Raw genomic sequence first — 71,518 nt, forward strand, 5'->3', positions numbered from 1 at the left:
TCGAAAAATCGACACATGCCTCTGCAAAGTTGTGAATCAGAGGAAAGGTGGGAGGGCGCTGATTGGTGGGCGGCTTGTGTGACGCCACGCGACTACATAGTATGACCGTTTTGGCGGGCGCTGCTGGCTCGGATTTTTCATATGGGGCGGGAGATTGTATATGTGAAATAACAGAGAAACAAATTAATGGATTTAGCGAATAAACAAGTTCCTTGTATCGCGAACCAAGGTCCGCACGGGAGCCGTACACGGGAAACAATAATGCTTCAAAACACAGCTTAGGTTGCCCAAAGGTCTGTTAAGTCCTAGAAAACCAAGCGAAACTTACATGTATCTCACGTTTGACTGCTAAGGAGCTATCAAGGAGGTCAGGTACAATAGTGTTCGTTTCTGTGACTAAGGTTATGTGTTTCATTTCTTTACTTCAGCGGGCGTGTCACTATGTAGCGCCCTGTAGAAAAGTATAACGCTAACCTGTAAAGTCGTTTAAATCGCACTGATCGTGAGTGATCTTTTCAGGCTTGCTTCTGGCCCTTGCTTCTACTAAACCTTGTCGAAATTCGGCGTTCGTGTTGTCGCGTTCTTGTCTTCGTGTCTTTTGCACTGTTTTTTTTTTTTCTGCATTTAACGCTTCTCTGCTTAGAAAGGCTAATTTACTCCTCGATGTGCCCAGGAAGTGCATCCGGTTCGAGGATACACCAGCGGCCGACTTGAACGCAATAAACCTACTGCAGACAATGATGGGCTTGCACATCGCTGCTGGGACCGTTGGGGCGCAGTTAGTCGTATCTCGTACCAACACTGCGACGGACGACTGGTTCAATCTCAAGCCGGCCTGGAGTCTCTACCGTCTGTCCAAAGCGCAGTTCTTCTATGCGCGCTATGCTTACTTCCAGTGCGGAACGGACCAAGACTCCAGGGAACTGGTGAATGCACCACTTCGGCTGAGCGCCGACTTCGCCGTCGCCTTCCAGTGCACCTACTCCAGCCAGCGACCGTTCGGCAGCGACTTCTGTACGAACGTCACTGCGCACCATTCGATGGCTTCTTGATGCCACGTACCTTTTGTTGTTGTGTGGAAATTTCGAATTTCTTCGCGCATAATACCATTTAACTGTGTTTTTTTTTTCTTGTACTCCTTTTGCAAACTTGAGGTCAGAGATGATTTATTGACATTAACATTTTCGAGCTTTCTTACATGCATTTTATTGTGCGCGGGAATGACTGTGGAAGTAGGACCAGGAACAAAATGGCTCCTGTCATTCCTTTTTCGTCAGGGGTCTCCAATCAGCAATAGGAACCGAATTCACAATGCTCACACTTGTGCAAAACACACTGTGCGCTGCGTTAAGTATATTGTCGCTCTCGAGCTGTTATCGAAGCGGAATCATATATGAAATCTTTTCCTGCTCCATGAATCCTGGTTCCTAATGGCCTGTATACCTGTATAGATGGTGGACAGGTACGAATGGCTGCCGCGTACCTTGCAGCAATGCGCATGATCGCTGTTCGACAGGGCACTGGAACCAAACGTCATTATTCTCAGACTGTCTAGTAACAGATGTTGATGTCTTGCAAACACACATAACATGTATTTAGATATTGTATAAGGATGTGCCTACGGAACCAAATCAAAACCAAGTGTTCTTCGTTCTATTGTACAAAAATGTTTGAGCCAGTTGGAAAGTGATATGTTAGCGATGTGTGCGTTCAGTGCAGCAGATGTATATGACTTGTCCTGCAGCTTCACCATGCATGCCTTGTCACTCTTAGGTCAGGAAAATGAAATTAAGACGGTAAGAAGTAAGATATTTTTTTTTTCATCTGAACTTCATGTTCTACCACAAAGAAACGTGAAAACTTTTATGGTTGTAGTACATGCCTACTCCAGAGTTTTGCATGACACAGGCAGCATCTTCATTCGCCAATGTGGTTAGCAAAGTGTGATTAATTTCACACGAGTTGCTGGAATAAAAGTGAGAAATGGCACAAGATCATCTCCAAGCCTACATCTCTCCTTTGTCCAACTAATGACTTCAGGCATTTTTCTGGAAAGAAGCTGCTGCAGTCAACACGATCGCACGGAAAGCTCCAGTTTCAGGCACACCGGCACCTCGTTTCTCGACTTGAGCTGTCATCAGGACTGTTTGGCCAGCAAGCTCTCCAGGCATACTTAGCGGTTTATTCTTCAGCAAACCTCTGAGCGAGTCTGACTGGTCTTGCCCAAGGCATAAGGTGGCTTTTGGTTGCATCGAACACCTGCAGCGGCGATGCACGGCCACTCATTACCGCCGCGTCCACAGTGCATATAAATGTCGGAATACAAGAAGCTAGGATTGCTTACACCTCCCCCCGCCTGAAGAGACCAATGGCGGTGATGAAGTAGTTCGTAGACTAGGCGACACTAGCCGCCTGATCTGCAACGTTTGTCCTTGCTTCTTTAAACGCTCTGGTTTACGTCAAACACTCAACTTCATACCCATGACAAATGCACAATAATATTGTGGACAAAGGTTAAGACACGAGAACTTGGCGGCAAGCGCCATATTTTAGGTGACCTCATAATTTTACTAGCCGATTTCACAACATGAGAGTCCGACTTTCAGATCATCCAGTCTGGTCTCCGGACACCGGTTAACATCAGAGCTGTTGGTAGGATTCCTGATGATGCGTTCTAGTAACTTTTATCCCCGATAGCACATTGTAAAAATGTAATTAAATGAAACCACCTTAAACACGTATAAAGTGAGCAAGTACCGAAGAAGCGACTGCTATCTCTCTATTTTCCGACAAAAACCTTTGTTAACATGTTTACGTATGTTAGCTGAGAGAAAGGCTCCCGCTTATCTTAACGATTACTGTGTCGACGTTTCACAACAAATTCGATTTGTTCTCAGCGGCTCACTACAGCTTGTTGGCTACAACTGAAAAGAAATACACTAGGTTTGCATAACGAAGACCTTTCTTTGCAAATGATTGAAAGCTGCAGGAACCTGTTGGTTTCTTATGCCTCTACAAACCATGATGCTCCAAGCGCAATGCCCTAGCAGAAATTTTAAATTAAGATATGGCCATCATGTCGACATCAAAGGCACTCAGCAAACTAAGACCGAGTCATGACCGCAGATGTTTAAACCTTCACCTGTGAAAAAGGGCATTTTTCGGAGCAGAACTTTGTTCAGCTTCAAAGTTTCTGTGAAGGCTGTACAGCTTTTCTTCGTCCCAGGTGGCTGTTGAGTAGGTAAGGAGAAAAGCATTTAGACATCAGAATGATGAGAGGCTTTCAGGAAATGCAGCTTGTACTCCAAGCAAACTAAGACCGAGTCATGTCTGCAGATGTTTAAACCCTCACCTGTGAATAAGGGCATTTCTCGGAGCAGAACTTTGTTCAGCTTCAAAGTTTCTGTGAAGGCTGTACAGCTTTTCTTCGTCCCAGGTGGCTGTTGATTAGGTAAGGAAAAAAGCATTTAGACATCAGAATGATGAGAGGCTTTCTGGCAATGCAGCTTGTACTCCAAGCAAACTAAGAACGAGTCATGTCTGCAGATGTTTAAACCTTCACCTGTGAGAAAGGGCATTTTTCGGAGCAGAACTTTGTTCAGCTTCAAAGTTTCTGTGAAGGCTGTACAGCTTTTCTTCGTCCCAGGTGGCTGTTGATTAGGTAAGGAAAAAAGCATTTAGACATCAGAATGATGAGAGGCTTTCAGGCAATGCAGCTTGTACTCCAAGCAAACTAAGAACGAGTCATATCTGCAGATGTTTAAACCTTCATCTGTGAAAAAGGGCATTTTTCGGAGCAGAACTTTGTTCAGCTTCAAAGTTTCTGTGAAGGCTGTACAGCTTTTCTTCGTCCCAGGTGGCTGTTGAGTAGGTAAGGAAAAAAGCACTTAGACATCAGGATGATGAGAGGCTTTCAGGCAATGCAGCTTGTTCTCCAAGCAAACTAAGACCGAGTCATGTCTGCAGATGTTTAAACCTTCACCTGTGAAAAAGGGCTTTTCTCGGAGCAGAACTTTGTTCAGCTTCAAAGTTTTTGTGAAGGCTGTACAGCTTTTCTTCGTCCCAGGTGGCTGTTGCGTAGGTAAGGAAAAAAGCATTTAGACATCAGAATGATGAGAGACTTTCAGGCAATGCAGCTTGTACTCCAAGCAAACTAAGAACGAATCATGTCTGCAGATGTTTAAACCTTCACCTGTGAAAAAGGGCATTTTTCGGAGCAGAACTTTGTTCAGCTTCAAAGTTTCTGTGAAGGCTGTACAGCTTTTCTTCGTCCCAGGTGGCTGTTGACTAGGTAAGGAAAAAAGCATTTAGACATCAGAATGATGAGAGGCTTTCAGGCAATGCAGCCTGTACTCCAAGCAAACTAAGAACGAGTCATGTCTGCAGATGTTTAAACCTTCACCTGTGAAAAAGGGCATTTTTCGGAGCAGAACTTTGTTCAGCTTCAAAGTTTTTGTGAAGGCTGTACAGCTTTTCTTCGTCCCAGGTGGCTGTTGATTAGGTAAGGAAAAAAGCATTTAGACCTCAGAATGATGAGAGCCTTTCAGGCAATGCAGCTTGTACTCCAAGCAAACTAAGAACGAGTCATGTCTGCAGATGTTTAAACCTTCACCTGTGAAAAAAGGCATTTTTCGGAGCAGAACTTTGTTCAGCTTCAAAGTTTCTGTGAAGGCTGTACAGCTTTTCTTCGTCCCAGGTGGCTGTTTAGTAGGTAAGGAGAAAAGCATTTAGACATCAGAATGATGAGAGGCTTTCAGGAAATGCAGCTTGTACTCCAAGCAAACTAAGACCGAGTCATGTCTGCAGATGTTTAAACCCTCACCTGTGAATAAGGGCATTTCTCGGAGCAGAACTTTGTTCAGCTTCAAAGTTTTTGTGAAGGCTGTACAGCTTTTCTTCGTCCCAGGTGGCTGTTGCGTAGGTAAGGAAAAAAGCATTTAGACATCAGAATGATGAGAGACTTTCAGGCAATGCAGCTTGTACTCCAAGGCCCCATTCGCTGCAGCTATCAGGATCTCACTGGTAACGAAGTAACGCTTGTTTTACGGATGTAGGACTGCAGAGTTTTTTGTTGTTGTTGTTGTTGAATAGTCTAGAGTTGTGCCTGGTCCACAATATGTCAGTATGTTGGATGGCGTCATGGGCGTGTCACCGTAAAATTATATTGTGTGTCAGACTGGAGTTGACGCCAGAAGGGCACCTCCTTTCGGCGGAGACTTCAGTAATAGGGTGAGTATATTCAGTTACATAAGCTGTAATGTTGGGGTAGCCATTCAGGTAGGTGATTGAGATCGTCTCGACCATCTTGGTGACTTCCTTTTCTTCTTGTTAATGCGCGACTTTTTTTCCCAGTTACATAAACCCTTTACTTTGTTTACCTTGCTTTAGAACGTAGGTCATAGAGAAACGTACGTGAGTGCGTTTCTCTGTGCATATGTCGGCGTACAAATGTTGCCACTTCGGCAACTTGAATAAAGAAGCATGATATATCGCTCATGCGAGGAACAATTCAAATTATAATTTTCTGTCAGCAATCATGGCTCATCTGCATTACGCGAATTACACGTTTAATATTACCATCACTGAAAAATTGCAATTATATTCTGCCAAGATATGCCGATCGTAAATATAATACAGAGATCATTCCAAATCTGCACAGTAGATTCAATACTGATGAAAATACTTAATATTCATCGAGTGCTCGTGCAGCTCAAATTAAGTTGCTGATTTTTGGGGGTCATACACCGCTGACGGCAACAAACGACCGTAGAATTTCCAGGTCACGCGCCACACCTGTGTAGCGCTTCAACCTGTTGAAGCGCTACTCTGAAGACAAAGAAAGCAAATATTTTATTGTTACTTATGCAGACGCGAGTGTAGTCCCACAAACATTTGTGAGGTGTGAGGTGAGATCGAAACGACTGAGCATTTCCTACTCGCTTGCCGAAGGTTTTTGTTTCAGAGAAGGATACATTTATAAACCTCTATAACCCAATTGGGATTTACTTTGTTGGTTCCGCTTCTCTCCTTTATTGTGAGTGCCACAGATATTATGCTGCTTTGAACGGCCAGATTTCCTTGCAAACTGCATTCAAAATTTACAAGCTTAAAAACATTCACTTACTATTTCTTGCTTTTATTCAATTCCACGATCTTGAATCATACGTTTTTTTTTTCTTTTGTCCATCAATGATTTATTGAACTAGTGCAGTATACACAGTGCTTTTGCCCTGGTCAGTGAACCCTGGTCAATGCCTCCTCGTGGGCGCGTTACATGAGCCAAGGAAGAAGAAAAAGATCAAGCCTGAATGATTCCTTCTTCGCATCCGGAAGCTCAGCTAACGTTCCTTTCCTGCATGTCGGGGCATGTTTTCCAGAGAAAGTCATGGCGGAGGGCTCCACCTGGCATCCTCAAGACTCCGCCAAGCTTCTTCAGACTACCAAAGAAGCCCCCCAAAAAGACCCTGCGCTTCCAGATAAACCAGTCACAACCACAGCTACAGCAGCTGCCGGAGGACCCTGCCCAGTCAGAAGGACAGCAAAACGCTGTAGAAGATATAGCGTTGGCCACTACACACGTGGCAGAAGAGGCCTCACACGAACCAAACGCCGAGGACAGCGACAGCTCTTCGTCAGCATCGACCGAGGAAAGCTCTGACGACATGTTTCAGTCAAGGTACTTTGTTCTGTAGGGAAAAGTTCAGGAAATAACGCCCACAAATTGGATCCAAGAGGTACTTATTCAATTCTCAAGGAACGCCATAATAAAGAAATTAAATGTAAGAAATCGCAGCGCTGTCACTTCCTACTAGCTACTTTGCTCTCATATGTGCAATGCATTTACGTGAGAATATGCGGCCTTCTTAGATCTTTACGCTTGTAAAAACATTTATGCCTCACGCGAAAACCTGAACCAAACGTCCTGATGCAAGTGAAAACCTACACTAACAAAGCTGCACAAGCAGAACAGGAATGCATTGTCTCATTTCGGGCATCGTTATGAAAGTATGTTTGTGAAATGTAATGTCATTCAGTACTTCAGTGAGCGTACTAAGTGAAATATAACATCTCCCATATCAACCAGTGACTGGAGACCATGCTTTCTCTTCTTAATGGTTCGCGATTCGGGTCTCGGTCGGGGTGTCAAGGATCCGATTCTGCGAGATAATGTGAACAAAAGCCGATTTTACACATTATTTACTGTCATGCTACTAAACAGAACAACATCGGTACGGGGACCGAAAGGCATTGGCTACATGTCACTGCCTTCGCACAGCGACGGCCAGGTATGCGTATATTCCGCCGCATCCCCTCTAGGCGAGAAGCCCTCGAAGGATACTCTCAGCGATCTCGACAGCACTCCTGCTTATACAGGCCAGGAAACCATGGCCCCTTGAACTGTCCAATCCAGAGGCAGCATTTGGCGGCCACCCAAAAGGTCCAATAGTGAGCGCACTGTTCTTCCGCTTTGAATCTGCCGAGGTGCGAAGGGGAGAGGAGGGCCCGCGAACGGGACAAATCCGCCACATAGTCTAGGGCATGTTCCGACTAGTCCGTAGCCGAGGCTTCCTTTCGGTGCGCCGCTGCCAAGCGGCTTAGCACGAGTGTTTGTCAAGGAGCGCCAGACGCTCGCCAGCACCCGGTCGGCTCCTGCCGTGGACCGCAGCTCTTGCCGAGGGTATGATCGGTTTTCCAACCGAACATGGCTGGAAACCCGATCATATCAACAGGCTTGTAGCTGGGCAACAGCAACGTGCAGCAGAACGGGAAGTGTACCGCTATCCTGACCGATGAGCGAAGCTGTTTCGACAGCAGAGAAAAGGGAACTTCAATTCCATTGCCACTAGCAGCGCTGTTGCAACAAAGCTTAAATGTGAGCAATCTGTATGCGAGGCGCATAGGCTGAGGGTATAAGGTTGGAGCATAAGCGGGAGAGTACTTCGTCGGCCGTTATTTGGTGACAAGCTGACCCACTCTGGGCATCAGGAAAAGGCTTGGTAACTCGAGTATTAAGGTCATTTCACATTTCGTGCCACACAGGCTTCGCTTATATTTTCGAAACAATAATCACCCTCATCAATATAAGCTTACGCATCAAGAGTTCGAGCTTTGAATGAATTTCGAATTTCGTTATGTTAGCGTTCGAAGAGGGCAGAAATCGGTGGCCAAGGACGGAAACAGGTGCATATCCTGCATGTCAACAAAATGTTTTTAAGTGTGACGTGTCTCTGAGGTTTGTCGTGCATACTAAATAAATGGTACTGGTTCCTAATGATTTCCTGCTGTATAAAACGCTTACGTTTCCAGGAAGGAGAAACGGCACTGCTCGCAACTTCAAGAAAGCCGACCAAGCAACAGCAGTAGTCGTGATGAAGTGGCCAGCGTGGCTCCGTACTGGATGCCAGAGGAGATCCAGCACTATTTCCTCGACTACCGTGAGGACAATGGCAGTGGGGTCCATTCGGTCGCAAAGGGAGCCTCCTCGGCACTGCAGTTCATCGGCAGAGAGCAGCCGCCGATGGACGATGCAGTGGCTAGCTGGAAGGGGTTCGCGAGACAACCACACTGTATCCTCGCCACGCTATGCTTCACCACTGTCATCGCCCTCATTTTCGCGGCGATGACGGCAGACGTGTACGCCAGCCTAGTGCACGAAGCAGACGGGTATCTGCTGTTCGAACAATTCTTGCAACGTTCTAGTCCGTATTATATTTTGTTTTCCGCCTTGCGATGGCAGACTCACGCATGCGCTATCTGTGAACAAGTGTTTCTTTACCGGAAAGAAATTCATCATAGATAAGCAAGAACTGTTTTTAAGTTCATCCTATCTTGCTGCCAAATCTCCCTGTCCCAGCACATGCCTAGTTTGAGGTCACGCCAGACCTTTCAGATCAATTCGCCACACTTAATAGACCGTCAGTAACTGCGTATCAGAGCTACAGGTTGGGCCCCATGCAGTCCGTTTTTTTTTTCCTTACTGGTAGCAAAGAATATTTAAATCGAGGTCCCTCTACATATAGCACAGCTTTAAATGCCCTGATATGGCTTTATGCGCAAAAGCAGAGTTTTATACCTAAAAAAAAAGACATGTTTGTCGTTCCGACTTACCGCAGCACCATGGCTCCTGATGGGCTTGATCACAAGACAGGCTTGTGTTTCAAAGTGCCTATGTTGAAGTCGCTTAATGGCACATATTTCTGAGGCATTCATTTTGCTTTCTCCGAACATGGAAAGGGACGACACGACACCTTCTACACCGGAGGCCCGTCCCGGCGGCTCAGACACGGCAGGTGCGCAAAAGGAGCGCGCGGGATTCAAGACAGCAGCATGGTCAAAGCACGGCCTCCGAGACCAGAGCCTAGGTGATTCGAAAGAAGAGGATGGAATGCGAAAGCCTACGCGCCGACAAGTGGACGCCGCTGTGGACAAGAAAGACGAATACGACGGAGTGCCAGTTGACGATGTTCAAGTAAACGGCGGAAGGAGGCGCGATGGAACAGGGGCCGGTGCAGAGTACGACCTCCCACGGCCAATCACTGTGGACAGCGTGGACACTGCAATGAACGTCGTTGAGGTCGTGCACTCGTACACAAGCATCGAGGACGTCACGCAGCGAAGTGCTGTGAGACAGTCAAGCTTCATTATGTTATCTGCCAACTCAGTTTCATGCCCAGGTTAATTAGTATGTTCAACGTGACACTTTTTGGCGCTGTAAGTTGTACCGGATTCCTGCAAGGTTATAGGCTACTATTCTGAAGGACTATGATAGTACTTGAGAATATGTCGCGAGCGTTCTCGTAGAAGATGCTACTATTCAGAGGAGACCCAAGCGCCACGAGAAGAAAAGGAACGCTGATCTAAGCTGTCAGTCTTCAGCAAGGCTGTTTCTTGGACTAGTTGCTCGAGTTTGTTCATGTTGGCATCCTGTGTCTATCTGACGTCCCTGCCCTTTTTTTACCATTTAAGCTTCATCCACAATACTTATGCGCCCTGTAACTTACTTAAGTGGAGTTTCCCAGCAAGAATTATGTCAGCAGATGAGTGGCTACGATGATAAAAGTGCACCACACCTTGAGGCTGGTATTGAACACAGCGCCAAAGCTGTTGGCCACAAATGTGGAGGTCGTTATTCGCAAGCGCAGTGACATCACAGGAGAATGTGTTATGCGGCGAAGGTTGAAACTACCGTATATATTTTCCGCGTCTGTAGGTACGAATAGGGGGCTTAGCAATCATCTTTTTGCAGGCGCAGAACAAGGTCTCGTGCGGAACACCGGTGTTCGCCTACTGCTCCAGCCCCCGGACTGAGTTCTACTACGAGCGCACGAAGAACGCCTGCGTGTCCACAGCAACGGACGGGGCAGGCGTCTGCAACCGAGGCTCAAACAGGTTCTCCTCGAGGCGAAGCTGCCAGCAGCAGTGCATCGAGAAAGACCAACCGGCCAAGCAGTGCCGCCAAAGAGCTATCTTCGCCGAATGCGCCAGGTATGGAAAGGAGAATCGTCCCCATATTTTAGTGTGACTCAAGAGCCAGCAACTGCATTTCAAGCTACACTTCATGGCTATTATAACAAATAATACACTATTACAGCGTTGCTCATGTGGGTTATGCCTAATTTTTTATTTTTAAGTTCTGTTTTGTTTTAATGCAAATTGTAGTACTAAAGCGGCTTTTCTACAGGCTCGTCGCATCGTGTGGAAGGTATCCAGGAGCTCTAGAAATATAACGGATGTTTCCACCAAGGGCACGTGGAGTGGGTAGTGCTGGCTGGTCTGCGAAAGGATTAAAGTAATGGCGACACCGATATAAATGGTAGGCGAGTGGACCTTTCTGTGGCCGAGTAATGATGAGTACTTTACGGTCAGAGAAATAGGGCAGAGTGCCATATCCCATCGTACGGCAGCTACGTCGATACTTTCGGAACGGGACCGCTGGGGCCTCAGCACGGCCTGTCTCGACGGGAGTGCGCGCACTCTCGAGACTGGCCGTGGCCTATTTATTCCCTTTTTCACCCGCCCTGATGTCATGCTACTAATGCTGAATGATGGATTATCGTAGTGAAAGCTGGTAACTGGCAAATGTGCCATATATATCAGTCTCGCAAGAATATCGTATGTGCTCGCTCGTTCGCCGTGCGTTGATTAGCAGGCGCAAAGCTACCAGATGGGAGAGCATTAGGAAGGGTAGAAGGATAACGTTTGATTCCCGAAACCGCCTGGTCTGATTACCTTCAACATAAATAGAGGTGAGCTCGTGTGTGACTTCGAGCATTGCGCATATTGTCACGGAACGTTCTTGCGAGAAGCGCCCCGACCTCGTTCCATCTCCATTCCATTCAGCGCATCTTTGCGGGCGGCTGCATACGTCTGTGTATATATAGCCCTCTACGCATGTCGCTTCCTTACGGACTCCCACATCCATGGACCTCGCTACGCATCTGATGGGCTACATGGTCGCTTGCGGTAGGATCACTGCGGCTGACATTACCATGCACGAGTTCGCGGACAGCGACTAGTAGCTGTTAATAATGTGTGCATGGCTTCACCGCATTACGCCATGTTGATTATCTGGTGGTTATTCCATTGGTGACTCCATTTGTGTCAGGTGTGGTGCTCAGAGGCCTCCAGTCACTCCGCAGAAAAAAAGTACCTAAAAAGGTAAAAGCTAGGATGGAGAAACAGTTACAACCCACTCCCATTACAACCCAGCATGTAAATACACTGCCATGTAGTGCCGCCAGTTCAGGAACTATGATCCGCAGAAGCGTGCTCACAGTTTCTGCTGGGCAGCGCAAGAGAGGGTTAAAGCTATCCACGGTACCACACCCCATCCTTAGGCAGCCGTCACTGGGGGCGGGGAAGAGGGGAGTGGTGGCCCCCAGCACGAGCCTCCTCGTAGGGCAGGGGGAAGATGAAGCCGAGATCCTGTGGAAAACGTGCTGTAGGCCATGCCCAAGAGCAATTTATCGCACACGATTACCAGAAGTTCAACGTCTGCAGGGCAGTTGCCGCATATTTGCCACACAGCTGCTTGGACGCTGGAAAGGAATCGTAGTGCCGGTACAGCTATGCCGGTGCCGGTACAGCTATGCTTGAAGCAAGCGTAGGAGCCCTGCGTGTCTTACGCTTCCTTCAAGCAAGCGCGTGCTACCAAAGTTTGCTTTCGTAGAGGTAAGCACTGATACCTGATTTATGTTGGCGGTACCTAGTGAGTGGAGGTTTTTATTAATGCGAAAGCATTTGTGTGTCCGCAGCCTCCCTTGCTCGCGTCTCCTCGCGCTTTCTCTGCTCCTTTCCGTTCCGGCCACCTGTCCTGTCGTGCCCGATAGGCATGCCCACGGACGGCGACGGCTACGTCACGAAACCCGGGGATACTAGAAAAGGCAATCAGAAAATCACTAGGAGCCGGGCTCCGCATGCGGCAAGCTCGAGTAATCAGTCTGGCGCGGGACGCTTTGCGAAAGACGTCCCACTGCGGGGCTCCCTCTCCCTTGGAGGCCCCCTAGGGTCTACCTGAGGGAGCGGAGGGGCCTGTACATTGACGGCAATAAAGTTGTCTTGAACTTAGTTTACCCTGAGTAAACAGCGGCAGATGCTCCCAGATCAGCGCAATGCACATTGATGGCAGAAGCCGGACTGAATCCGCATTCCTCTGCAAAGTGTGGGAAGTGTTCATTGCATATCCCGATTTTATGGCTAGGGAGGTGTCATCCAGAGGCCTCTCGCGGGATCCTTCGCATCGATTGATTCAAGGAATTGTCAATAAACATAACGTAACTAGCACCTTCAAAACGTTTTTCAACAGGACCTGTTTCTATTCAATTTTACTTTTCATTGTATTTTTTCCTTCACCCGATCAAGCTTTTTTCGGGACGCGCCCAACAGCATGACGACTATCAGGTGGTGTTTGCGGCTTCGAGGTCTTGTACGCATTACAGAAACTTTTTTATTGCGAAAGCAATACTACTTTCACTTTTCAGCCCTTCGCGTAGCGAGGCGGTAGCTACCATTGACCTTTAGCGTGACCTTTGGCGCGCCGCCAAGTACAGCTGCGCAAAAACAAGGGTCCCAACTCGCGCCGTCAACTCGCGAGGCGGTAGCTACCAACCGCGGCCTACCTCCCGCTCCTTCCACGAGAGGCGCTACAGCCGGAGTGACGTCATCCCATCTGCTGCAAAAGCAGGAGCCCCAACCATCTAGGTGGTGTTGCCCCAACTCGCGCCGTCGGCTCGCGAGGCGGTAGCTACCAGCCGCGGCCTAACTCCCGCTCCCTCCGTGAGGGAGCGCTACAGCCGGAGTGACGTCATCCCTGAGACTGTTGCGAGACCGTTCAGAACGACGTTTGAAGCGCCGGTTCGGGTACGCCCTTACACACCGAGAGTTAAGCCCAACGTTGATCTACGGCCGGTTGGAGCTGCATTTGTGCCACATGCTCCTAAAGCTAAGAAGAATTATGGGGCTGCAGCCGCAGCTACCGCCGGGGGTGCAACGTTGGATACTATAGGAGGTGGCCTAGCGGCAGGTGGAACCAACGCAGTCTCCAGGGATGCTTTCATTTCTGCTGGCGTAAAGAATGCCGTTGCAACATGCCGGAGCGGCAGTTGTACATTCTGCCTTAACCGCACCCACATACAAGTATATCATTGCAGCCACGGCACTCCTTGCCTCGTTACTAGATATACATAGAATACCCATGTAGCACAGCGCAATAAACAGTAGTTGAACCATATGCTGTGGCCAGAGTGAATCACTGCATAACCATAAGCATAACCACAAACACCACAACCAGCTACACCACCAGCTGAACCTAGCTATTGCTTTCGCAATTACCAGGCTTAACCAAGCTAAGCCACTGCCATTTATTTTTATTTTAGGTGAAAAAATGGCAGTGGCTCAGCTCAGCCTTGCCAGGATATAGGTAGCGAGAGGTACGTTTCCCTGGCTGAGCTTGTTGCGGTCATGTATGTTTATCAATGAGAGACACTGGGTATACACATTATTTATTTTGCTTGACAGAGACGAAGACTGCCCGATGATCTGTGAAATAGCATGCAGCGGTCTAAATTTTTTCTATACAGCATTTCAATTTGGCGGAGTCTCCAAACGCAGACTCATTCATTGGATTATTTGACCGATTTCAAGTCCATTTAGTGCCACAGTCTCTAGCACACACTACACATGTCCAAACGGACCGTTCACAAAGTCTGTTTCAAATGTCCTGGTCGCAGATGCACTTTCGGAAACTCGAATGGAGTGGTCAGTCACACGACATGCCTTCAGATCCCCTTCTGTTAGCTCCTGTTAGTTCCATAGGCCTCATCTCGGCGGCTATGCTCCGTCTATTACGCTCGGCAGGCTGGCATCACCGTTTGGCAAGCCGTTTCTCTCTTTGTTCGGGTGTTTCCGCTACTCCGCCTTCTTATGCTCATTCTCTATTGGCTGCTGCAATGCGCCGCATTTTACACTCTGGCGGCGGCTGCATTTCGATAGAGGCGGAAACAGAGTCCGTGTGCTGTGCGATGTGACTGCACGTTAAACATCCTAATGTAGTCGAAATTACCCCGAAGCCCTCGACTACAGCTCTTTTCACTTTCTCTCTAACCTTCTTCCCTTCTTCAGAAATGTCTGCTTGTTGAATTCACAAGTCTTCTCCGTCGACTTCGCCCACTTTTGCACAATGGTCGGTTGCCCTCAGTCCAGGGTTCCGCTGGCTACTGCCGCCCGTTGGGCTCGCTGTACCAGACCTTGCTGGTCTTCGCAGCGGTCGCTGGACAGCAGAGTCCCCCATTGCTCCGCACTCTTGTTTCGAATTTTGGGGACCACATCTATGTTTTGACAGGCCCATGTGATGTGATATAGTGTTGGTTTTTCATCGCACCACGGACATCTGTCAGCGTATATGGTAGGGTGCATTTTGTTTAGTATGTGTAGGTTTGAGTATGAACCCGTCTGTAATTGTCTCCATATGACAGCTTCCTCTCTGGTGAGAGAACTGTGCGGTGGGGGATATCGCATTCTTTTTCCTCTATAATTTTCTAGTATGGCCGAGTATGCCTTGGGTGCTGGCAAAAGCTCCGCGGACTCGTCGGATGCTCGGAAAGTAGTGTATGATCGAGCTATCCTGTCAGCCTCTTGGTTCCCTGCCACCCCCATGTGCCCCGGTACCGACATAATTTTGTGTCTGGTCTTGTTTTCTACGTGGTTTTAATTCTGTCGCTCGCTTCGAGGAGTATACGGAGCGCGTGACGACCAATCCTACCATTCATGAAATTTCGACAGGCTGTTTGAGAGTCCGTGAGTATCGTTAGCGACCGCCCAGCTCTATAGCCCTCCGCCACCGCTAGAGCAACGGCTACTTCCTCGGCCTCTGCTACTGTGCGGTGTCGGATAGAGGCGCTGGTCACTTCGCGTAGAGACGAATCGACCACCGTGGCCACTGCAATTTTGTTGTGTCCTCCTCTAGAGGACGCGTCTGCATACACGGTCGTGTCTTGAGGAGCGTATGTTTTTTGAATAAAATCGGCCCTTGCTTCTCTTCTACCTTGGTGGAGGTTAGGGTCCATGTTTCTCGGGATTGGAGCTACCTTGAGGGACTTGCGAAGTTAGTCGGGGATCGTTATCGTCCTCGCTATTTCTCGCATCTGCTCACGGTATCCGAGTCTCTGTAAGAGCGCTCTTCCAGTCGTTGCCTGCAGCAGCCTGAGTTTTTGCGACTCAAGCTGCGCCTCGCGTAGTTCTTCGAATGTGTTTTGCAATCCAAGCGCCATGAGCTTTTCTGTAGTAGTAGTAGTAGTAATAGTAGTAGTAAAAAACATTTATTTTAACAGAAGAGTTCGGGGCGCGCAGGCCCCTGGGCCCCCGCACGGCCCCACTACACTCAAACGTTCATGCTCCTACGGTTCATGACGTCGGCAGCTCGGTCTGTGGCGGTCTTTTGCCGGACCGGGTCCTTAGAGCGTAGCAAAGTCTCCCATTCCTCCCAGGTGGTGAAGTGCTCCAGACCCCACGGGGGAGGATCCGCCGGGCATTGGAATAGAATGTTGGCGAGGGTGGCAGTGGGGTGGTTGCAACGGGTGCAGGAGGGGTCGGTAAGAGTGGGGTGGTAACGGGACCTAATGTAAGGGGATGGGAGGTTCGCGTCTGGAGGCGGCGCCATAGTGTTTGGTGGTGATTGCTGAGGGAGGAGTGAGGTGGGGGGTAGATCTGTCTCTCGACCCGCCTGAGTCATCTCTTTAAACGTGTGCATGCGCTCCCGGGAGAACTCCGACGTGGGGACCGCCCGTGCCCTGCGTATTAGACCTCGGGCTAAGCTGTTGGCGGCCTCGTTGCCAGGGTTCCCCGAGTGCGCAGGCACCCAGATAAGCTCCACGTGGCGGGGCGGGTTGGCAGTGGGCGAGGTCAGTATGCAAAAAGCAGAAATATGAACTCGCCCACGTGCGAAATTTAGAAGTGCAGTTTTTGAGTCTGTGAGTATATATTTAGTTTCCGTGTGGGCAATTGCAAGGGCGATCGCTGCCTCCTCGGCCACTTCTGAGGAGGTAACAGAGGGGAGAGGGAGAATTGCAATGGACTGAAGGGTATTGTTCACCGCGGCTGCCGCCTCATCGCCCGAGCATGCGGCGTCCACCCATACGGCATCCGTCTCGGAGCCGTAATATTTGTGGAGCGCCTTTGCCCGGGCTCGGCGGCGGGGCTCGTGGTGTTGTAGATGGGAGCTTCGGGGAAGGGGTTTGACAAGAAGGTTAGAGTGGATAGGGCGTGGGATGGAGAGGAGTGTGGGGTCGTTAGCTGGGATGTGAACATCGAGAGTTCTGAGGATGTGATGTCCGGTGCCAGTATGTGTCAATCGGATATACTGGGTCTGTCTGTGGGCCTCCACAAGCTCCCCAACAGTATTGTGGAGACCCAGCTGAAATAATTTCTCTGTTGAAGTGTTGAGGGGTAGGTGGAGGGCGGTTTTGAACGCGGTACGAAGCATCGCGTCCAAGGTGGAGATCTCTTCACCTCTAAGTCTGAGGTAAGGAAGCGTGTATAAGAATCGGCTGAGGATAAAGGCATGAATGAGACGACATAGATTGTGCTCCCTCATGCCCCTATGTTGGCCCGAAACTGCGGATGAGGTGCCAGATCGCACCTGTCACCCGCTTGAGTTCCTTTATTGTGAGGCTGTTTCTACCATTGCTTTGGATATAAAGTCCCAGAACCCGGAGAGTGTCCACCTCCGTAATGAGGCGATCATCCAAAGCAACGGTTTGGGGGCGCTGGGAGGGTTACGGGTGGTGGGGCGGAGGATGAGGAGCTCGGACTTCTCTGGGGAGCATGAGAGTCCGATGCTTCGTGCGTGTTCTTGTGTTAATGTGGCGGCGCTTTGTAGTGTGCCTTCTATGTCGCCATCACTGCCGTGAGTGGTCCACAATGTTATGTCGTCGGCATAGAGGGTGTGCCGGAGGTGTGGTATCGTGGTAAGTTTGTGGGCAAGTGAGATCATTGTCGCGTTGAACAGGAAAGGGGAGAGGACAGCCCTGCGGAGTACCGACCCCTTTAAGGGAGTAAGCAGGTGATGTGTGTGGGCCAAAGTGGACCTCAGCCGTGCGGTTGTTAAGGAAAGCTCCGATATAGGTGTGCGTACGCACACCCACATCAAGACAGAAGAGGGCTGTCATGATCGCGGTGTGATCAACTCGATCAAATGCTTTAGGTAAATCCAAAGCCAGGACGGCCTTTGTATGGCCCGGGATAGCCGGGTCAAAAATGTCAGTGGTGAGCTGCAGCATGGCATCCTGCGCGGACAAACGGGGGCGGAAGCCGACCATGCTGTGGGGGTAGAGGTCATTGTCCGTCATGTGCTGAGTGAGTCTCGCCAGCACGACGCGTTCGAAAAGTTTTCCCAGGCACGAAGTGAGGGAGATGGGTCGGAGGTTTGCTAGTGTGAGTGGTTTATTTGGTTTAGGAATAAATATAACTGGCATGACGCCAAGACTGGGGGAGGGTACCTTCCGCCCAGCATTTGTTAAAGTAGTCCGCAATCTGGGTGATCGATTGATCATCCAGGTTGCGAAGCATGGAGTTGGAGATTTTGTCAACACCAGGAGCGGAAGAGGTGCGGAGAGTCAGGAGGGCCGCTCGGACCTCGGCTTCCGTAATCTCAACATCGAGAGTAGAATTTGGTTATAGGGAGGAAGAAGGTCGGATGTGCCGGGTGATGTATGTGTTTGTTTTAGGTTGTCCAAAAGGACGTCCGGGGTTAAGTCCTTGTTGTGTATGAGCCGAGTCACGTGATGTTGCGCAGCTGTTTTGGACTGTGTAGAGTCGATGAGATGTCGAAGGAGTTGCCAGGCTCGCTTGGTGTACAGATTGTCGGTCATGCTGTCACAAACCTGTCCCCAGTTGGACCGGCAGAGCTCCTCTGCATGTTGGGTGATCTGTGACTGCAGTGCGACCAGCCTCTTTTTCAGCTTGCGGTTAAGTTTGTTCTCTTTCCAGCGCTCTAGGAGGATGTGATAAGCCTCCAAGAGGTGGGCGAGTCTAGAGTCTAATGTAGGAGTGTACTGTGTTGTTTCGATGTCTTGGGTGTGTGTGGAGACATCGGTCATGAGTGAGCTCACCCATTGGTCGATGTCTGTGATGGTTGAATCTAGGTAGTCCATTCGCATTTTGCGAATGGCATCCCAGTTTGTTAGCTTGTGTGTAAGGAATTTCTTACGAGGCTGTGTAAACGGTACCGCGAGAAAGATAATGTAGTGGTCGCTGCCTAGTGTATGGTGTTTCCTGTTCCAGGTGATGTCCACGAGGTGGCGGCTGAGTGTCAGATCTGGACTGATGTCCATGCAGATGCTATTGCCGATTCGCGTGGGAGTGTGAAAATTATTGCGCACAGTGAGACGGAGCCCACGTACCAAGGACCAGAGGCGTTGCCCTCGGCTCGAGTTGGCCCGATCGCCCCAATCTGTGTGTGCACAATTGAAGTTCCCCCAATGATCAATGGATGCTTCCCTGCGAGTCGTTGGAGATCTCGTAGGAGCGTTTCCAGTGAGGACATTGGGCGGGAGGGGGGATGGTATATGTTGGCTATAAAAATAGATGACATAGTGTGTGTGTGGTGTATAAAAACAGTAGTAGTGAACCTACACGCATGCAGCAATATTAATGCCCTTCGGGATCTGGCAGAGCAGCAATTGCAAGCCCAGCGAGTCCGTCTCTCCACAACGGCGGCTGGCCGACAGATCCTACAGGCATTAGGCTACAACGTTGGCAATTTAGAGCCACTTTCGTCCGCCGCCCCACCATGGGAGTTGATTGACTTAGTAGATGGTATACCATTACCAAAGAATATGAGTTCGGCTAATCCTCAAAGGCGCAAAGCTGCCGCCAAACGTCATAGGAAGATGTCACACAAGCTAACCCAGGAAGGAGCTATCCAACTATACACAGACGCCGCTCAGTTTCAACACTGCGCAGCTATAGCTTGTCACGACTCTGTGTCAGATACCTCGGTAGTTCAACGGCTTTCCGAGGAACACACTGTTACTAATCTCGAACTCATTGACATACGACTTGCCATTACTCGAATAGTAGCAAGACAAGATCGGGCTCCGTGCACCTACCATGTTTACACAGATTCACAAGCAGCGTACACTGCATGCCGCGCAGGGGGAGCAGACTATGCCATTCTGAACACTATTCGAACACAAGCCCGTCGCCTGAGAGAGGAGGGCTACACTTTAATTATCAAATGGATTCCTGCACACGAAGGAATCACTGGAAACGAAAAGGCACACCAGGCAACGCGCGCAGCAGCTCTTTCCGCACCTTTGCCTGGATCCACATTCGTTTCCGCTTCGTGGCCCCCTGAAGACGTTACGCATCCGTCGTCGCCTCATATGGATAGGGCGGAGACATGGCATCGAGCACAACGCTATCGTCGAAGCATACTCCAGCACTTGGCCAACCCTGAGCAACTATATCGCCGCCCAGATAGCTCATTCCGGAGAGTGGAGGCAGTACTCCTTCGCCGAGCCCAGACTGGTCAGCTTCTGTCACCCGCGAAGCTGCACCTCATAAACCCGCAGGTATACCCTTCTCCTCAGTGCCCGACATGCCCGGCCAGAGGCACGGCCGAACATCTCCTGTGGAGCTGCCCTGCTTTTGACGCAGTACGGGAGAGAGCACTCAAGTCCCTGGGTGGGCTTCGACCTGCAACCCTGCAGGCATGGGTCGATCCCCCATCGCACATCGGGCCAACAGACGCAACCCGGCTCTGGCGAACTTTTCTTTCCTACTTCAAGGAAGAGGGACCAGGCCATTACTTCGCGGAGCCGACCTCGGGACGACCCTACCTCGAGGAAGAAGTGGACACCGGTCCCTCATATCTATCCCAACCTTCACCCCCACCCCCACCCTCACCCCCACCCTTAACCGCTCCCCCACCCCTACATCCATGAAGTAACTTAGTTCTGCCGCAAGGTAAACGCCTACCGTAAGCAGAAATAAAGACGTAATAAAAAAAAATAATAATCTCGGTGATGACGCAATGCACGTCCGATGTTATGTCATGGGTTTGAAATGTGAGCGAGCGGTGTAAGAGGGTAGATGCTCGAGGGGTAAGGGTAGTGTCGGAGTGAACTGAAACATGACTAGGAAGCGTGGCGGGTGTATTGGTGTCCTGTAGGAGGAGGATTTGGGGTGTGGGGGTGAAGGTGGGGAGGAAAAGTTGAAGGGATGCGCGCTTGTCCCGGAAGCTGCGACAGTTCCATTGCAGGAGAGGTAATACGTTGGAATTAAAGATCTGCCCCGCCATATTGGAGCGTGGGGGGTTTGAGGATTGGGGGTTGGGGAGGTACTAAGCTCATTTCCAGCATCTGGAGCATTTGGGTGAATAATTGTTCCATCTGCTGTTCAAATCGGTGGGTGAGCTGATTTATGATGGAGCTAAATTTTGCCTCGAAGCGCGCCTCCATTTCTTGGAATTTTGCGTTGAGTTTTTCTTCTAGGTTCCTGTGATCGTCTTGGGTGGTCTGAGGGGATTCTGTTGTGCGTTTCTTTTTGGCGGGTGGGGGGTCGGGTTGAGAGGTTGGTTGGCTAGGGACGGGTGATGAGAGGGCTTTTGTGGGATGGGATGAGTGAAGAGTGGTAGGAGAGTGTGGGGGAGGGGTTGAGGGGATGAGGCAGTTTGTGTGGGAAGGGGTGGGGGAGCAGCGGTTTGAGAAGGTGCTGGGATTAGGGATGAGAGGCGGCTTACCTCACCCCTTAGGGCCTGTAGCTCCTCGTCTCTGGGATCCGCATGGGATTCGCTGGATTTCTTGCCTGCAGCTCGGTCGGCCCATGAGAGTTCGTGGGACGCAGTAGATGGCTTTGAGGAGTCCTTTCTCAGATGTAATCGTGATCTTGAGGCACTGGAGCGACCTCTGGCATGGGTTTTCTCGCGTCGCTGTGGAGTGTCCTTGCGGGATGTGTGGGTCGATTGTCCAGCTTGGGTGACTCGGCGACCACGAGCCTTGCACCCAGCAGTACCCGTCATGTGGGGCCCCTCAGAGGATGCATACTGGCGTGCACTGAGGTGTGTTTCCTCGGGGTGTGGAGTGCCGCATTTGGGACAGTTGCCCGTGCGGGGTAGTGTGCAGACATCTGTTCGATGTCCTGGCTGTCTACAGTTAGTGCACGCGTCCATATGGCCTCGGTATGGGGTGCACAGGTGCAAACCTCCTCCATATATAATTTTTGGGGGGACTGGCCTTTGTCGAAAGGTGATAAGAATGGAGGTTGTGTTGCCCATTCTTCTGGCATCCACTATAGGGGCCTGCGAGTTTCCTGTGACCAAGTCATCCAGGAGCTCAGTAGCGGACTCTTTCCAGAATGCATTGCTAATTACCCCACGTACAGGCCCGTCGGGGGGAGCAATGTATGCCGCTACTGCATAGCTAGCGGCTTGGAATTCAAGATTTGTTATGGTGACCATAGCTATGGCATCTTCTTGGATGGGCGTGCTCACCGTGCACGTATTGTTAGTAGGGTGAATGCGTATTAACGCGGTAGCGTTAAGGAGCTCGTGTCGCAGAGAAGCCAGTGTCGTCGGCGGCGTTGGCCGTGAGCGATAAATCCCGGCATGCACTTCATAAATAAAAAGGCGCGGTAACTGTCTCACTTGTTTTCTGTGGACACCTCAACCGCGCCGTGAGGGAACGTGGTAGTGAACGTGGAAAGAGAGAAAGAGGACTTGTAGTGGAGGGCTTCGGTATAATTTCGACCACCTGGGGATATTTAACATGCTCTGACATCGCACAGCACACGGACGCCTCTTCGATTCGCTTCCATCGAAACGCAGCCGCCGAGGTCAGGTTCGAAGCCAGGTACTCCGGCACCGTAGTCGGGCGTCTTACCACTGCAGCACCCGGCGTGGCTGTGGACACCTCAACCGCGCCGTAAGGGAAGGAAGGTGGGAGTAAAAGTGGAAAGAGAGAAAGAGGAGCCGTAATGGAGGGCTACGGATTAATTTCGACCACCTGGAGATCTTTAACGTGCGCTGACGTCGTGCGAACAGAAAGAAAACAAAGAGAAGCAGGAGGGAAGGACGCGCGCCGAAGCAACACCGGGTGCAAATGAAAATCGGTGGCAGGCAAATTATCAAGGGACTTTAGCTAGCCCCCGCCGCACGCGCTCGTTCTGGAGATGGTGAAGAGTGGCTGTTCCTGGCCCTACGGGGCTGTTGTTGTTGTGGCTGTAGGAAGAACGAAAAGAAAAGCAAGTTCCAAGATGGGCTGGGTGGGAATCGAACCAAGGTCTCCGGAGTGTGAGACGAAGACGCTAGCACTCAGCCACGAGTTCGATACTTCACAGCTGTACAAAAGCGCTTCTAGTGAATGCGGTGTTGCCTTAGAAACGTGCCGTAGAACGTTATACTGCGGTGTATATCGGTAATTTTGAGCATGTTACTTACAGAAGTCGCAGTTACACGAGCAGCGAAGTACGTTTCCGCTACATTTCTTCTACGCACTGCGCACATGCAGAGCCATCTTGCGGCAAATACAGAAGAACCCCTCCTCGCAATGTGCGGCGCTGCCCCGACACGTGGCGCGCCACTCGCCCCTGACGTAGGGTGCCTCGATGTAGCACGCCGCCGTACAGGGTGGAGACACCGCCTTCGACGGCGCCATGTTGGGGCAAGCCAAGATACGGCGGGCTATGGAGCTGCGGCCCGATTTCTTATTTAGCACGCGCTTGCGCTAGCAGGCTCGGCTGTGTACCGTTTTTACACACATACTCGCAATCCTGAGCGCTTTTTTGCTCGAAAAAAAAAATGTAAAAGCAACTACTGCTTGCTAGCATGCATGGTTTAGGAGGAAATGATCAAAGTGCAGATGGTAAGCATTTACTCTTTCGTCGTCTCGGATGTTCAAATGCGGTTAATTTGACGACTGGCTGTTTTATACAGCAATGCATTTTGCACTGCCGGACATGAATGAGTTTATGAGGTGCATAGAACTCAGTTGCGTCGATTGCTATAGATCAACAACCATGTGTACGTTTCAGGGAGCCGTATATCGAAAATAATTTGTATCGCAATGGCCCATCGTGAACCGTAGAAAAGCCACAGCAAAAAAAAAAAACGATGCGTAAATCAACTTTTGACCCGTGTCACATGCTGATGCACACGGCGTTTTATTCCAAAACAATCCTCATTAAGACTTTGAAGCTGATTTTGGATGCACGCCTCGGAGACATCTTTTAATAAAAGTTGGCGCCAGCTACAGTTTTGCTGCCGTACCCATCATTCGATTTTTCTGGCTGACTTAGCCAACTGAAGTAAATGCGCAAGCGCATCGTCCCAAACCGCTCTAGCAGTCCGTTCATAAGCTTTGGGTATTCCGCGCAATCAACCACTGGAATCGGAACGGTTTGTTCGATAAGGCATTTATAGGATTTTACTCGACTCTTCAAATGGAAGATGTCGTTTTGTTCGATAAATTTTTACACGCAATCAAACAATGTCGGGACAGCTGTTGACTTGAGGAGCCACCGTCTATACACTGTGTTTGCCCTCGAACTGGCGCTGAAATGAGATTGGCGACGAAACAGTCATTTTGCGTATTTTGTAGTGCGCGCGCAAATGAATGAAATAATAAAAACATTATGGAAGCAACGCGATGTTTACATGTATGATCGCAAAATTTTTCCATGGATGCCAAACAAGCGACAGCACTAATTCGGGTGTCAGGCTTGTCGAGCTGCCAATCATATGTTTAAAACGACCTAATTATCATGAGAACCCAACTTTTTATACTATTGCGAGTCTCAAAAACCTCGCGTAAAACTGCTCCTGTGTATAATTAAAAAAGAACAGCTTCAGAAGATCTGTTATCTCTGTCTCGCGAAATGTTGTACTAGATATAAGCCCACTTGCCAAATTCCAGCGCGGCCAACTTGATGTTTTTTTTTTTTTTTGCGACCAAAATAATTGTTACAAACTGCGTTTCACTTCCTACTCTGTCGCGAGATGACATGTCATCCGTCGCTCTCCATTGTATTATTTCCCGGCAAGGACAGAGGGAATGTAATCTGTGTGAATCTGAAGCCTCGGCGGTTGCCACCAGCTTTCAAGGTCGAGTATAAAGGGGAGTGATCGAAAGGGCACAATGGTGCATTCCTTTGACAAATACCAGGCTCGACCTTCTCCGCATATTCTTGGTGCGGCTATGAACACAGAAAGGCAGATCCTCAACAACAGATATTATTGTGTGACACCACGCGCATGAAAGTCGAGTGTCACTCACTGAAAGTTACACTAAATTTCCCCGGGTGACAATTTATAAGCCCTCACGTACGCTTAAAATTCAAAATTTACACTTAAAAAACACAGTGCGCTACTCCTGATGCCAGGAAATGCGATGCTTCGACCTGCTCCAACGTTGAAAAAGGCAGACCAAAATCTGTTGCGCGCAATGCTAGATGGGGAAGCCAAAAACCGCACAAAGTTTTGTGATTACAAGCAGATGGGTGAAGCAGCGTGAGATAATGTCATTCCAAACAGAAGTGCGTAACTGCGTTAGACGAGTACAAAAATATCTTTTAAAACGCTTTCGTATAAACAGATACAGACCGCAAGAAAGACGACACGCGCACATAGGCAAGCGCTTGTGTGTGTTTTTGTCATCTTTCTAGTGGTCTGTGTCTGCGCTAGACCTTTTTACACGATTGAAATGCACCTATTCGCTCAAAAAAAATTTTATGAATGCATGAAAGAAGCACAGGTATTGTGGCTTACTTCGCAGTCTTCACACTTCCCTTTAGCGTCCCATACATTTTTCCGTGTCTTATCCCATGGTGAACGAAAACATCTGGCTCCTTTTTTTTTTTTTTTTTGCTGAGCCAGCACACAATGGAAAACAGCCTGGCATGCTAGTTTTCGCGACTGAACACAGTTCAATCGCCCAGCACCCAGCGCACGGCACAACCGCTTCGGACATTCCACAGCATCGCCCCGAAGCGACTTGCCCCAAGATGGCGAGTGCGGCGAAAGCGGCGGCGCGGGGCATGCTAAAGGGTGTCACCACCCTGTACGGCGGCGCTGGTATCGAGGTACCCTACCCTGACGTAGGGTGCCTTGATGCGCGCCCCCTGACGTTTCGCCGTGCATCCTCACGGGTTGTAGAATCAAGCGTCTTTAGATCACTACCTTCGCTCGGGCCGCGTGGGTACCGGTGCGAGGATGCCCCAATACCCTTGCGTTTAACAAGTTTTCTCTCTCTCCCCTTCAAACATCCAGCGTGCGGCACTCGAACAGTGGTGTTTAGGCGACGCGGCTCCTCTTTCCGCTCACATACCCCGCCGGGGTGGCGCAGTGGTTACGGCGCTCGACTACTGTTCCCAAGGACGCGGGATCGAATCCCGGCCTCGGCGGCAGCTTTTCGATGGAGGCGAAAAGCAGGGCGCCCGTGTGCTGTGCGATGTCAGTGCACGTTAAAGAACCCCAGGTGTTCGAAATTACCGGAGTCCTCCACTACGGCGTCTCTCATAGCCTGAGTTGCTTTGGTACGTTAAACCCCACAAACCAACCAACCAACCTTTCCGCTCACAGCGCGATTGCTAGGTGCAAGGTCTGATGCCGGACACCTCTGACGTGATCGCTGCGCCGTAGCGCTTCTGCAAGGAAAGCGTCCCCTGCGATGTGTGGCTGACCGACATACTCAGTGCGTGTGAACGCTAAAGGAACACGGGAGCAAGAAACGTTGTAGTGTGCACAACACAGTGCGATAATGTAGATTGTGAGAAGCACTTGTTTGAACAAATAATTAGAAAAAAGTTGTACAGTGCACTTAGAAGTGTTGAGTATGAAAACTATGTATTTGTGTGACTTAAGAGCATACCGAGCGAATGAGTGGGCGGTGCGAACGAGGTGCAATAACGCTATCGCGTTCCACTCTTGAAGGCGAAGCTTAAGCGTCCTCCAAATTTTTTTGTACCTTCTCTGGCGCCTGGAGCTCTGGTGCTGCGAGGAGAAGGGTGGAGAGTTGGAGGCCTCCTCTGGAGCGGAAAACCACCTTGAAGTCAGTAGGCGGGAGTGAAGGCTGCTGTCGTGACCTTTGGGCCATTAGGCGTGCAGCACGCAGCTTTTCTGGTGTTGGAATCTAGGACGCCGCGGGTGGCAATCCAGCTATCGAGCTAGCGCTCACGGCGGCGTTCGAGCCGGCTGTCGCACCAGCGTTCATGGTGAGAGCTTCTCTTGACGGCGTTGTCTGGCAGGCAGCCCGTCCGGTCGGGACACTCAAAATATGGGTCCAGTGCCGGGGGCACGGTGTAAGAAAAGCTACTTCTTACACCGTGCCCGGGGTTCGTAGTTCCGCTGATCCAGGGTTTCATCTGGCACATGCACCTTCATGTTTGCGGCTCCAGGCACAGGCGACGATCGCAGATCAGAGACGGCGGCAGCCGCCGGGCGGAGGAGGCAGCAGGCCCGCCTTCACAGCCACGGCAGCGCGAGGTTCGCCAGACGCAGACGCTTTTCCAGGAAACTGTCGCGCGCGTTGCGCAGGGGCTCGGTGGCGAACGCCGGACGCTAGGCTTAGCGCGTCGGTGGCGTGGCAGAGCACAAAATGTTGTCCAGAAAGTTCAGAGATGAACGGAATCGAGCACCGAAGGTGACCAACGGATCCTCTCACCTTCACGGATTCATCGGTGGAGATTCGAGTGTAAAGGTTGGGGAGAATTCTGTAGACGTGTTGCGTGGTAATCGGAGCGCCGTTTATTTAGAAGTGGCGCAGTGGGTAAGACGCCCGACAACTGTTCCAAAGTACCCGGTTTCGAACGCGACCGTTGGCGGCTGCGTTTCGATGCATGCGCAAACTGACTGATTGATTTATAGGAAGGGAAAAGGCGCGGTAACTGTCTCACTTGCTTTCTGTGGACACCTCAACAGCGCCGTAAGGGACGGGAGGGAGGTCGGAGTGAAAGTGGAAAGAGAGAAAAAAGGAGCCGTAGTGGAGGGCTGCGGAGAAATTTCAACCACCTGGGGATCTTTAACGTGCGCTGACATCGCACAGCACACGGACGCCTCTTCGTTCCGCCTCCATCGAAACGCAGCCGCCGAGGTCGAGTTCGAACCCGGGTACTCTGGCACAGTAGTCGAGCGTCTTACCCCGGCAGGGCCGATGTAGGCACAACGTTGTTGTGGCTGTAGGAAGAAGGAAAAGAAAATTTGGACGCTTAAGCTTCGCCTTCAAGAATGGAACGCGATAGCGTTTTGCACCTCGTTCGCACCGCCCATTCATTCGCTCGGTATGCTCTTGAGTCACACAAAGACAGTTATCATACTAAACACTTCTAAGTGCACTGTACAACTTTTTTTCTAATTATTTGTTCAAACAAGTGCTTCTCACAATCGACATTATCGCACTGTGTTGTGCACACTACAACGTTTCTTGCTCCCGTGTTCCTTTAGCGTTCACACGCACTAAGTATGTCGGAGGGAGAAAGCCGGGCAGCGACGCGCCATGAAGGCGGACGCGATCATGGGGCTGACGCCTTGATGGGATCGTCCTCTATCTCGCTTGGGAGCACCACGAAGAAGCATGATTCCTCAGAAGCAGCTCAGCACACATTGCAGGGGACGCTTTCCCAGCAGAAGCGCTACGGCGCAGCGATCACGTCAGAGGCGTCCGGCATCAGACGCTGCACCTAGCAATCGCGCTGTGAGCGGAAAGAGGAGCCGCGTCGCCTAAACACCACTGTTCGAGTGACGCACGCTGGATGTTGGAAGGGGAGAGAGCGAGAAAACTTATTAAACGCAAGGGAATTGGGGCATCCTCGCACCGGTACCCGCGCGGCCCGAAGGGCAGAAGCGGGTGAGCGAAGATAGTGATCAAAAGAAAGGAAAGACGATTGATTCTATAGGGACTTGAATATTTGGGGGCTGGGATTTAAAACATTCCTATGCAAAACCTACTGCCCCCTTCGAGCTGAAATAACGTTCACAAAGTATCAAAATATCGTCTACGTCATCTGATAAGTGATACAACATCGTTACTTGCCTAGATTTTCCGAAATCGAGGAAAAACTGCTCTCGGCGGCGTGCACAATTTTCGCAGAAGAGAGTCAAAACGCTGCTTTGACATGGTGCGTCATCTGTCGAGCAGTGAGGCAAGCTCCATCCCGGCCGTTGGCGCGCTTGCCTCGCTGCCCGACAGATGACGCACCATGTCAAAATAGCTTTTCGACTCTCTTCTGCGAAAGTTGTGCACGGCGTTGAGAGCAGTTTTTTCTCGATTTCGGAAAATCTAGGCACGTACCGATGTTGAATCACTTATCAGTTAACGTAGACGATATTTTGCTACTTTGTGAAAGTTATTTCAGCTCGAATGGGTTAGTAGATTTTGCATAGGAATGTTTTAAATCCCAGCCCCCAAATATTCAAGTCCCTGTACAACCCGTGAGGGTGCACGGCGAAACGTCAGGGGCGAGTGGCGCGCCACGTGTCGGGGCAGCGCCGCACATTGCGAGAAGGGGTTCTTCTGTGTTTGCCGCAAGATGGCTCTGCATGTGCGCAGAGTGCAGAAGAAATGTAGCGGAAACGTACTTCGCTACTTGTGTAACTGCGACTTCTGTAACATGCTCATAATTACCGATATACACCGCAGTATAACGTTCTACGCACGTTTCTAAGGCAACACCGCATTCACTAGAAGCGCTTTTGTACCGCTTTCAAGCATCGAACTCGTGGCTGAGTGGTAGCTTCTTTGTCTCACACTCCGGAGACCTTGGTTCGGTTCCCACCCAGCCCATCTTGGAAGTTGCTTTTTATTTATGAAGTGAATGCTGGGATTTATCGCTCACGGCCAACGCCGCCGACGCCGGCTTTTCTGCGACACGAGCTCCTTAACGCTATCGCGTTAAAATTGCACGGGCCTGCTACTGGCTCTGTAACTGAGCCACCTCCGCTGATTGATTTATATAAAAAACCGAGGGAAAGGCGCGGTAACTGTCTCGCTTGTTTTTCTGCGGACACCTCAACCGCGCCGTAAGGGAAGGGAGGTAGGTGGGAGTGAAGGTGGAAAGAGAGAAAGAGGAGCCGTAGTGGAGAGCTACGGAGTAATTTCGACCATCTGGGGATCTTTAACGTGAGCTGACATCGCACAGCACACGGACGTCTCTTCGTTTCACCTGCATCGAAACGCAGCCGCCGAGGTCGGGTTCGAACCCGGGTACTCCGGCACAGTAGTCGGGCGTCTTACCATTGCACCACCCCGGCGGGGCCCACCTCCGCTGCCTCGTGCGGACAGGGGAAAGTAGAGAAGAAAAAGAAGAGGGGAAGAAAGACTCGCGCCGCAACAGCCGTCCTGCACCACTGGTGGGTACAATGACGACCTGGTGGTTTATCTTGGCGTCTCCGCTTGGCAAGGAGCTGTTCTCTTTGTTCGGGCCACGCCGGGGTGGTGCAGTGGTAAGACGCCCGACTACTGTGCCGGAGTACCAGGGTTCGAACCCGACCTCGGCGGCTGCGATTCGATGGAGGCGAAACGAAGAGGCGTCCGTGTGTTGTGCGATGTTAGCGCACGTTAAAGATCCCCAGGTGGTCGAGATTACTCCGTAGCCCTCCACTACGGCTCCTCTTTCTCCTACTTTCACCCCACCTTCCTCCCTTCCCTTACGGCGCGGTTGAGGTGTCCACATAAAACCAAGTGAGACAGTTACCGCGCCTTTCCCTACCCATAAATTGGTCTCTTCGTTCGGGATTTAGTTTGGTTTGTGGGGTTTAACGTCCAAAAGCGACTAAGGCTATGAGAGACGCCATAGTGGAGGCCTCGGGAAATTTCGACCACCTGGGGTTCTTTAACGTGCACTGACATCGCACAGCACACGGACGCCACACCGTTTCGCCTCCATCGAAACGCAGCCGCCGAGGTCGGATTCGAACCCGGTTACTCCGGCACAGTAGTCGGGCGTCTTACCACTGCACCACCCCGGCGGTGCTGTTCGGCGTTTAGCAAGCGGCAGTTGTGGCAACCCTACATTGTGGAGACGCCATAACGTTGGGCGGTTCGAAACTCGGCGCCGGTCTACCGGCGTTCTCTGCTGCGCGCCGTTCATTTGTCGGGCACGTGAGACACTGTTTGCAACGCCGTCCAACCAGATCTCTTGGAAGAAGGCAGCAGAGCAGCACAAAGCATAGGAAGCACACACAAACACAAGGACAATGCTGCTTTTTGCTTCCTATGCTGTGTGTGCTTCCTATGCTTTGTGTTCCCTGCTCTGCTGCCTTCAAGAGATGTGTGACCAACTAGCTCAGCGTTCGACTCCATTATTCTCCAACCAGAGCTTGGATTTCACCTGAACTGTGTAATGATTCGCCGTAGGCCCTGACGTACTCCCCTGATGGGGCTGGGGCAGGAAGGTCACCACCGCTAGCGGCGGAGGCTAGCCTGCCACCGAATTGTTATCTGTTGTAGGCCGTCATTGCACCCGCCACCGCTTCGTGGTGGACGGCAGCTGTTGCGGCGCGCGTCTTCTTTCCCTCTTCCTTTTCTTTCTTCTCTATTTTCTCTTCTGCCTGCACGAGGCAGCGGAGGTGGCTTAGCTACAGAGCCAGTAGTAGTAGGCCCGTGCATTTTATTTTCCTTCTTCCTACAGCCACAACACAATGACGCCGTAGGCCAATATATTAAAAAGGAGTGGTGAGAGCACAAAGCCCTGGGGCACCCCTCTTGTCTGTGCATAGGTACCTGAGATTAATGAGCCATCAGTGCAAAAGAATTCTCGTCCTTTAAAAAAATTCCCTGATCTACGCATAAATGTAGAACGGAGGGTGTAATAATGACAACTTTTTTAGTAGAATGGAATGTTCAATGCTGTCAAGGCCTTAGCAATATTGAGCATCACTGACACTGATACCTCCTTGTTGTACATTGCAAGCCGAATTCTGCTTTCTAAATCTACATGTGCAGACCATATTGAGACCCGCTCTCTCTCTTTCCCCCTACCCGATGTTGCGTTCGGCCCCGCCGGGGTAAGCAGTGGTAAGACGCCCGACTACTGTGTTCTCGGGTTCGAACCCAGCCACGGCGGCTGCGTCTCGATGGAGGCGAAACGAAGTGGTGTCCGTGTGCTGTGCGATGTCAGCGCACATTAAAGATCCCCAGGTGGCCGAAATTACTCTGTAGCCCTCCACTACGGCTCCCCTTCCTCTCCACTTTCACTCCCGCCTTCCTCCCTTCCCTTACGACGCGGTTCAGGTGTCCACATAACAAGTGTGACAGATACTGTGCCTTTCCCTTCCTGTGAACCAATTGTTATTATATTATTCCTACAGCCACAACAGAACAAGCTGTGGTCGTTGACAACTGACAACATTGCGTATGTGCCTTGATGGATATCTTCCTATTAACAGGCAAGACGTCTCCGAGACCTGGTGGTATTACGGCAGCAAGAGGTGCAACCGTTGGGCCTTCCCGATGGGGCGCTGTCCAGCCAATGGCAGCGATGTCTTCCCCACCATCAGCGAGTGCTGGCGTCGCTGCGCCAGTCGCGAGCAACGCAGCGCCAGAATACTGCGCGCTCACAAGCGACCGGGGGGCCTGGCGCTGGGTGTGCGACGCCATCAGCGTTGCCGCTTGCCGAGGACAGATCACTGCGGCGCCGATAAGCTTCGGTTCGCCTATTTCGCCGACAGCAGGGGGCCCCTCTGCCGGTCGGTGTCCGCGGCCAATCAGCTCGGCCTCCGGTGCCTTGCGGGCGCCAACCGCTTCCAGACAGCCAAGGCGTGCCGTAGGGTTTGCGGGAACACTGGCGCCTCTTCTTAGGGCTTCCCGCCCATCTATGTATATATCGTTAGAGCTGTTTTTACTTCATAATCAGGCGAAGAATTCCGCCTTACACGGAGAGACAAAATAAGTCATGAGTTCGCCTACCTCGTTGTTTTGTGTGATTTGTGATTTTGTTTTTCGCCATTTCTATCAACTTTTCTCCCTGCGTCACTGCAATTTTTGAAGTCCAAGGCAAAATTATAGGGGCGGCCCACATATATTTGGAAGTTATACCTACATACATACATACATACATACATACATACACACATACATACATACATACATACATACATACATACATACATACATACATACATACATACATGCATGCATGCATGCATGCATGCATACATACATACATACATACATACATACATACATACATACATACATACATACATACATACATACATACATACATACATACATACATACATACATACATACATACATACATACATACATACATAATTTTATTACCATTCATCAATACAGAGTACATTCTACAGTACCTAATTAGCTTCAATCAAAATAATGCTTGAACCTCAGTTTTGAACGGACGGGGTCGTTTGGGGTGTTCAGAGGGACAAATTTTGGGAATGGCCCACCTGAATTTGGAAGTCACCACTGAGTTGGCCATACTTAGGCTTGTTGCAACTGTTGTAGTAGTGAAATACACGGGCCCGCCAACTAACTGGCTTTAGCTGAAATTAGTTCATATGAAAGAAAAGACGTAGTATTCGATAAACATCGATGTAGTCAACAATCGCTCTTAGCCCAACTGCAATCAGCTTATACTACTGTGGGCCAAGCAATATCCTATCCAGACTACATAGGCCCTGATCAACCCTCCCTAGATGCCGCCATTATGGAGATCGAAGTTAGATCAGCCCTCCTCAAGCTACGCAACTCAACCCCTGGAGAGGACAAAATCACCAATGTCATGCTCAGAAACCTAGATGACCGTTCTATTTCCCTGCTCACTGAATACTTTAACGAGTGCTGGGAAGCGGGGCAGCTACCGGATGAATGGAAGCACGGTAAAATAATATTCACTCCTAAACCAAACAAGCCCATAAATGCCCAAAATCTCCGTCCCATCTCTCTGACATCATGTCTGGGGAAACTCTTTGAGCATGTCATCCTCACCCGTCTTACGCAACACATGGAATCCCATGGACTGTATCCCCATAGCATGCTAGGTTTTCGAGCTCATTTATCGGCGCAGGACGCCCTACTACAGATTTCAAATGCATGATATGCCACACCACACCAGAGCAATACTGGCAGTAGACCTCACCAAAGCATTTGATAAGGTCACGCACAGTGTTATCCTGCAAGGCATTCAAGAGCTGCAGCTAGGGCCTAAGGCCTATAACTATAACAGGGCCTTCCTGAACGGGCGCACCGCCTCCCTGCATATAGATGATATACAGACTTTCACACTTGGCAACGTTTTTAGATTAGGTCAGTTGGGAAAGAGCGCTCCCGCGCCATGTAGACGGAGCGGGCCCCTCGCGTATCCCGCGCAGCGGCGGCGCTGCTGTTAGGATTGCTCCTTCTGATGTCGTCTGCTACGTCTCCGTGTTGAACGGCGGAAGCCTGCGCATCAACGTTAAGGCCTTGAAGCAGCTGGCTAAATGTTATTTAAGCACAGAAATTAATTTCGTGATAGTACGCAGGAAAAACAATGCCTAAACTAGGCAACGGCCGACTTGAACCGACTGTTGGGTGGTGCAGACGCTTTCCACGCTCCCCTCCAGCGCGGCCCTCCTAACACAAACCTTGTTAGTGATGACTTTGCAGTGTGGCATCCGGTAGGACACGTCCCTACATCAGTAGAGTATATTCCGAAAAGCGGCTGTGTTTTTCAACAAAACTGGCCCGCGGTTCCAACAAACTCAAATTCAGCGCATGCGTTTATTTACAAAGCCGACTACGACGTAAAAAGGTATCGTTAATCGCCTTTCACAGTTGCGGCTACCCGTTTTATGCTATATGGCGCTGCGGTGATATGAATTAGGTCAGTAAACTTGTCTCACTGCTGGCATGTTTATAACTTCACACCTTATTTACTCTACAAATGCTTCACGTGCGCCGACCTCTTGGCTTTTTTAGTTATTCTGAGCAGCTTGGAAAAAGGCTTCTAATTGTAGAAAAGGAATGACTCGCGGTAAAGTGAAATACAAAGCACGGCTCAATACATAACAATCATAGCGTATCTTTATTTACATACATGCTTTTATGTCCCGTGGATGTATTTATTTGTCCAAAAGGCCAGTCTACATCAACTTCACCTTCTTTCTCACGGAAGCAATTGTGCCACAAGCAGTCAGCTGTTTGCAAGCATCCTTTGCTGCAAAGTGCATTCGCAGGACCACATAGTATTGCAAAAGGCCTGCAGTCAGAATGTCCCTGTGAGTGCAGCACCCAACACCTAGCACACCATAGCCTTTCAGTGAATCTAGAATATCACAAAAAGTGTCCACACAGAGGCTGTTTTCTTGCAGTAGGGTCGATATCTTGTTTTCAACACTTCTAAACATGTTGAACAGCTCCCATGAAGGATATTTAAGGCATCCTTCCTTGAACTCTCTTTCAAGAGTTAGAAAAGCTTCTGGGCATGCCGTCTGCCACGGGGTAACGTCTGCCTGCCTCCTTCATTCCTTTTCCTTGTTAGCATTTTGAATTGTTTGGATTTTGAATATATATATATATATATATATATATATATATATATATATATATATATATATAGTTTTTATTGGGCTTTAGCATATTGACACAATTATCTAAATTTGTGCATCGCATTTCTATCAACTTAGATTTTGTTGATCAAATTGGTGGTATATTTATTGACTTCTCTAAGGCTTCTGACACAGTGATTCATTAGAAACTCGATTCACGAACGTTGTATTAAAAATTCATCTTTGGCGAACTGGACATCTCTCTTTCTTTCTCTATACAATTATGGTGAAATCCAGTGTCGTCCCAGTCTCTTCTTGTGTGCCACAAGGACCTGCCTTAGAACATTAACAATTCTTATACTTTATACGAACGACCTGCCGAATAACGTCACATATGAAATCCGCATGCATGCAGATGACTGTGTTGTGCATGCAGTATCTCATCCATTCCTCTGAGGATCATTGTGATCTTAACTAATCAGCTGCTACATTTTCGTAATGATGCAAAAATTGGCAAATGCCTATCGATTTTTCTAAATCTTTAACCGCGGCATTCTCTGACAGGTCCTCGCCCTCCGTTTTTGCGTATTCAACGCATATCACTTGAAAAGGTTTTTGAATATAAGTGTTTTGATATTATTCTCACTTCCTTACTTATCTTGGTCAAGACCTATTGATTTAATTTGCGGTAATTATGCCCTTAATAAATTTGGATATTTAAGACGTAATTTAGCTCAAGCTTTATGTGAAGTCAAGTTATTGATGCATACAAGTCGTTAATCCTTACTATACTTGATTATGATGGCATTTTATGGAATCCTCAGGCACTAACACGTTATCTCCCAGATCGTATGTCTTATAAAGCAGCACATAAAGACGCAATCACAAGCACCTCAGGAAAGTGCACCATCGATCGACGACAAAACACACAGCAAACGAAGCAATGAACACGTGCGCCGCGACAGCGGTGACAGCGGCGATGGCCTCCCACTCAATCTCAACGCGACGGTAGCGCCACCCCTCGGATAGGATACGAGTTAGGGCCGCCTCTGGCGGGGTCTTTTCCAACTGACCCTAATCTAAAAACGTTGACACTTGGTAACAGTGGCACCCCGCAAGGCGCAGTGTTGTCGCCATTCCTTTTTAATATTACCATGATCCCGCTGGCAAAGACTTAAGCAGTATCCCACACTTGGGATGCACCATTTACGCGGATATCACGGTTTGGACCACACACGGCTCGGTGGAGACAGAATCTACACTTCAAGAAGCGGTCACAGCTATATCTACCCACACGGAAAAAATTGGCGTTGAATGCTCCCCGACAAAGTCAGGACTCTTTCTACTCCGGCCGCGGCGTGTTCCTACCGCCCCAATAACAATTTTATCTGCACGATACTCCCAAACCACTAACCCCCAACCTCCGCATTCTTGGTCTGAACTTACAGGACACGGGAAAAACGACCTTACCCTGAAGGCACTAAAACAGTCTACTTTCTCCGTCATCCATCTTTTGAGAAGGGTTTCACACTCACGAGCCGGCCTAGATGAAGCTGACAATTTAAAGGTACTACATGCCTTTGTGCTCAGTTGCATTCTTTACACCTCTCCTTACTTGAACCTCTCCTGTGCAGACAAAGATAAAATCAACGCCTTAATCCGCATGGCTACCAAAGCAGCGCTCAACCTACCGAAGACCACTAGCACGAACAGGCTCTTAAAACTAGGAATGCACAACAATATACAAGAACTTATAGAGGCACATCGGTACACACAGTACCTTCGGTTGGCTGGCACGCAAACAGGACGACATATATACTGGATACTCTCGGCATTCGCATACCCGCACATGCTGAAGAGTTAAACCCTCTCCCTCAGGCCGTGCATTCAGCGCTTATCCCCAAACCTCTTCCTAAGAACGTCCACCCAGAACACCATCAATCCCGCCGCGTCGCGCGAGCCAAAGCTCTCCATAAACTCTATGGGACTGCAGAGGATGTCCGCTGGGTGGACGCCACATGTGGTTCAGACCGTTCGGTAGCTGTGGCCTACAATCCAGCAGCCCCCCCCCCCCCCCCCCCTCACTCACTCACTTCATAGACCCGCCCTGTAACTCGGAAGAAGCAGAGGAAGTGGCTATATAGCCTTAGCAATCGCCCAAACAGATGCGGCTTACATACTTAGCGACTCCAAAACAGCCACACTTAACTTTGCCCGCGGACGCGTCCATCCTCCCGCGTGGCAAATATTGAGAATGTGCACCCTGAATTCTGACAGGCGTATTGAGCTTATATGGGAGCCGGCTCACTTTGGCAATGCCGGAAATGAGGCCGCCGATAACATAGCCCGAGGACTTATTAGTCGGGCAAATGGCGACCCATGCCGGGATTTCTCGAGGGAGCGGGCACATACATTTTCTGAGCTCACACAGCAAGCACGCCTTGCCCGTCGACTCTACCCCCCTCCCCACTTCCAGCTGTCTCACTCCCAACAAATCCTCTGGAGGCGTCTTCAAACCCGAACGCTTCTCACCCCTCAACGCCTATCCTACTACCGACCCGTTTCCCCTGAGTGCACTCTCTGTGGAGAGTTTGCCAAGAGGCAAACGATGAGAGGATGTGAAACGGCCGGTATTACAGAAAGTGGACTCAAACTGAATGTTTTTACGTCACCTGATACGCACTTCCGGTGTGCAGTTTTCAGTGAAGTGCTTCCAACTAATCACAGAGCGTTCCGAACTGAACGCAGTTCTGAATACCGCCCCTGGGCTGGTATTACAGAAAGTGCACGCAAATTGGACGCTTTTGCGTCACCTGATACGCACCTCCGGTGTGGAATTTTGTCGTAAGGAAGATGGGGGTACCGTGACGTAAAAGCGTTTAGCATTTAATTGCCTTCTTCTAGTAGACTTTAGTTCCGAGGCTCTGAGCGGAAGTGCTTCCAACCGCGATCACAGAGAGTTCCGAACTGAACGCAGTTCTGTAATACCGCCCCTGCCATTGCCTCGAACTCAAGCAACCAACGCCTCCCAAGAAGGCGCTGGTTTTGCCGACCGTCACATGAGACACATCAAGTTTCAAGAATCGGCATCCGAGCTGTTGAGACTGAAAGAAGAAGGAAAAGAAAATGCACGGGCCTGCTACTGGCTCTGTAGCTATAGTGCCTAGAATATATTCTAGGCACTATACTGTAGCTGAGCCACCTCGCTGTCTCGTGCGGGCAAAAGAGAAAATAGATAAGAAAAAGAAAAAAAGGACAAAGACGCGCGTCGCAACAGCCGTCGTCTACCCACGAAACGGTAGCGGGTGCAATGACGGCCTACAACAGATAAAAATATGGTGGCAGGCTAGCCCCCACCGCAAGCAGCAGTGACCTACCAGTCCCAGCTATCCCAGCCCTGGAGGGACAGGAACAACCAACTCAACGAGCTTGCCGCTGACATCACCTGGCATGCTATAAAAATAAAAAAATATAAAATATAAAAACGAAAGCGAAAATGATCGTCCGTATGTGTCAAACGCTACCGCTTCATGGCTTCAGTTAACGGTGGAGCCTTCTTAATCCGACATTTTCGACGCGACTGGCAGAGCCGGCGACGTCAGCTACGGTATCTCTAGCTACGGTACGTCGGCATCGACGAGCGCGTCAAGAAACTGCCACCACTTCTGTCCGACGCAGTCCGGCCAAGGTATATATAGAATGGTAGCGAAGGCTGGGCCCAAAAACGGTCTAGCGCGACAGCAGCACAGCCACTTTGGGGGGGCTGAAACACTTAGATAATGAAATTCAAAAGCACAAATAAAAACGCTATAAAACAACATAAACAAATAAATATTTTAATGCCACGTTTTATAAAATAGGTAAACTATTTTAGCAAAGCATTACTCCGCATTTTTAATTTTTTTGCAACGTTCTTGTTACGCCCCCTGTTGATGAGTGTGCGGTGCATTTGCAGCTTGACTTTGCAGGCCTTGTTTCGGCACCCAGCCACAGTGGCCGCGGGAGCTCACGAAGCGGTTTCTTATCGCCAGTCTCAAAATGCCCCTTTTGCGAAGTTTTCGTCGTCCTTGCGCGTCGCGTCTCTGTCACCGTTTTGTAAAATTTGCACCCCGCCCCGCGGCAGTTTTCTCGGTTTTTGTCGTTTCCTTCGACGTGCGGCCAGTGCGAAGTCTTCTTCCGTCTTTGCACGCTTCGCGCTGTTCTTTTGAAGCGCTTAGCGCTTTATTTCAAGATGAGCTTGCGGCGTGTGAAGAAACGATGCGCCGTGGCACATTGCGACAGCATGGACAGTGCCGTCGGTGTCAAGCTACACCGCTTCCCGCTGGACTTTCACAGGTGAGCTCTTGTCAGTGTCGTCTGCTACAAGGCGTCTGCTCTAGGTATGCTCCGAATGCTTTCGTTGGGCTGTTCGCTTCTGTTTCTGTAACCAGTTCGTGCGCACGTGGCTTCATTTTTGCGGGGATATTTATGTACTACACTACAGGGCACACACTTTAAGTGCTGAGCTGTGCGAAAGAGGCCCACCATTTGTCTGATTTATGGTGAGTTTCATGCAGCCGGCTATCACCAGCGTTAACTTGATACCGGGCTCTCAGGAGCAACCTCGCGCATGCCACTGACCGGAAGGCCAATTTAAAACCAATTGTGCTGCCTGACAAGTCTGAGCACAACACTGTTTAGTTTTCCAACACCGCGAAGCCAATTTCACCCTCGCAGCTGGTAGTATCAAAATTCAGCCAAGTGTATATGCGCGGCCTTGAGGGTGCTTTAACTGAATTCACCCAGCAGGAGTTACTGCCTGTCTTCTTATTGCTATTCTGCATATGCATGACCGTTAGGGTAACTTTAAACGCACTTCATTCTCGTCAATCTTAACCATAGAAAAGTATAGCTACCCGCATGCCATGAGGACGAGCGTACATAACCGCACTCTTAGGCGCTGAGAGCTTGGGGCGAGCATTTACTACCGTAGTTCAGATATAATGGAAATATAATTACTGCAGTTAGCATTGACAGGAATAATGACGCATTGGCGTTTGGAGTATGCAGTATTCCTTACGGCGCAATTGTGAATAACGTGCACGTTGCATCACGTCCAGGTGCCGAGCGTGGGTGCAGTTCTACCACAACGTCAGCCTGGAGAAGAAGACACCATGGCAGCTGCGAGACTTGCGGGTTTGTTCCAAGCACTTCGAACCGTCTGCGTATCTGTCGTCAAAAAGGCTGCGACCCGTGTTGATGCGCCTACTTATGTCATGTCATGTTTGCCTCAATTGAAGCTGTCTTAGCACTGTCTTCTATGCTTTTCAATTTCCTACCTGGCAACGTTCGTGGAACTGCAGGGCTTTTTTCTATCCGCACTGTGACCATTAAGATGAATAGCCAGCTTAAAGAAACTACTGCTTGAGCTGCCTGTGACGTGTATTTTTTGTTGGTGTGCTTTATCACTGTATTTGTTTGGTTGCTGTAATAAACCATGAATATGAAAACCATACTTGCCGTACACTGTATTGCAAACTGTGCACTTGAGCCTGTGCTTTGTGCATCATACCTTGTACTCAAAAGTACTAGCACCAGTATTTCCACCAAGATTTTCACTACGAATCATGCATGATTGCATTCTTAGCCAGCCAAGATAAGCCAGCGTCTGAAAGTGTTGCTGCCTTTCTATGCTGCCATCTTTGCCAGTAACTTTCATTGGGTTCCGAATTGCACATTACCAAGGCCATAACTAGCAGGAACTCGAGCACATTTGACTGGCAAAGGTTGGTGCGCACTGAAAGGCAACCTTCATGAGATACCGGCTTGAAAAGGCGGGTTCTATAAAAAGACCACTTTAAAATTCGCGCTAAAAACATACGTATGCGTGACGTCATTCAACGTCACTCATACGTAGTTGCCCCCCAATATGGCGGTGCCCATGAGCCGCCATTTTTTGGACCAATGGGCGTCTATGGAACCTTTGCTACCATTGTATATCTACCTTGGTCCGGCGCGCACAATGCCGCAGCGCGCATGCGCTGAAGACGCCCTCAAGCGGAGGTGTTTTTGGCGCGCATTTTCGAGCAGACGACACGGCTCCCGCGCAAATTTTGTCATCACGGGTCTTGATATCTGCAGCAAATTGTTCTTGCACAATGCCGCTGGCGGGCGAGGCGAAAGCGAAACTTGCGCTAGTAGTACTGGTGCACCACCTTGAGCGCAAACGTAATCTTTCTTCGAAAAGAGGCCAGACCTCGGCGGGTATCACCACCTTGTACAAGAGCTCCGACGAGTGAACCTGGTGTATTATTTCAAGTATTTAAGGTAATGCAAGGCATTTTACAATATTACCGTCATTAGCGTTGCTTAGAACAGTTTAATCATGGTATTAAGTTTATTGACCGTGCTGCTCTTCCTTCCCAACCAAAAATAGATAAGAAAAAGAAATTCACGCCGACGCAAATTCACGCAACACGGGCAAAGCGTACTGATTCTCAGTAATCTGTCTGATCGTGCACAATGACCAAGGCATCGTTTGACCGCCTGCTGGAGCTCGGGTACCGCAGAATTCTGCATCCTCCCAATCACAGCAGACCAATATCTCCAGGAGAAAGACTGGATGTCACATGAAGGTGAGTGCAACACTTCGAATATGTATGCATTGTATTTTTGGCTCCGCACTACAACCCTAAATAACTAGATTATCTCTAAATGAGGTAAAAAAATGATTTAGTTGCTTTGGTTAGTACATTCTGTATTGCTGTAAGCCTGGCAAAAATAGAGCTATATGAGCAAGAAAATTTTGTTGCTCGAGACCTATATATGAATAGAAAGTGTGCACATCCCATCGATTTCAATATTGCTAACTCCTTTCAGGTTCCTCGCCTCTGGCTGTAGCATCCAGGACATTGCAATGTCCTGTTGCATTCACACATTCACAGTGCAACAAATACTGAAGGAAACGTTACCTACAATATGGGACTGTCTTTCACCACTTGTTTGTGATGCTCAACAACAGCAGAGTGCAAAAAGATCAGACAGGCATACAGCAGCAAATGGAATTTCCCCAACTGTGTTGGAAGCATAGACGGCAAACATTTTGCCATCAAGTGTCCGAATAATAGCAGCTCCGATTTCCGCAATTACAAGAGATTTTTCTCTGTTATGCTTCTTGCAGTGGTAGATGCCCACTATCATTTTCTGCTAGTTGACACTGGTGCAGAAGGAAGGTTTCCAGATGGTTAAAGAAAGCATCATCAAAGAACAAACTGAAGATGGAACCCTAGGTCTGCTTTCGTCAGCACCTACGTGGCCTCCTTGCATTGTGGGTGATGCCGCATTTCCTTTGAAAGCTTATTTAATGCGTCCTTATCATGGAAAAAACTTGGGAGAGAAGGTTTTCAACTACAGGCGGTCGAGGGCACGGAGGTGTGCTCAGAATGCATTCGGCATTTCAGTTTCTTGGTGGCGTTTCTTTCTCGGCACTGCAGAGGGAGACACTGAACTGCTGACCAATATGGTGAATGCAGCAGTGTGCTTGCACAATTTTCTAATGTTAGACTCTGCATACTGCCCAGCTGGCTACAGTGACAATGTGAATGGAGAAAACAAACAGTCATGGAAGTCAGTGGCAGCAGCAAACGCTTGACCGCTACAAGCCATCGCTCAACTACAACAGCCTTAAACCTGAGATGAAATTACTCATTATTTTACGTCTACCCTTGGCAGCTGAACATTGTTAGGAGAAGCTAAAATGCAGACTACTTCCCCACAATATGCCTCAGCTACTGTTCTGTAAATGTTCTAAGTATATGCTTGAGAAACAATCTCTTCCTGAACCTTTTATTTTGGTAAGTATGTGACAGGCTTCATTCTCAGTCTGCAGTTTTTGTTTTGTTAAGTACCCTACAGGCTTCACTCTGTTCAGGTGTATCACTCCCCACTGTTGTTTTCCATGTGTTGTACAAAATTGTGTTCTGAAAAATACGCTCCTTTGAACTTTTTCTGCCCAAATGCTCTTTGTTCCCTAGAAGTCGCACTGAATATGCCTGACATTTTGTTTCAAGTTCAGAATTTTCATGCACCAAGCGTTTCTAAAAGTGCAACTCATTTTTGTGCCATGCATTTGACAGAAATAAATAAACAAGCTTTCTGGGTGGAAGTAGTAGCATTCTATTTATTGTATAACGACTGCGTTTAACTTCAAAGGTAGCTGTCGCAAAAGACTAAGGTCTCCCAGCAGTTTGGACATTCCTAAATTAGGTGTCCTGCAACCTTACAGTTCTTACAATTTCAGAAAAATGTCATTTAATTTTGCAGTGCAGTGCCTCAAAAAAATTTACCTCAAGCAAATTTGTCACTCAGTAAGGTGACAAGTTTTAAGGTGATCAGACAAAATAACTTTATTGGGTGAAATTAAAAAATCTGTCTTGATTATAAAATTGACACTGACAATGGCCACATTTCCATATTCAGAGAAGCTGAAAAATTTCCAGGCTGCAGAATACCTGACCGGTATAATGAAGACTTCTCTTCCATCATGAACAGCCCTAGTCAGCTTCATATCACACTATTTGGCAAATAAGATGTAAAAATACACATTTGAATTAGAGATATAAAATGTAAGTAAGTAATGTAGCTGATCAACCAGCAAAAGAATATATAAATCCATAAAAACACCAGGTACCTGCTGAAGTAGCAATATTCTACAATTAAAAACATCAAAAACATCTGCACAGGCATCATATCATGCTTGAATGCAGTGTTTCATCTAGACTAAGCATAGTATATAAAGCGAACACACGTGAAAAATAAGCAAAAGAAGATAAGGAACATGCCATCACATTTAAAATCACAAACCTGGCACAGCGGTTTATCACAAGCCCATGAAGTCTCGTACGGCCATTGCTGCTTGCATTGAAACCAACAACTTGTACAATACAGAATGTCTTTAAAGTTACCAGACTATAGTCGTGGCATTGCACGTGTATGAGTGCATTTGAGTAACCGGTTTCGGATAATTGTGTAGGAACCCTTCAGCTTCCTAATGTGACGAGTTCAGCTGGCTTTGAACATGTGAATCAAGTGGACAGGCTTAAAATTGGCTACATCAAGAAAATGTCAATGAACGTCGAACACCAATATGCGGTGAGCTTTTACAATTAATTGGGGAAGCCACGTGATCAAGGCACTCCTTGGGATGAAGGCAATTATGTGGTAGCTGCGGCTGTTCAAATACCATAAAGCATTTTCAGGTGGCCGTGAGACGTACAGGTGAACAATGATCCGGGCACCATTCAATGACAGTTACAGATAGCGATAATAATTGTGTGTTTTTTACTGAAAACTAATTGTTATTTAATGTCTGTATAATTGCAGAAGACTTAGAAATTATAGTCACGGGGAAACTGAAATGCAGATCGATTTTCATTAAAACATGCACACAATTATTATTGCCCTCCACATCCATAGTGGACAGGCACCCAGACCGTTGTTGGGCAGGGCGTCTTTACGGCAGTCTGTAAACGCTTTGAAGAATCACAATCAGCACACCATATCATTGCCTTGAATGGCGAGTGCCTCGGTAGGAGACTTCTTTAGTTTACTGCAAAACTTCGCCATATATATTTATCTGTTCTGACGTTCGGTCTAGTTTCCTCAGTGCAGCTAAGAAATGGGTACATGCTCAAGCCATTCCACTCACTTCATCAGATGAAAGTCCACTAAGCTCGTCCCATTGTAAAGCTGAAAGGTACCCAACATCTCCCGGAACCGGTTTCCCAATCACGCTCATATGCATATACCACGATCAGTGATCACTTTCAGGGCAGACCCTACATTTCTCTGACAACAAAACTAAATGCCTTGACGGCAGTGTTGTTAACTTCGTCCAATGGTACTAGCACTGCAAGCCCATAAACATCTTTTTTTATTTGTAAAATTCTGACCAAGAAAAAATTGCTGTTGGACTTTTCAAAGGCACAAGCTGTGTGCCCGTATCACGTTTAGAAATAGAAAAATTGCACTTATGACTACAAATTGAGCGGCATCAAATTCGGCAAGTGTTAAAGGGGCCCAAAACAGCCATAGCAATACAGTTTCTCTATGCCTAGTATGTGAAAGAATGTCGATGTAAGATAACCTTCCCGCAAAAAAAATTTTAAATGCGGCATTTGGAAGCAGAGTTATTTGCAATCAAATTTTGAATATCTGCGCCTTCGCGGCTTCCTCCTCTTTTCAACTTTTTAGCGCGCGCAAAGGCTGGCCCTCCTCCAAGGCCTCGCCCACTGACACGTCACAACTGGTGCATCTGCGCTTTTACTTTTTTTGCTTAGCGCCGCACGCCGCAACTTCCGTTTTGTCGCGCTTGCTTGCCGACGCGCCGCCGGGGGCCTCTTGTCGTCTGCTTCATCGTCATCGACCTTCGGCACGAACTCGCAAGTTTTGTTGCCACGCTATACATCCCTGGCGTTGACCTCACCTTTGATTTTGTGTTACGTCGTGTGCGCGACGGGTGCAGGACGGTTTTGGGCTAGACTGGTCACTCTCTTGAATTCGCGAAGGCAGTTATCGAAGCGCTGAATTATTGTTGACGGGACATGAGCGGGAGGTTGTTACAGTGTGCAGTCCCTGGCTGCGAAGGTATTGCTAGTGACGGGAGGAAAAAAATTCTGCATCAAGTGCTTCAAAACGCCAACCTCCGGAAACAGTGGCTACAGCTCATCGGATAGCCAGCATCGGTGAAAAAAGCGTTTATCTACGTTTGCTTTACCAGGATATGTGGTTCGCGATTGGGGGATCCCAACAAGACTGAGCCTGCGTGAAGGAGCGGTACCAATGCTGTTTCTTCCAACCCTGCCGGTAAGTGTAAAATGAAAAGATTGTGATAATATTAGCTTTAGACGCGTTATCACAGCAGTGTGGATTTTTTTTTTTTTAACTCAGGCGATCTTGCTCGACGTTGTGGCATGCATATAGCAAGATTTGTCATGATCACTGTGAACTACACTGCTCAAAATAAACCAGTGGCGAGCTTACGATGGGATTTTATTTTTTAATGTTACGCTAGTCGACCCCACGCACCAATGCACCCATACAAGCCGTATACTATCATCGTCGGGGTTCAGCAGCGGATTCTTCAACGGCGTGTACTTACGGGGGTCGAGTCCCTTCTCGGTACTCATTCGCCGAAGTCGCTTTTCGAGCTCGGGGTCCATAATATCCGTACCGCAGCAAGGGCATGAGATGTTAGCGAAAGACTAGAAATTCAGAATCGAGATCGCAGAGAGCGGTCTTCCGGGCGTTGCGGAGGGAAACTCTCTCGTGCACCTTGCCCGAACCGCCCGAACCTTGAAACCTTCGTGTTTAGGCTCCTCTTGCGTTTGACTATACGATGCCCCTTCGTGAAAGATAACGATCGATTGTAAAGAAGAAAAAAAAGGAAGGGGATGAGGAGAAGGGGACTGCGTAGTTGTGCGCTGTGGTGTAGTTTGTCAGCCGCGGTTCGGCGTCAGCTGACTGCAACGGAGAACGCGCGCGCCGACAGGAAGTGAACAAACTGTTCGGTGCCCGATTATTATCGCAGCACGACTCCCGCCCTGTAGCATTTTTTTTTTTCGTTTTTTCTTTTTTTTTTTTTTTTACGCCATGTGGTGTTTGTACAGAACGCACTCTGAAATGTCGCGCGAATGGAGCCGCGTCCAAGTTCACCAACCGAGGCAACCAGGAAAGAAACACGTGAAACCGAGATGGGCGTTGATAAGAAGAAATAGAAGAAAGGAGGTACACTGTCAGGAATGAAGAGATGGAAACAGAAAAAAAAAGTGCCAAGAGGCTTTACCCTTCAGCAAAAAGGGGGAAGGGGGGGGATCGCAAAATAAACGTTATCACTCGCGTGAACTGGCTTAATCGCTCAAAGTTGTGCCTCTTTATCCCTAAGCGATCAGCTGCCGATCGGAAGTGTAAGAGTTGGTTTTGACAGGAGCATAGACAGGAGTTGTACAAGATTTTTCCTGCGGAAAGGGCGGGGGGGGGGGGGGGGGGGGGAGATAAACCGCAACAAGGGAAGAGGACTTCTCCAAATGGCTCACCGACAGCAATAAGAGCAGGAGCCTTCTCCGGTTCCTAAGGGAAAATAATTTGCACGGGTTCTTATAATATGCCTTATGGCAAGCTTGCGTAATAAAAAAAGAAAAAACAGCGCGCGCATGCAGTAGTGCAACGATCGAGTGACACAGTTCGGCACAATGTTACCAGTGGCTCACAAATGCACATTTATTTTTGTCCCAGATTTTCCAGGAACAGCGGGTACAGATCATCAGCCAGCTGGATGGAATGGAAGTGGACCTCGCAGGAGATGGGCGTTGCGACTCCCCGAGCTACAGCGCCAAGTACTGCACGTACAACGTTGTTGTCATTCAGACTGACCATATTCAACAATGAGAACAGGTAAGAATAGGAGAGGTAAGGCAATGCTGCGATACGAAAATTGGCAAGCTGCAATTCCTATTAACTGTGTGAAGTCAGCTGTAGTGCCCAATAGTGCCAGCATGGGGCCTGGCCTCAACTAACGAGTCTCAGTGCAGTCTTTAACAAAAGGCGCCAATTTCTGCATATTATTAGGAGAAATTTATTTCAGCCTCACCAAGAGTGCACTTGGCAAGTGCTGCTTGCATGTCTATATATAGAAAGAATCAAATTAATCATTGAATTACAATTGAACTACAAACAATTGAATTACAAAATGTTTCATCGTTGCAAACCATTGGGGAAGAGGTACATTTGCTGACATATATTATTATGTAATGAGGTTTTAATTTCATCTATCTACAAACTGCCACCCAGCTATCTGGACATAATGCAAGAGCAGCAAATCGCCCATACAGCACTACTTTGATGCTTGACGCATTAATAAAGATGCATGCAGTTGCTTGCTTTAATAATTAGGGCGAATACATGGTAATAACATTATTCTATACTGCATTTACTAAGTTAAAAGCTGTGAGCAGGTCAAAGGGCTGTGAAGCAATAGAACCATGGATCCAGACAATCACAAGTCTATGTTGCTGCCCTGGGCCAGGGTAATGATGACCTGATCATCAGCATGTAGTGCAGCTTGTTGAACCACATATGCGATAAGCATGATGGCCATGATAGACCATACAGCAAATGCCTGCATTAGCTCCTTGCAAACAGGCAATGGATGAGCAGAGGTAATCTGTTTTGTATAGGTTTTTTTTTTTGTAAAGTTTTCCACTTTGATGTTGTTCGGAAGGTGCACGGCTCACACTTGTGGCATTTGTCAACCAATGATAAATTTAAGAGATAGGTAATGCAAATAGAACTTCACGGAAAAAACTTTTTACACATCCGCACATTACAGCAAGACATAGCGAAGAAAGAAACCCATAATGAAGTGAAGAAACAAATAACGTAAATGTGAGTGCTGAGACTGCGAGATTAATTTAATACTGAGGCAGCTTGGTTATAACGCCAGTAAGAAACACAAAAATAATGGGATGTTCTATACTTTCTTATACTGACAATTGTTTGGTCAACAACACCTCTTAGATTTCTTGTCACAGTAAAATAGCAGCACAAGACCAGGTGTCTTTTAACGAATATGTTGCTAAAACTGTTTTCAACTGCAATGCAGCAGCTGTAAGCAGGTTCAGCATCTATGATTGACTAGAATACACACCAACACTACCAACTCATCAGTCAAATATATATATACCGTCGGCGCGTTGTTTTTCCTTCCGCTTTGCATTTAATGCTCTTTATTCCAATAATCATCATAAGAGGAATTCCTGTAAATGTCAACAGTATAAACATAAAAAAAAATGTTTGCCTTGCACTCGCAGACTGTTCGCTCCTTTAAATGCTATATATATATATATGTATATATGTACATTTTTTACAGATTCATGTGCTTTCAGGAAGCTAAACTGCATTCTCATGAACTCCCTGTTCCTGAAGGACATTCGACAACTCTCCCCTAATGCCCAAACATCCTCCCTTGAATCATTTCATAATTTGGTCATCAGATTTGCTCCCAAATCAATTGCATACTGGGATGATGGGATGCAAGCAAGGTAAGTTGAATGAAAGAGAAGGATACGACATTATTTTTTACTCCAGTGCCAGTACGCATTCCAACTTTTCTGCATTGCATATGCAAACAATCAATCCTTGCATGAAGCATTTAATGTATGTTCATAATATTGTCATTGTAAAAGGAACAGAGGCCTGAGGAAATAGAACTCAGTAAAAAAAAAAAAAAATCAGAAGTTCATCTATGAAAGCCTGTGCTTCATTCGCACCATATCCTTTTCCTCCTTTTGATTCTTCAACTTGCTAAGTAGCCCAACTAAGCAGATCGCGTTTAGTTAATGCTACAATAGCCACTACGACCAGCACTCCCCTTAGTACAGTGCTTGATCTGGAGCTGTCTTGTTATCAGGCCAGGTAATATGAGACCTTACAATTACGACTCACAGGAGTCAATTCTGACATCTGCCAAAAAAGGGCACCCACTATGTCAAGTGAATCCCAACTCCTGCTCAAAGTATGCACCCAATGAGAAATTTTCGAAGATCCTTCCATCCTGACATTAAATACTCTGCTGTAAAATTAGCTGAACCTATCTTGTGTCTTTCTCTTCGAATCTCAAGACTGCTGCCATGTCAATGGTAGTTTTCATACATTTTGAGGAGACTGCGGTGCACACTTCTGACATTCTAAGAATGCTTCATATAATATCGTAAAAACATATTTGCTAGCATGGTAGCACTAGCCATTCTATAATCCCCTTCCATAGAAAAAGTGAGACAGGAGGCTGCAGACTGCACAGGCCATCTAAGGGTCCTCATTGGGAGTCACTGCTCTTATGTTAGAATAGGCAGATGGGATGACATAAAGAACGAAGTTGAGGACAAGCATGAAGCGCAGGCTGAAAAAACACCTCGTCTCTCTTTTGTGCGCCTCATCTTAGTGCAGTCCCAAGACAAAGGCAGTTTTTAAAGAACTGGAAGTTATCAGCGCAAGTTTCCGACCCCTCTAGAACCATCTCGAATGTCCCGAGGCTACTGTATTGAAGCTGCAAGGATGCTCAAGGTTCACTTGACCACCTGAACTAATGATGATCGCTAGAATACAACAGCAGGGAGAACACGTGATTCACGATATGATGTTGTATAGCCCATGTCATACATTCATTTTGCTGCTTGGAGATCATTGCATCACATTCTTATTTCTAAAGGTGCTGAACATAGTAGCTAAATCAGAAGCAATTTCTGCTGCAGTGTTATGAATATAATGCATAATAGTTCCTTATGGTAGCCTCTTCTGTATAATTTTGCTGGTAGGCAACAAGAAACACATTTTTTTCCAAAGTATGAAAAATTAATTCATATTTACCTTCTTTATAGGTCACATCTGGCTGTAATTCACTTTAATGAAAATTCCTCAAGGCTGCAGGCACAGACAAAAAAAGGAGATGACCGCTGGAAAGTAAAGATGGCAAAAGCAAGGAAAGGACATTTCAGTGTCGCTCCAGTGAAAACGCAGCCTACATTTTGTAAGTTCAAAGTTTGTTCTACTTATAATATTACACGAAAAACTAAGTGCACTGTTGTAATCTCGATGACTATTTCATGCAGCGTACATCCACAAGCTCCTCCAAGATGTGGAGAAACGGTCTGAGGGCTCTTCCCACAGAGAGACAGCTGCAAGCACAGCTTCAGAGCGTCACTTTATGACGGATGCCTATGAAAGACCGTCAAAAGAAGAACTGATTGCTGCTCACAGACACAGATTTGCTCTTCACAATGACTAGTCAATTACACAGTACAACTGTCAGTGTGCTTAACCTAAATGCTAAACAGACTGGCATCATTTTTAAAAATACACAGCGCAACAAACGTCTTTCAATAAATCATGCAGTTGATAGTCAGCGCTGTTCCCGTCTACTCGCTTGTCCTATGTTTGTTGCGCTGTGTATTTTTAAAAAATGATGCACCAACTAGCTCAACTCACAGTTCTTTTGAGACTGGCATCAGCGCCGCAAAGCATTGGCCACTGGAGCCAAGAAAATTGTTTCAATATGTTTGCTGCGGCTGACAATAGCTGGAGCGCAGTTTCATATGACTTTTGTTGTCTGAGTGAGTGCAATCTTGTACCCATATCTCTCAGTTTTCCTTGTGGCTGCGGCTAAGCAAAATAGAAGTAAAGAAGTAAAGCCAAACTAGAAGTAAATGAAAATTTCAAGTGAGCCGGCTTCACAAGTGACCATGTAACATCTCTCTTTTCATGGGCTTGCTGTTCCCCATCCGTTAAGCTACACAGTTTACAAGACAACAGTGTAATTATGCTGATTATTATTATGTGCGCGAAATAATACAGTGTTCTTAGCGGCAATTTAAACTTCTGAGCGACTGAATCAACTTCATTCAGATTTTTTTCCTCCTGTCGACAGAAAAACAAATGATAAGGTAGGAACAAAAGGCTACTAATACAGTAGCTTGACGAGGTTTTTACCCCTGTTTGACATGGACGACAGACAGTCATATTTTTACAGTGATCTGCTAGCGAAAAAAAGAAAACATCAGCAAGTAAAAGAAATGTGCAATATGGACAGGTGCTATGTCGGAAACAAAGTGTGAGAAATATACATGTATTTACATTCACTTCCCACTGACTCTTGTACATACTTTGAGTATCTTTAACGCGCAGAACATAAAAGAAAGACATGGTGACAAAAAAATATTAAAGTGTCACATACATTCGAATGTACACCGGCTCAAGCATCAGAAACAACAAGGTGGTCAGTTATAAAACTAAGAAAGCAGTTTTTCGCCGAGGAGAGCAATTCTCTAGGAATAATCTCGAAATAAAGTCGTTTTCTTTGTTTCTTCGGTGCGTCCTCATCACTGCACGTCATATTGAAACCTTGCAAGGGCCAGATACAGCATGCGTATCCTAATACTACATGTTTACCGCGGCGGCTTGTACCTCTCCGGCTCTACCGCTCAGTCGTTTGTGGTGAAACTGCGCACGGAGCTTTGATATTACGGTAAACTTTATTTGCTCGCAGGAAGTTAGGTAAGGGTGCTTAATTCGTTGCTGCTGCGTATAATGCAAACCCGCAGTCTGTACCGGGATCGGGGCCGAAAGCCGCCAACGCCGGCGCACGATTCCGCGAGTTCGCGCACGGCCGAGCCAGGTAGGCGCAGTTGTCTTAGGTAATTTACTACAAGGCAAAAGTTTATAACCTACTACGAGACAAAATGCAACCTCCGTGAGTAGTTTCACGCAATCAAGTCAACGGTTAAGACGGTAGGATTTTAATAGCCGCCACAGTAATGATGCATCACAACAATGACTAACTCATTGCACCTGTGAAACCGTCGCTTATCTGTGCGCTATGTTCAAGCTAGTAAACACATTACTTACCAGCGTATGTTGTCGCCTTGACTTGATCCGAGGTGCGTATTTTGGTTTGGTGGACACAGGAACGGAGCAGCGGTTGCCTCCGAAATTTTGCTGCACTACGTAAGGCGCAGTGGATTGGGGCCCGACATTTAAAGCACCGACTTAATGCTGTAAACCTGTAAGCAGACTTCGAAGTTCATTTCGCATGGGCGACACAAGAAACAAGAACATTCACAGGCGGAAAGTGCCCCGCAAGTACATACACTGCAAGGAACTGAAACGAGACCGCCGCTTGCGACCGCGCCGCATAGCGCCGCGATTGCCGTGGTGCCTGCGCGAAGGGCAAAGATGCGCGCGTGCGCGCGCGAGACCGGAAGTACAGGAAAAAAAGCTTTGAAAAAACGTTTCTGTCTACAGAACATCCTAATTTTCTTTCCTGATAATTAAAAGTTAAGCTTATTTCAATTTTTCTGGCATAAGCGATAATTTAATGGCTGTGTGACGTCGCAAAGAAGCAGACCAATAGTCATTCGAAAACGCATGCACGTAGCAGCGTTGCCCAGAGGAGAAGGAGGACTGGCAAAAGTCGAAGGAAAGAACGCGCCAACTTTCGAATGGGATTGTGGCACCTGCACTGCGCGTAGACGTGTATTATTGCGTTCAAATGTGTATCGCAGCATAATCTAGCGACTGAGATAGTTTGTGAGGAGTGCTCGGAAGGTGTTTGTGGGCCCCTTTAAGAAGCCAAGAAGTGTTCAAGAAGCTGCAAGGCACAAAGGATTAAAAAATAAAAGTATGGACACACTTGCACATATAACTAATTGCACGGCTTGCCTTTTTCTTCCAGCCAGTGCATAGCTCTGCTGAGTTTATTTTTCATCTTGTATTTTGGAAAAATGTAATGAATCTTGCTGAAAATCGCACTGAAATTTTTGAAACGATACAGTTTTTCCGACCATCACAAAAGAAGAATAATTGCCTGTTTTGTATTATTGCCCAACTAACATCCTTACGAGAGGGACCCTTTGTCGATGTTGGAAAAAGGTTTCAGCCCCCCCCCCCTCCCTTCCTTTAAACCCCTTCCTTATGCCCTGCAGCAGGGTGCAACTGAAAAATGCAGCAGGGAATACCCCACAAAGAATAATCTTCAGCTAGTGGCATCGACCTACTTTCATGATGTGGCGGCTATTCCTGTAGTGCAAAATGACAGGGGACTGGCAAGGGCCTTCATGGAAAGGGATTACTGCGACGTCATGATAATCAGTCAATACCATACCTGGTGGGCCTTGAGTTGTATTCGCCCATCTCAATCTAGAAGTATATTCCGCAATAATAATTTCTTGCTCCAAGTATGTAACTGCATTTCCTCTCCCCCTATAAAAAAAAAAAAGAAACAGCATTGTCAACCTACCGCACCTGGAATTCGGAAAGAACTTGCATTAGTTCAACCTTGCACCTGACTGCCACACGCCCCTCCATCTTGTCCAAGGTTAATGCGATGGACAGGCCAAATGCTTCGTGTCTCGTCATTTTATGCTGAAGATGAGAAAGCAATTGCTGCTCAAAGGCATCACTAGATTTGCGTTTTTTTTTTTTTTCTCATATGAACAGGCGCCTCCCGAGCTGGCACTGCAATGCATGGCTCAGCATCAGGCGGTTTTGGAGGGGCTGGCATACATCATCATCTGCATTGACGCTGCCAGCAGACGATGGCTTTCCTCGCTGTATAGTGTTGAAAATTGCCTCCACCGAGTATGCAGCATTATCCTGAACTGCCGGCACCTTCTCGACGTTGCATGTAGTCCTGCAACAAAAAAAAAAAAGTATTATTCCTTTCACTAAATCAACAACATCCTTTAAGACGAACAAGAAAAATGTGCAGTCCTAAGGGGTAGGCAGCGAACGCGATGGTTAGATGGCATCCTTGAGGCGCTGCAGATGAAGTTATGTGATGTTAGGAAGATAGTCACGAGACTGGAAAGCGTGACGTGATATGGTCCATAGGGTCACGAAGAGTCGGACACGACTGAACGACTGAACTGAACTGAAGTGAAAACAATACTTTAATTGCAATGTCGTCCTCAGTGGCAGATGAGCTTTTTCTTTCCACTGCAACTCTGACAAACTGTACCTCACACTATTTTAAGGTAACTATCGAGTGCATGCAGTGAGGAAAACTTGGTAAAAAAAAAAAAAAAAAAAAAAAAAAAAAAAACATTTGAGCCAGTTAGAAATTAAAAATGGTTCATTTTGGTTCCTAATTATAGACCCAATTGGTTAGTCCAATGGTGATGAACCAAATGGTTTTGCAGATAACAGTTGGGCATTCCAAATGCATCTTCCAATAGTTCCGATTAAGTTTAACATTCCAATCGAATTTTTCAAATGGCGCTCAAGTTTCCATCAGGAATACTCCAACTATATATAGCTTTGCTAAGTCCCCCTAGGTTCCGAATAGTATATCCCCCAAACAATTGGTTGGTTGGCCTCAGAAACCTACATGCACATGCCCACTATGGACGAGTGTCGCTCATTGCCACACTTGATTCGTTGCATCCTACAAATGGATATAGGTTCTTGGACATGTGTAGCAAGCGACAGCTGGCGCTACTGAGCAACTGCCAAAGCTCAGTCAGCCGACAGCACAGATCTGGAAAGAATAGCCAGTTTTCTGGCGAACAGCCACAAAACTATGCTAGCTACACAGACTCTAGCTCATGATGGCTCCCAGGAAAGGGAAGTCTGTACTTCACAGTAATGCTCGCAGCATAAACAGGAACTTGAACTCCTTAATTTCCTTTATTGTCAGCAATGGGGAGTCTTTTGAAATTATAGCGACCACTGAAACGTGGCTCAGGAAACATGAACATATATCAATTCCCGGCTATGCGACAAAATCACGCCCAAGGGACTCGCAGTTTCGCGGCGGCGGTGTGGCATTATTCGTGACAGACAACCTTCACTACACTCTCTTATCATCAGTCTCTTGTTGTTCACCCGAACTTGAAGCATTATTTGTGAAACTTGAATGCGGGCTCCTAGTGGGCGTAGTCTACCGACCTCCGAATTCAAATCGTGCCGTTTTTTTGATAAACTGGAATCAATCTTGTCCTCTTTAACTAAAAGCTACAAAACCAGAGTTATTATCGTAGGTGATATGAATGTTGATACTAGTTCTACGAGTACCCAAGATTACACATACCTTCTTCAATCATACAACTTCCGCAACTTGATTGCTTCTCCGACACGCATAACCACCTTTTCGGCAACATCAATTGATCATGCACTGACAAATATTGACACCGGTGCACATGCTGGCGTCTACCAAACACCAATTTCGGACCACTTGCCAATTTTTGTTAAGGTAGTCACACCTACAATAGTAAAAGGTATGAAACCAAGACATACAGCCAAGTTAAATTATGAATCATTCCGTAACAAATTGTTATTGCTCAATACTGACATAATATATCATGAAGATGTCAATATAGAGTTCTCTAACTTGATTAGCACTCTGGTTGACCATATAAATCGCAGCAGCCAAAGTGTAGCATCTTCCCAGCGTTATAAACCAATTTGTCCCTGGCTGACCGAAGAAATATTGAGCACATTAAGAAGAAAGGACTATTGGTATCATAAATGGCTACATCATAAAGGCAACAAATATTACCGGTATCAGTACAAATATGTGTGTAATAAATCAGTGTCCTTAATGAGAGCCCGAAAAACAGAATATTTTACTAATCGAATACAAGGTTCTGCTGGAAATCCAAAAAAAATGTGGGAAGTTATCAATGAGGTCACGCAAAACTTGAAAAAATGTTCCACACGTCCCTCAAATATTACTGAAAAAACTGTTCATGAATTCAATACATTTTTTCACAAGTGTCGGTCCAGATCCGGCTGCAAAGCTTCCTGATGCCAGTGCAAACAATAATCTTCCTGCGTCAGTTAATTATTTCGCTCTGCACGAAGTTGAAATCAATGAGGTGTTGTCGGTTGTCATGGAGTTGAAAACAAACAAGGCAGCAGGCTTGGATGACATTTCTGCAAAGCTTATTAAGGAAAATGTTGATACCTTAGAGCCTATACTATGCCTGCTGTTCAATCATTACCTGCTGAATTACACATCCCCGTCACCCTTAAAGGTAGCCCAAGTTAGCCCTGTATTTAAAGATGGTGACCCTCCTGAACCCTCTAGTTACAGGCCTATTTCCGTACTTAGTATTATTAATAACATATTTGAAAAAATTATATCCAAACCTATTTTCCTTTTTCTTGAGAAATATAATATTATCTGGCCCCAGCAACACGGATTTCGCCCAATGCATTCTACTAGCTCAGCAGTCATTACACTCACCCAGGCAATCCGCCTTTTGCGGGAGGATGTGGCGCCATCATGCGGGAGCGGGCGAGAAACACATTGGACGGCAGTGTAGCAGACGACGCGAAAGCGCACCATACGAAAAGGCCACGCCAACGCAGGTAGAAAGCGAAAGCTTCCCTCCTTTTTTGGCCTCGGGGCAGAAAGTAGTGACAGTAATTGAAGTATATCATGTCTACGCAGTATGGGGGAATGTACAGCGTTTTCACAAGCCACTCATAACGTATGAGCGTGTAGCGCGGGCTGTGTTCGACGTGACAGAATGAGACGCTGAATGAATGAATTGGTTCACAGGAAGGGAAAGGCGCAGTAACTGTCACACTTGCTCTGTGGACACCCGAACCGCGCCGAAGGGAAGGGAGGAAGGTGGGAATGAAAGTGGAAAGAGAGAAAGAGGAGCCGTAGTGGAGGGCTACGGAGTAATTTCGACCACCTGGGGATCTTTAACGTGCGCTGACATCGCACAGCACACGGACGCCACTTCGTTTCGCCTCCATCGAAACGCAGCCGCCGAGGCCGGGATTCGATCCTGTTGTGACGCTGGGGCTACGTCGTCCCGGCCTTCACTTGGTAGCGTGTAGAGACTCGGGGTTGATGAAGGATTGAATCTTCGAAGTTGGTGAAATATATACAAGCAGGTTTACTGGCACTTTGAGAAACTTATTTACATGACTATTTACATGAAGAAGAAGGGTACATCAGCAAAATGGCGAGCGTTAAGAGTTCATAGCGAGAAGCGACTGGATGAGCCGTTTACCCAGGGCCCAGAGCGACATTTCGTGCTCTGCAGCGTCCTTAAAAACCCCCTATGTCCAGCCCCTCTCTGAAGATGCTGACCAACCAAATCCAGGGCACGCCCCTCAGGTATCGGCATCCAATCGAACACATCACTGCACTGATGGTCTGAAGCACTGACTGGTCCGGCATTCATTCGTTGGGCGTGATCACTTGTTGGCGGGAAAAGCTTGGGAACGGCGAGGAGAGGAGGTACATTTCTATTCTTCAGCAAAGAAACCACAGGCTGGTTCTGGGGGTTTTACTTCTCAGAAACCCGAGTGCACGTGGCGCCGCATAGGGCTTCCAACATGGTCCCTTTTCGACAATTGCAAATCTTTCCTGCATTCCCGGGAAATCACTTAATGGCCGTATGAGTCATGCTCTTCTCTTGTCCTGCACGTCAGCGGACATGTCACTCTGTCGTCTCCTTTGGATAGGAGGCATTCATCACTGGAGGATAGCACTTCTCGACTGGAAGGGTGAACAAAAGAAAGCACTTCCTGCTATTTCCCGCAGGGGGACGTTTCTTTGTGTTTTTCCAGACGTTCTCTTGACAGGGCCAATTTGGCATTTGCAGGTTGTCCACAAAGCAAAACATGCTTACAAAACAGGATTCCTGGAAACAGGCTCACTTAGAGCCAATGGACCATCACCACATATTCACAAAACTTTTCCATGCCCACAGGCGAACAATAGAGCGCGCAAATGCGGATGCTTGGTCGTAACAGCCTCCTCCCCCGCCAGAAGAGACTCGGAGGGCAGCAGCCGCAGCTGCTGCATGAAGAGACGACTTAATGGCCTGCACGTGAACGCTTGAAGCTCGCTGTTGCTTGTCGCGTTGTCTTGATTGTTGTAGGCCAAATTGCTTGAGCTATCTGAAACTCAACCACATGTCGAAGCAAGCACTCGGCTCCCGTCTGAAGAGACCAGGTCAAAAGAAAACTGCCATTGTTGTTCGAGAAAAGCCCACTCTCAAGACGTTCAGGACCCACGTATGCCTCGAAAACCAAACGTGCTGCTTTACATAGTCATCTATATTCAAGCGCACGAAAAAAAAAAAACCTGATTATCAATTTGGATACATGGTGAGGAACATCTCGGACCGCTTAGAAAGAGCGGCTAAGCGCGTCCGCATTCCCATTTAACTTCCCCTTTTTGTATCTTATTTCAAAATTGTACTGCTGTAAAATCAAGCTCCACCTAAGAAGGCGACTGTTCTTCGATGTCGCAGTTTGCAGCCAAGCCAGGGGACAATGGTCCGTCTCTACGGTGAATTTGGCCCCTCCAAGATAGCACTGCAATTTTTGAATGGCCCATACAATGCAAGCGCATTCCTTCTCTGACGCGCAATAAGCCCTCTCTCTAGAACTCAGTTTTCTGCTCAAGTAGAGCACGGGGTGCTCATTACCGTCGTCATCTCTCTGGCAGAGAACAGCACCTAACCCTCGATCACTGGCATCACACTGGACCGTGAATTCTCGGCCATAGTCTGGAGCTCGCAATACCGGACGGCTAATCAGCACAGCCTTCAGGTTTACGAAGGAGGCTTCCTTTTGTTCGTCCCAGACTACATTTGTCGGTTCTGTCTTGCGGAGAGCGTCGGTCAGAGGGCTAGCCAAAGCTGAATAGTTAGGGATGTAGTGATTGTAGTACCCAGTCAGACCCAGGAATGCTCGAATTTCCGTCTTCGTGCTCGGCCGCGGGTAGTCTGCTACCGCAGAAATCTTAATCTCGCTGGGTTTCCTGAAACCTTGACCTACATTGTGACCCAAGTAGTCCACGGTCGCCCTTGCCAGGCAACATTTCTCGGCCTTTACGGTTAGTCCAGCTTGACGCAAAAGGCTCAGTACAGCTCTTAGATGTACCATATGGTCCGCCCATGAGTCGGAAAAAACCGCAATGTCGTCTAAATAAGGCACCGCGAATGTTTCACACCCCTTTAAAACCCTATCCATGAGTCGGGAAAAACAAAATGGAGCATTTTTGAGCCCGAAACTCATCATTGTTGGCTGGTAGCTGCCCGTCGGAGTGACGAAAGCCGCGTATCTGCTGGCGCGTTCAGTGAGCGGTACTTGCCAGTATCCTCGAGTAAGGTCCAGCGTAGTCACATATGCCGCTCTACTGACCTGTTCTACTCTCTCCTCAATATTCGGAATAGGATACACTTGATCCCTGGTGAGAGAATTTAGCTTTCGGTAGTCTACCACAGGCCTAGGGTCTTTACCTGGAGCTTCTACTAAGATCATAGGCGAAGCATAATCGCTTTCCGAGGGTTTTATTACTCCCAATTCCAGCATGCGAGTTACTTCCCTATCCAGAATTTCTCTTTGCCTTGGAGAAAATCGGTAGCACCTTGATCGCACTGGCACGTCTGAAGTCAGCTCAATATCGTGCTCAGTCAAATCAGTTCTGCCTGGCCTGTCCACGAAGCAGGCCTCAAACTCTGTTATTATCTCGCCCAGATCGGACAGCTGGGATTTCTTTAGTTCTCCTCTCTGCTCCGTCTTTTTGAGAAGCTCCTGAGCGTTGCTTCCTTTTCCGCTGAGGCAAATCAAGTTGTCCCCCATCTCCTCGGGAAGGTTTAACGTTAGATTTACCACGGCTTCCCTCTGCACATAAGGCTTCATAAGATTGCAATGATAAATGCGCACTTCTTTACGCCTACCGGGAATTTTCACTGCGTAGTTAGTGTTAGAAAGCTTTGCAACGACTTCAGCCGGTCCTTCCCACTGTACTTCGAGCTTATTCTGCCTTGAACTTCTCAGCAACATCACCTGGTCCCCGATACAAAACGTCCTTTGACGGGCTGTCTTATCATAGTACACCTTGGAACGAGCCTGGGCTGACTTCATACTGGCCTCAACGAGTTCCTTAGTGTTATGTAAGCGATTCAAGAGGTTCAGAATGAATTCTACTACTGTTGGGTCTTCTCCGCGCCCCTCCCAGGCTTCGCGCACCATTCGCAAAGGTGAGCGCAGTGACCTTCCGTACACCAACTCGGCTGGGCTAAATCCAGTGGATTCGTGCGGCACTGACCGCAAAGCGAAAAGCGCTGCAGGCAGGCAGGTATCCCATTCGCGCTTGTTTTCATAGCACAGTCCCCTCAGGACTCGTTTGAGAACAGAGTGCCATCTTTCTACGCTGTTGCTCTGCGGATGATGGATCGAGCTATGCACTACCTTAATGCCGCATCGCTCGAGAAATGAGGTGGTGAGGACACTCGTGAAAACGCTACCCTGATCACTTTGGACCTCGGAAGGGAATCCAACTCGTGCAAACACTGACAGCAGCGAATCCACTACACTCTCGGACGTCACCTCGCGCAGCGGAACAGCCTCTGGAAACTTTGTGGCTGGGCATAACATAGTGAGGATATAACGGTACCCTGACTCGGTCACAGGAAGTGGCCCAACTATATCTATTACTAACCGGTGAAACGGCTCGGTAATGATTGGTACTAACACCATCGGAGCTTTCCACTTATCTTGCGCCTTTCCAACCCGCTGGCACGTGTCGCATGACCGTACAAAATTTTCCGTGTCCTTAAAACATCCAGGCCAATAGTATTCTTGCAACAGCCTCTGCTTTGTTTTCTTTATTCCAAGGTGACATGACCACGAGCTGCCATGGGAAAGTCGCAGTAAGTCTCCGCGGTACTTTTGGGGAACGACTAATTGGTCCCGCTCTACTCCGCGCTTATCCTTGAATAAGCGATACAGCACTCCCTTTCTCATCTCGAAAGAAATATTGTTTGCTGTCTTAGTGGCGCGGTGGCGCTCCCTTATCTCCTGTATATTGGGATCATTGGCTTGCTCTATAGCTAAGTCCTCTCGGGTTCCACTTAAAAGTCTCGTGAGATTACTAGACACTGGCGGCAAGAGGTTACTCTCAAGAACGTCCTCATTCCGCGTCTCATCAAGCTCACTTTCAAGTTGACTTATCTGAGATGCCTCGCTCTCAAAGTTTTCTGACCTGCTATCTTCCGCATTTACCATTGTTTTAACTGCCGTTTCCTCCGCTGTGGATTTTTCTGGAATGAGCAGTGTAGCTAGTTCTCGCGCCTTTGAACGTGTTAAGGCTTGCACAACTCTGTCTCCGAAAAGGATGCCCCTCTTTCGCAGCAGCATGTCCGATTTGTTGGAGAACAAATACGGATAGCACTTAGGAAGCTTTCCTGAAACGGCAGCCTCGGTTGTTAATTCGCCGAAAGGGCCCTCGATGACCACGTTCGCGATCGGCAAGCACACACTCTGTTCCTCAACTACCTGTCGGATCCATGCACACTGTCCTGTATAGTCGGAAGGCGATACATACGCCGGATGGACAACATCCATCGTTGCGGCCGAATCGCGCAGTACCTTGCAAGGCTTCCCGTTGACTACTAGGTCATGCAGGTAGGGTTCTAAAAGCTGCATATTTTCATCGCAGTCCCTGACATACGAGAAAGCAATCTTTTCTTTCCGGCAGTTGACGGCAATGTGACCCTGCTCATTACACCTAAAGCATGTGAGCGGCTTCCTAGCCTCAAGCTTATTCTTTGTGTTCTGCACGTTGGTCACTTCCCCACTTTTCTCACTGCCGTCCTTTCTAGGGAATTTGCCTGAAGAAACCTTCATTTCTTCGTTTCCAACTCTAGCAAAGTGCCTTTCCTGACGGTTTTTCACACTGAACTTGGGATTGCGGGGCCTATCCACTGCTGGGTTGCTGAATTGTCGGCGCGAAGCATACTCCTCAATAAGTTCGGCAGCTTCAGTTGCCGACTTAATTTCGCCTCGGTCCTGTAACCAATTTCTTTCTTTTTCTGGGAGGCAGTTATAAAACTGCTCCAAAAGAATTTGCTCGACTACAGCGTCCCTATCACTGTAGGAATCTGTGCTCTTTAGCCACTCGCCCAAATTAACTCTTAAATTGTACAGGAATTCAGGGTAACTCTCGTCCCTGGACTTAGTAGCTTTCCGAAAACGTTGTCTGAACGCCTCGGCGCTAAGCCTATACTTTCTCAGAAGGCAAGCTTTGACCTTCTCGTAGTTGTCCGCGTCCTCCTTGCTTAGCCGCGCGACAACCTCCGCTGCCTCGCAGGGCAGAACCGTCAATAATCTCTGAGACCAAGTGTCTCGCTGGAAGGACAGTTTTTCGCAGGTTCGCTCAAAGTTAGCCAGATACAGACCGATATCCCCTGATATCACATATGGCTGCATGTACTTTGACATCTTGAAATCTGCCTCCTTGTTGAGAAGAGGTACCGCTAGCTGGGGACAATTGCCCGACCTCTTGCTCAACTCTAGTTCTAATTTCCGGAGCTCAATTTCTTGGTCCAGCTTTTTTGCTTCTCTTTCACGCTTCTTTTCCTCTTTTTCCCACTCACGTTCGCGCTCCCTTTCCTCTTTTTCCCTCTCAAGTTCACGCTCACGCCTCTTTTCCTCTTTTTCCCGCTCTTTCTGCTCTTTTTCCCGCTCCTTTTCCTCTTTTTCCCGCTCTTTCTGCTGTCTGAGCTGTTCCTTTTTTTGACCGATGAGGTTCCATGCTTCACTGAGCTCCTCATCATCGGCTCCCAAATCTGTGATTGCCTTTATAATCAAAGGTTTTCGTGCCAAACCACTTGTATCAATTCCCAATTCGTCACACAATAGCAACAATTCCGGTTTCTGCAGCTTTTGTAGGTCCATGATCGCTCCGAGTGTCGGCTACTTCCAAAACAACAGTGCAAACTACCAAACCTAAAGGCGTTTCAACACTTTTTACCAGTTCTTAAAATCTAACCCTGTTCTAGAACCTGGTCCACATCAGAAGAAAAGCCAAGCACTCACCCACACATGCGATCGATGTTCCGAGCTGCCCACTTGTTGGCCGATTGTTGCGCCTGCTTGTTGCTTGAGATGCCACCTCCGATCACAAGGTGTTGTGGCTTGTAGCTTCAGATCCACCTCCAATCACCAGATGTTGTGGCTTGTAGATTCAGATCCCAACGCTGGGCACCAGTCGTTGTGCTTGTAGATTCAGATCCCACCGCTGATCACCAGTTGTTGTGACGCTGGGGCTACGTCGTCCCGGCCTTCACTTGGTAGCGTGTAGAGACTCGGGGTTGATGAAGGATTGAATCTTCGAAGTTGGTGAAATATATACAAGCAGGTTTACTGGCACTTTGAGAAACTTATTTACATGACTATTTACATGAAGAAGAAGGGTACATCAGCAAAATGGCGAGCGTTAAGAGTTCATAGCGAGAAGCGACTGGATGAGCCGTTTACCCAGGGCCCAGAGCGACATTTCGTGCTCTGCAGCGTCCTTAAAAACCCCCTATGTCCAGCCCCTCTCTGAAGATGCTGACCAACCAAATCCAGGGCACGCCCCTCAGGTATCGGCATCCAATCGAACACATCACTGCACTGATGGTCTGAAGCACTGACTGGTCCGGCATTCATTCGTTGGGCGTGATCACTTGTTGGCGGGAAAAGCTTGGGAACGGCGAGGAGAGGAGGTACATTTCTATTCTTCAGCAAAGAAACCACAGGCTGGTTCTGGGGGTTTTACTTCTCAGAAACCCGAGTGCACGTGGCGCCGCATAGGGCTTCCAACATGGTCCCTTTTCGACAATTGCAAATCTTTCCTGCATTCCCGGGAAATCACTTAATGGCCGTATGAGTCATGCTCTTCTCTTGTCCTGCACGTCAGCGGACATGTCACTCTGTCGTCTCCTTTGGATAGGAGGCATTCATCACTGGAGGATAGCACTTCTCGACTGGAAGGGTGAACAAAAGAAAGCACTTCCTGCTATTTCCCGCAGGGGGACGTTTCTTTGTGTTTTTCCAGACGTTCTCTTGACAGGGCCAATTTGGCATTTGCAGGTTGTCCACAAAGCAAAACATGCTTACAAAACAGGATTCCTGGAAACAGGCTCACTTAGAGCCAATGGACCATCACCACATATTCACAAAACTTTTCCATGCCCACAGGCGAACAATAGAGCGCGCAAATGCGGATGCTTGGTCGTAACAATCCCGGGAACTCCGGCACAGTAGTCGGGCGTCTTACCACTGCACCACCCCGGCGGGGCAGACGCTCTCAGCGTGCAGGTTTTCGGCAAACAGGAGAGCGCGGAGGCAGAGAGACAGAGAGAGGGATCTCAAAGGGCAAAGCAGCCAGGGGTTTGTTGATGCTGCAGAGCTAGGTGGAATCGTCTCCTGTGACTTCGAGCGGCGCATATGCGCGGGGCGTCTTGAGTTACCGAACACAATGCGGTCACCGCGGCGCCGGCATGGGGCAATGGGCGTCGCTTCCTCCTCGCGTCATCTACAAGGCACTTTTACACACCCCCTGAAAAGGTCATTGTCCCGGCCGGAATGCACACCTGCAGGAAACGCGCGGCATTTTTCTGGCAACAGATGAGCGCTGTAGCCGGTTTCTGCCCTCAGGAGTCAGAACGGATGTGGTCGCAGTGGTGAAAAGGTTCTCAGTGTACAGCGAATGGTCATTCTGTTGTGAAAGGATCCACAACCTTTCTGCCTCCGCCGCGATTTCTGCGGAATCAACGACTTGGTGACACATGTGCATCTCCTACATGCGCATCTCGGTCAGGAACCAACCCTGTTCTACGTCCAGAGCGATCCACGCTGCAAGTGAACGAGCATTAACCCTCCAGGAGACTCATTTGTGTCGGGCGGTTTCCTTGCCGTTGCAAAAGGTTGGACGAAGACGACGATAGCTTCCTAACGAAGTGCATCTGACTGCGTACACTAAAGGAACAAAATCCGAATGCTTTGGCGTGCACGAAGGCGAGCCTTGAAGGTAAAAAAAAAAATACTGTGCGTCGTGCAAGAGTGTCGAGTGCTTCATATGCTCCGATCGGCAAAAACACAGATATTACAAGTATGTATGCATCTAAAGGAAATATGCATGATGAAAACTACCTACTGGAGTTTGCACCCAGCCTGTAACCCACCAGTGATAGCTGCAATGAGCATTTTTTCGGCGCGTCTGATGGCGATGTATTTTGTCATTTCTTTTCTTTATGTGCGAAAGAGCTAGGTAGCTTAGATATCACAGGCGGCTGTGTGCGCTAGGCCGTAATATTTAGCATGTTTTATCGTGACTGCCACCTGACTAACAAGAAAAAAAAATACGGCGTTTTAATGCACTGCCGTCCGCGAGCCTCATGACCAGCTCAACCACTCGGCTCGCGAACAGCGGTGCATCACAACAAACGCCCAATTTTTTTTTCTTTTTAGTCAGATGGCAGTCGCGATAAAACATGCTAAATATTACGGTGTGGCGCACACAGCCACCTGTGATATCTGCGCTACCCGGCCTCTTCGTACATAAAGAAAACAAACGACAAAATACATCGCCATCAGACGCGCTGAACAAATGCTCATTGTGGCTATCACTGGTGGGTTACAGGCGTGGTGCAAACTCCGGTAGATACTTTTCATCATGCACATTTCCTTTAGATGCATACATACCTGTAACGATGTGTTTTTCGCACAGTCGAGCGTACGCAGTCGGTTGCTAAGGTCGGCCATTCAGATTTTGACGCTTGGTGGCCCTAATTCAAGCTTCACGTCGTTGTTGGTCGCGGCTCGCCGAAAGAAACCTGAAAAACCGCGTCTTGCATCTCGGCACGCTTAGATAGTGGCAAACGTATGCGGCAGGTGTGGTTGGCATCGCTTTGCAAGCCTGTGACGGTCACCGTGCCGCCCGGCGCCGCCAGCCCCCGTGCACTGGCGGCGCCGGAAACGCCGTCCAATGTGTTTCCGTCGGTCACCGCTACGACTTCGCGCATGCGCAGAAAACTCGCGCAAAAGGCGGAATGTGCATCCGACAATAATGAACTGGCTGCAGTAATATTTCTGGACATAAAAAAAAACCTTCGACACAATGAACCACGGCATTATACTTAATAAATTAAGAATATATGGACTTCACGATAGGGTGCTTGACTTTTTTCTAGTTACCTACTGATCGCAAACAAGTTGTCTCAATGAATAACCTAACATCAAATGAGCGGTGCGTATACACAGGAGTACCGCAAGGGTCAACACTCGGTCCGTTACTTTTCTCACTTTACGTCAACGATTTTCCTCAACACCCGGTACGCTATTTTTCTCACTTTACGTCAACGATTTTCCTCACTCACGTCAGGTCGCGCTACACCTGCTTGTGCGTTTGTTCGCGTCTGTTAGATGTTACGGCAAAATACACATGAAATAATTCAAATTGTGCTAATATTACTATTTGTAACCTTCGTACACGTAATTATATTCGCTCTGCTCTGATCGTTGCACCGGATCGTCCGCAGGCGCGTCGTCTGCTACGCTAGCAGATAGATGAAGGTAACAGCAGTAACAGCCCCGTGCATCACGCCGTGATAAACAAGATCGTAAAGATAAGATAAAATTTGTTGCATCTTTGATGTTTGCAATCCCTCATAGCGGCAGAACACTGCGGCTACCGGTCGAAAAAAAAAAAAAAACTTAGCATGTTTAAAAAGTTGTCTTTCGCAGCTACGGTGAAATTTTGATCACGGAGCAGAAACATGATGTAAAAACGGGTATGTGCTTTCCGTGCTACGTTTTTGTAGAATGAATGAGCTCATGGTAAGGGAATGCAGTTCATACGTTCGTAAATGAACTCCAGTGCATGAGTTTGTAAGCGTGGACAAGTAGACTTGCTGGTTCCAGTAGCATTCCTGGAGGAAACCAGCAAAATTCTAGAGCCAGCAAAGACAACCATCAGACACCCTGCTGGAACCAGTGCAACCAGCAGGTCGCCTGCTGGGACCAGCAGACGCACACTGTTGGAACCAGCACAGCCAGCAGGTGGCCTGCTGGGACCAGTAGAAAACCAGCAAGCACCCTAGCAGGCTGGAACCAGTACAACCAGCAGAAATCCAGCAGGCTACCTGCTGGTTCCCGCACAAACCAGCAGCTTCCAGCAAGGAACCATCAAGAAATTTTCAACTCACAACCTATTTACCAGTGCTCGACAAGAGTTCCCTGTCTGCGCTACAAGTCTCTTCCTACCGGCTCAATACTATGTGGAAAAAAAGAAGAACGAAGCAACAACCACTCCGTACAGAGAAATAGAAAAAGAACCACACCTTACTGGTGTCGTATGCGGAGGCCTGCGCAATACTTTAACGTGCACCGACATCACACTGTACACGGACCCTCTGTTTCGCCCCCATTGAAACGCAGCCGCCGGCGCTCGGGTTCGAACCATCACCACAACTGCGCATCGCCGTATATTCTAGACACTAGTTTGTTTTTTGTTTGTTTTTACTTGACGACTACCTACGTTCTGTCATCGAGGCCGTGCATTGAGGTAAGCGATGGAGCAACACATAAACGAAATCAAGCAAAAGACGGAACAAATGTCAAAGACGTGTCAAAATTTTTGGAAGGGCTCAAAACGAGCTACCAGGGCAAAAAGCATTCCGCGAACGAGAGTATCGTCATAGTTGATGCGAGACAAAGGTCACATCATTACGCAAGGTTTGTGCGTAACTTTACCGCAAACAATTAAGTCTGCAGTTTGCGGTGGGAGAATTTTCCGAGTGAGTGAGTGAGTGAAAACTTTATTGGATATTTCAAGGGTTTCGCGGTTGTGAAGTCTCCGTCGTCTTCTCTGGCTCTGGCGACTTGAGGCTTCTCGTCAGCAAGGGTGGGCCCCTATTCCAAGGCTCCACTGAGTCGTGCTGCATCAGTCGCGTGCTGCACTAAGGCCCTTTGGGTCGCGAGCTCGCCGCTGGTGAGCCGACTCTCCCATTGCTCCGCACTCGGGTCTTCGTGTTGGTGGAATGCTTTGTTGCGTTCGCATTCCCACGTGATATGATAAAGTGTAGGTGTGGCATCGCACCAAGGGCAGGTGGCTCTGTATTGTGTCGGGAACATTTTATTAAGTATGTGTAGGTTAGGAAAGGAGTTGGTCTGTAATCTGCGCCAGCCGGTCGCTTCCTCCTTTGTTAGGGCTTTGTGTGGTAGTGGATATCTAATTCTAGCTCCCCTATGCAAGTGCAAGATCTCTGCGTATCCCCCATCGCAAGCCTGTAGGTGGAGCTCCGAAACTACCGCGTTGAAGTTGCAGTACACTGCTTGACCCACTAGCAAAGCGCCTGGCTCGTGTTTTCAGCAGCGGACTAGCTGTTTGAAAATAACTATCAACCAGACAATTAGAAAATAATTGATTCCACCAGACATAAAATCGCAGCTGTTTCTTTACGGTGCATAATCAGTCATAAAAAGAATCCGCCAGCAATTTAAAAGAGTACTGTGACGGTGCCAAATACCTGTTGATATATCCTGTTCAGCTGCGCTCATCGAGCAGTTTGCATTCCTCAGGAACTAATAGTGAAGAATACCATGATCGCACTCTTCCCAACGCAGCGGTCGCGTAGTAGGATGTAGCTTAAACAATCTTTTTCAGTAACTAGTTTAGGTTTTCACTGCGCCCAGACTGGTCAAGCCGTGCGCGATGTTTCGTTGAACCGCGATGTACTTCGTTTCATGCACTAGGTGCAACACTGTTTATTTATTTATTTATTTATTTATTTATTTATTTATTTATTTATTTATTTATTTATTTATTTATTTATTTATTTATTTATTTATTTATTTATTTATTTATTTATTTATTTATTTATTTATTTATTTATTTATTTATTTATTTATTTATTTATTTATTTATTTATTTATTTATTTATTTATTTATTTATTTATTTATTTATTTATTTATTTATTTATTTATTTATTTATTTATTTATTTATTTATTTATTTATTTATTTATTTATTTATTTATTTATTTATTTATTTATTTATTTATTTATTTATTTATTTATTTATTTATTTATTTATTTATTTATTGTACATACTTTCAAGGCCCGTAGGCACAACAGAAAAGAGTGGTAGAGTTACATGATTTGCAGAACGAGAAAAAAAAAACAATAATGAAGGAACTATAAGGCACTTTGAACAGCGAGCTTGAAATTGGTGCTGTCACAAATGGTGACTGAGGAGGCGGGAAGGCGGTTCCATTCAGTGGCGGTACTTGGTAAAAAGAAAGAATGGTATAGGTGAGTGCGGCAAGATGGTACTTCAACTTTGTGTTGATGATCGATGCGAGATGAGATGTAACTGGGTCTGGTAAAAAGATTTTATTTCAGGAAAGGATTGAGGTAGCATATTCTATGAAAAAGACAAAGGCGAGAGTGCTTGCGACGTATTAAAAGGTCAAGCAGACCTAATGTTTTCTTCATGGATGTTACGCTAGAATGACGTGATTAATTAGAGAGGATAAAACGCGCTGCGCGGTTTCGAATACTTTCAAGGGAAATAATTGGAATGAGCAGGGTTCCATATGGCACACGCATATTCTAATTTTGGAGGTACGAGCGTTTTGAACACGGTAAGCTTTAGTGAGGTGGGTGTGGATGCAAAGTTATGTCTTAGATAACCTAATGTTCGTTAGCATTGCTAGCAATATATTCAACATGCATGTCCCATGAAAGACTGCTAGTAATATGCAGACAAGGAGTCAACAACCGACAGGAGGGGGCGTATAAACAGGGCTAGAGCAGCAGGAGACACGCATACATTTTCATTTATTTGTGTTAAGCTGCATTTGCCATTTGTTACACCAATTTGATACACTACCCAGATCATCTTGAAGTTTACTCGAATCATTAAGGTTAGTTATTTTGTGGTAGATGACACAGTCGTCCGCGAACAGCCTAATGATTAAGTTAGAGATACAGTCAGGAAGGTCATTAATGTAGATGTGAAAAAGCAGGGGCCCCAGTACCGATCCCTGCGGTACACCGGAGGTTACTGAACAAGGTCTAGAGGTATCATCATTAGCGGCTACAAGAAAATCCTTAATCCATGCAAAGACGTTCGGGTCAATATTAAGAAGGGAAAGTTTGAAAATGATCGAGTAAAGCATGAGAAACAGAATCAAAATCTGTTATAGAGTACCGACGTTAGAGTGCCACTTTATCCGCTAGCATGGTACGCCTCCGACCGCGATACGTGTCTACTCCGTTTCATACACTACGTGCAACACTGCTCGACATTAGAGCATATGGCACGCCTCTGAGTTTCGGTTTGAAGTGAGCTCACGCTGGCGAACCGGTGTCCTTGCGAGACTCATCGCTTCAAGGCATTTCTTTCGCTTCGCCTCGTTTCTGCTATTTGAAATGAGCTTTCTCTTCTCGCTGTCATATGGCATCATAGGGGGTGCCCCAGAAACGGGGAAAAATGGCGCCCACTTGACGAGGGACGATAAACGCCCCGGAGCTTATAGGTGTGCGATCTGCTATCAGATCTGCCTCGCAAGTGCTGTTTAAGTCTGATTTTTGATTTAGAAAGGTCTCACCCCGTGGTGGGGTGAGTGGGCCGATCCCGGAGGCAGTGCAATACCGGGCCGACCCGTGGCGGAGGTGAAGCAAGCTTCAAGCACTCCGCCGCATTCCAAAAATAAGTTTAATATCTTGGGTCCAAATAGGACCCGTATCAGATATTAAGCTGATAAGACACTTTGATCTTAGCCAAAAGGCCGAGAAGCGATACCAGAGCTTGAATCGCGGTCCGGGGTCTTTGCAATCAACTACCAAACAGACCCCCATGGCACAGTGAGCACCCGCCGGCGAGCGCAGCGAATTCCGGCGCTCCTCCGAGATGATCGCTCCGGCGGATTTTCGTGGCTGGTGCACAGCGTTCCTGCTATTTGAAAGCATTGAATTAATGCCTAATATATTCAAAATTCGATTAAAACACCTCAGAACCTGACCAAAGAACGGCTTTTAGAGGTCGCCCTGGCGGTGTTGAGAAGTCGTCTTGAAGCACTGCACAAGCGACATATTGATGCAAGAATATTTCCTCTCTCTAAATAACTAAGTCTTTGATAATTGTATACACCTAAAACAATCAACCCTAATAAAGCATATGGAAATAAAAATAACAATAAGCGAAAC

General features: G+C 47.8%; 3 protein-coding genes, 1 long non-coding RNA gene and 1 pseudogene across 4 annotated transcripts in view; 4 read left to right on the forward strand and 1 right to left on the reverse strand.

Moving 5' to 3' along the window:
* The window catches only part of LOC146186440 (uncharacterized), a 3,542-nt gene extending 2,490 nt beyond the window's left edge, over positions 1-1,052 (forward strand). The window contains exon 2 of the mRNA XM_084608049.1: positions 674-1,052. Within this exon, the coding sequence (XP_084464175.1) occupies positions 674-1,052 (379 nt within the window). The remainder of the gene's footprint in view (positions 1-673) is intronic.
* A 5,304-nt stretch (positions 1,053-6,356) lies between these two features.
* On the forward strand, positions 6,357-32,285 carry LOC146186441 (uncharacterized). The gene is made up of 5 exons (XM_084608050.1): positions 6,357-6,676; positions 8,308-8,664; positions 9,235-9,622; positions 10,247-10,485; positions 31,874-32,285. Exons 1-5 carry the CDS (start codon positions 6,357-6,359, stop codon positions 32,283-32,285), a joined length of 1,716 nt encoding a protein of 571 aa, XP_084464176.1.
* Positions 32,286-38,944: 6,659 nt separating this feature from the next.
* On the forward strand, positions 38,945-40,558 carry LOC146186442 (52 kDa repressor of the inhibitor of the protein kinase-like). The gene is made up of 2 exons (XM_084605690.1): positions 38,945-39,313; positions 40,078-40,558. The coding sequence occupies exons 1-2, from the start codon at positions 39,210-39,212 to the stop codon at positions 40,253-40,255; spliced, it is 282 nt and encodes a 93-aa protein (XP_084461816.1). The 5' UTR covers positions 38,945-39,209; the 3' UTR covers positions 40,256-40,558.
* Positions 40,559-70,930: 30,372 nt separating this feature from the next.
* LOC146186443 (U2 spliceosomal RNA) lies at positions 70,931-71,112 on the reverse strand (annotated as a pseudogene).
* Positions 71,113-71,516: 404 nt separating this feature from the next.
* LOC146186444 (uncharacterized) overlaps positions 71,517-71,518 on the forward strand; it is a 61,639-nt gene continuing 61,637 nt past the window's right edge. Inside the window, exon 1 of the long non-coding RNA XR_014708108.1 lies at positions 71,517-71,518. This exon is cut by the window's right edge and continues 198 nt beyond it. This is a non-coding gene — a long non-coding RNA (uncharacterized LOC146186444).

The sequence above is a fragment of the Amblyomma maculatum genome, chromosome 6 (assembly GCF_055883805.1).
Source record: "Amblyomma maculatum isolate TAMU_Amacu chromosome 6, ASM5588380v1, whole genome shotgun sequence".
NCBI classification, from domain to species: Eukaryota; Metazoa; Arthropoda; class Arachnida; order Ixodida; family Ixodidae; genus Amblyomma; species Amblyomma maculatum.

Coding starts and splice junctions, on each gene's coding strand:
- LOC146186441 (XM_084608050.1), top strand. CDS start 6,357: ATGTCGGGGCATGTTTTCCAGAGAAAGTCATGGCGGAGGGCTCCACCT. Junction 9,623..10,246: donor ACGTCACGCAGCGAAGTGCT/GTGAGACAGTCA, acceptor ATCTTTTTGCAG/GCGCAGAACAAGGTCTCGTG. Junction 10,486..31,873: donor ATCTTCGCCGAATGCGCCAG/GTATGGAAAGGA, acceptor TCCTATTAACAG/GCAAGACGTCTCCGAGACCT.
- LOC146186442 (XM_084605690.1), top strand. CDS start 39,210: ATGAGCTTGCGGCGTGTGAAGAAACGATGCGCCGTGGCACATTGCGAC. Junction 39,314..40,077: donor TTCCCGCTGGACTTTCACAG/GTGAGCTCTTGT, acceptor CATCACGTCCAG/GTGCCGAGCGTGGGTGCAGT.